At 42.7% G+C, this 52,947-nt stretch overlaps 2 protein-coding genes across 2 annotated transcripts in view; both read right to left on the bottom strand.

The window, feature by feature from the left end:
- tal1 (T-cell acute lymphocytic leukemia 1) overlaps window positions 1–4,174 on the bottom strand; it is a 6,007-nt gene extending 1,833 nt beyond the window's left edge. Inside the window, 4 exon segments of the mRNA XM_034183708.1 lie at window positions 1,976–2,064; window positions 2,355–2,920; window positions 2,922–2,952; window positions 4,101–4,174. Coding sequence (XP_034039599.1) covers window positions 1,976–2,064; window positions 2,355–2,920; window positions 2,922–2,952; window positions 4,101–4,159 — 745 coding nt within the window. The 5' untranslated portion in view covers window positions 4,160–4,174.
- A 7,704-nt stretch (window positions 4,175–11,878) lies between these two features.
- Window positions 11,879–52,122, bottom strand: si:ch211-13f8.1. Its single transcript, XM_034183704.1, has 9 exons — window positions 50,936–52,122; window positions 44,838–44,904; window positions 40,278–40,436; window positions 35,917–37,088; window positions 26,894–27,044; window positions 25,187–25,418; window positions 16,541–16,653; window positions 15,240–15,430; window positions 11,879–12,289 (listed from the first exon to the last, which is right to left on the bottom strand). The coding sequence occupies exons 1-9, from the start codon at window positions 52,092–52,094 to the stop codon at window positions 12,096–12,098; spliced, it is 3,438 nt and encodes a 1,145-aa protein (XP_034039595.1). The 5' UTR covers window positions 52,095–52,122; the 3' UTR covers window positions 11,879–12,095.
- Between the last annotated feature and the right edge of the window lie 825 nt (window positions 52,123–52,947).

Below are 52,947 nucleotides of genomic sequence, written 5' to 3'. Positions count from 1 at the left end.
CATTCTAAAGTCAATTTAAAATAGAAACGAGGCTGTTTTAAGCAGAAACGAGGCGATACTATGTGACGCTTTGAAATGACCGACGCGCAGTGAACATATCAGCGAGCAGCTTGTGTAGCTAGCTGCGGTGCTCTGATTGCTTCATCCATCTTTTATGATGAAATAATGCTGAATTTATGTGGAAATGATTGTTGTGCAAAAGCTTCAGATACCTGTTGCTGAAATAGATGATGACTGGAGTGCAGTTTTAAGCAAAAACGACGTGATAATCGGTGAACCATGGCTAATCACGCATACGCATTGAAGGCAGGGTGGATCAGTTTTTAGGAGGGACCGTTCGGTCTGTGACTTCAGCATGGACCTGGATTTAAAGCATAGTCTACAAATTTTCAGTTGGTTGAGGTCAGGGCTTTGGGAAGGCCATTCCAGGAGATTAAATTTAGCCTGCTGTATCCAAACCATAACCAGTTTTGATGTATGCATGGGATCATTGCCCTGTTGGAACACCCAACTGTGGCCAAATAAACAAAATGAACTCCAGTGTTAAAACTATACTATAACAATGCACAATAATGCCACATTAAACATCTGGTAATACAAAAAAAGTGCAATTTATACTCCAGCATGACTTATTCTTAGGAAAATACACTAATAGGACTCAAAGTAAACCACTTCTTGGCATCCCTGAACAGGCTAAAATATCAAGCATCTGCTTGCAAGGACAGGATCCCTGCAGAGGTAAATGTGTGCATGTTTGCAGAGGTAAACATAGACTATTTGTAATGACTGATTGTACAAGCAGCAACTTATCTTAGCCTTCTTCCCATTTAGCAACCCCACTATTTGTACAAAGTCAGCTGTCGATGACTGTTGTAAGCAAAACAACCTCATCAATAACCAACTTATACAGACTTAATAGAGAGCAGGATCAGCAAATGAGAAGAAGGCTAAGGCAAGCCACTGCCTGTAATCACTAATTTTTAAAAGTTTCTTTACATTTACTGAGGTAATGACACACACCGACCCCTGTAGCAGTCCTCTCCATGCTACTCCATGATACTTCTCATGAGCATTTCGCCTACTCAGTGTCAACAAGAAGCAGCTTACTTTGAGGTTTTTAGCTTGCACCATAGGCTTACACTTTATAGCTGTTTAGCCTATATGATGGTGTTAGCATTTTCAATTAATACTGGACTGATTATCATGGTTTTTGTCTCAAATGCGAAATTTGAACCCAAAACACCTACAAATAGGACCAAGGTTGAAATCTCCTTTAAGGAAATCTCCTGTTTTGTTTTGTTCGTTCACCGTTTTCATGTGAGGTAGCAGAATTTACAGGTTCGAGTCTTTCAAAACATTTTGCCGTGTTCTGTACCAGGTTATGAATAGCTGGTCAGTTTGTCAAAGCAAATACAGGAATTGATCATAATAATAAGCACATTCTCCATATTTGACAGTTTATGTCTGCTAATTTATGCTTCAGGTATCAGGTCCTCTCTGCTGCAATAATGCTGTCTTCCTATTGTGGGCCTTGGAACACACCCAGTATATCTTAATCCTTCAGCCCACTCTGCAGTAAAACCTTGGCATGGATGCAGCAGCACCCCCATCCTCCACCCCAATGAGTGGGCAGTGGATGCTTCACACTAAATAAACCCCAAATTCAGCTGAAAAGCTCTTCTGACAAGCAAGTACCGGACATGCATTTGACAGTCAGATCAGATTTGAAGCATCCAATTGTGCACAATTTATGATGTCTTCCTCCCTTCTGAGTTAAACACAAATGCAAAATGTTCTCTTTTTTCCCTTTTTTCTGCAAAGCATCTTCTGCAGGGCTCATATGAGGTATATCCATGTCAGTGGATGAATGACAATGGAGATGAGGAAGGGAGAAATTCAGGGAACTATACTGTCAGAAGGAGGACACAGCAGAAGTGCGTCTTACCATACTTATAAAGATCTAAAATGCGCCTACCCTCGTCGAGTTCAACCTCATAAGGCGCCGGGCGGCGCTTTACCCTGTTGCTGGGGTACATGCTGTACTGCTCCGACTCCCCTCCGAGACTACAGCAGCAGTGATAAGACAAAAGGCAAAAAAAGATGAAGAGATGTGATGAGAACACGCAAAATTAAGGATGCATCCTTTCATTCAGTGGTATAACCCTCAGCTCACCCATCCCCCAGCATTCACAAGGGATATACGAGTTCTCTCTAAAACACACACACAGGTGCATGCAACAAAACATATAGTAATTACATAGTAATTACACTATAATTCCAGTGTAGGACCTTTATCTTTGAATTATGAAATGAAGTGCAATCACATTGATCCCCCCCCCCGTCTCCACCTTTACCTGTTGATGGCGGCGAGAGGCTGCGCCAGGTTGTAGAGCATTGCCCGGGCCGGGACAGGAAACGCGTTTGGGCTCAGTTGGACCATTCGAGCGTCGTCTCGATGCGGTGGCGGCAGCGGCAGCGGCAGCGGTGGAGGTCTGCGAAGTTCCGTGATCGCCACCAAATGGCTTTCAGTCCTCTGCTCCACCGCTTTTATAGCGTCCCTCCTGCAGAGCTCGATCACCGGCACTTCCCTTTTCAGGTCAAGGGCGTTGTGAGAGACAGTTTCCTTGGCAACGCCGTTGATGATGATGCTGATGCTGGTCCCGTTATTCCTGGAGTTCTGCAGAGGAGCGTCATCCGTCTCCTCTACCCCATTGAAGCCCCCGCCCCTCTCCTCCGCCTCCTCCTCCTCCTCTGCCTCCTCCTCCTCCTTTTCCTCGTCCCCCTCCTCCTCTCTGTGCGACTCCTCCTCATCGTCTTTACATCCATTCTGTCTGGATATGATGGAGGAGTCCTCCCGTTTGCCACGAACGGATTTTGCATCGGGGCTGGCAGGACAAAGCCGTTTTTCCATCATTTTCTTCGCCCTCACCACTTGCAAGAGTCCACCAAAGCCTAAATTAAAAAAATATTCTGGATTATTAAATGCTTAAAAATGTATTTATAATCATTTTAAAATAACACATGCCTTAAAATTATTATTATTATTATTATTATTATTATTATTATTATTATTATTATTATTATTATGTCTGTTGCATTATTTTCGTTTCTCACAATGAATAGAAAAAATGTTGGGGGTTTTTCTTTTCATTTTTATAAGATTAATTTTATATGACGAATACAGAAATGTTAACACTAAATAATGGACGTTATACTTGTCAATGCTATACAACGGGAGAAAAAAGTAACCATTTGAATTTTGGTTGCATAATTTTCCTGAATGTTGAAGAATATTATAATAATTTAGACTGAATTTGCGATTAAAAAATAGGGTAAAATGTTCTGTCATTTATCCTTGTTCATTTATTAAAGCTTTCTGGAAATTTGTAGGTGGGTATTTATCGAATCTATATTTATTTTGTGGTTTCTGTCGTTCATGTATTAGCATCTTCCAGTGGTTTTAGCACAAATTACTCATAAAACGCCGATGTAAGGTGTGTTAAAACACCAATTGAGATCGAATATTCCGTTTAAAAAAGCTGCTAATAACGGCCATTTGTTACATAGAGATAAAAAAAAAAAATATCCGCTCGTAAACCACGAAGCGAGTTTGGTAAATTTATAAATCCTTCGTCGGATTATAATTTCGTGATCAGCAAATAAAATTTGAAATCCGGAAAAAATAAAATAAAATGAAATGAAATATTTGTTTCCGCCTGTATAACGTATTTATTGCTGATTGGGTATATATTGTTGTTAAACCCAAACGTTTTTAGAGAATTTAAAAAATAAAAGAAATACGCGCGTGTGGATTTTGAGGTGGAAATAATTTTAATAAATATGCAGAACACGATTGAAAAACGAACAACAGATCACCGATCGGCAGCGGGGATGCGTAAATTCTGGGAATTCCACCAGGCCCAGTATCCGTTATTACACCCGAACCGCCTCAACCGTCTGATCGGAACCAAAAAAAAAAAAAAAAGGCTTCAGTGTTTTTACGCGTTACATCGTTAAATGTATCCCGGCTGTACGTGACGCCCGTTTGGAATAAACGAGTGTTTTTTTTTTTAATAAATAGCTGTATTTTTGGCACTTACCGCTCCAGCCGTGTTCTTGATGTTACTGTGTAAGTGGAGCCATTTTGTGAGTGGGTCATCCATGTCTGAGCTCTTTTTTTTTTTTCTTTCCTCTGAGTTGTGTATGTGTGTGTGTGTGTGTGTGTGTGTGTGTGTGCGCGTGCGCACGTGTGTGTGTGTGTGTTATTCCTATGCGCATCCAGCGCGCTCCCTCACTTTGGGGGAGCGGAACACAGGCCGCAATGTGGCCGCGCGAGATAAGCGCGCGGCAGCGGCCTCTTCATTCCCGATAAGCCCCTAAACCCATTATTTATGAAATGATTCATTATTATTTGGCTGTCGTGGGCTATATAGGCTTGTGGAGGGCAAAGCGTTTAAAAAAAAAAAAAAAAAAAAAAAACAGCAAACAAGCGCTGCGCAACGGTCTGCATCCACGTGAGGTACACAACAGTATATTTGAGGTGTTTTATTTGATTTATTTGTTTGTTTATTTATTTATATTTTTATGAAAGAAACAAAAAGCTTGCATTAAGCTTTTGATCTGTTTTTATTTTCAACAAAAGCTTTCGGTTAAGCTTGTTGATCCTGAAATAAGATGATGATGACAGCACTGATGGTTGCGCGCAGTGCCCCCCCCCCCCTCCACACACACACACACACACACACACACACACACACACACACACATACACACATACATATACATACACACCTTGAAAAATGCAACAAAACATCAATGCCTAAATTGTGTATACTCCCTTTGATTAAATAAATAAATATATTTGCATGTCATTCTTAGCGGAGGTTTTTGCGTGTGTGTGTGTGTGTGTGTGTGGGGGGGGGGGGGGGGGTCCACGGGGTCCGTGGGGAGTCATGGCTGGGAGAGATAAAAACGTGTCGGCTTCTGCGGCATCAGATAAAGGACCAGCAACAGCAATACTGACGGTTGTTCAAGACACTCAAATGATGACAGGTAGCCGCCAACAATAACCAGTTTTTTACGCAGCGAATATATATATATATGTGTGTGTGTGTGTGTGTGTGTGTGTGTGTGTGTGTGTGTGTGTGTGTGTGTGTGTGTGTGTGTGTGTGTGTGTGTTTGTTAATGTTTTTATTTATACTAAATTTGCAAAAATAATAAAAAACTTTTTCTCATGTTATTATGGGGTGTTGTGAGTAGAATTTTGAGGGGAAATATTCACTACATTTTGGAATAAGGCTGTAACATAACAAATGTGAAGTGCTACATATATATATATATATATATATATATATATATATATATATATATATATATATATATATATATATATATATATATATATATATAAATGTATATGTATATATATATATATATATATGTGTGTGTGTGTGTGTGTGTGTGTGTGCGTGTGTGTGTGTTTGTGTGTGTTTGTTAATGTTTTTATTTATACTAAATTTGCAAAAATAATAAAAAAAACTTTTTCTCATGTTATTATGGGGTGTTGTGAGTAGAATTTTGAGGGGAAATATTCACTACATTTTGGAATAAGGCTGTAACATAACAAATGTGAAGTGCTTGTTTGTTTCGAGTCACGTGTCACATGTTTTTAACTGAAGTGTCAGTCAGTCACGACTTTAAACCGGATCCGGTCACGATCGCGATCCTGGATCCGTGAGCGTGGTTTGTGTCGTGACCACTGCAGACTCGCCGCTGATCCTCCTGCAGTCTGCTCGTGACAACAGATGCGTGCGTCCTGTGAACTTTTTAAGTCGGGCAGATCAGTATTTTTACTCTAAAATGAGCGTTTAAAAATGACACTTGTTTAGCCGAGTTGTGCCTGCACGTGAATAGTATTTTGAAATAAAGCATATTAAGTTTTGAATTGAAATATCGCTTAATACATGCTTGTGGCTATTTTCGTGCACAACAACGTGTTACAATAGAGGTTATTTTTTTATGTATGATACACTTTTTTCATTATTATTTATGAGAGAACCCATGTCTTTTTCTTAGAGAAATTGGGGGTATAGGCTAAATAACATAGTGAGTTTAAAAAAAAAAAAACGTCACGAAAGTTTGAATCATTTCGTGACAGGGGGACGGAACTAAAACGTGAGACTGGGCTGGGGGCAGGAGTAGGGTTAGTAATCGTGAGTTTAAAAAAAAACAAACAGAGGACGAAAAAAAAATGTGAACTGGAACTCGCACGAAATTATGATACACTAAGGAGGAAAAAAAAATCTACCTGCAGCTGCAATGCAATTATTAAAAAAAAAAAAACAGTTCTGTATGCACACACACACACACACACACACACACACACACATATATATATATATATATATGAGTATATGTGTGTGTGCCAATCACCTGCCAGTCAGCAAGAATTCTGGCTCTCACAGACCTGTTAATTTTTCTTTAAGAAGCCCTCTTATTCTGCACTCTTTACCTGTATTAACTGCACCTGTTTGAACTTGTTACCTGTATAAAAGACACCTGTTCACACACTCAATCACACTCCAACCTGTCCACCATAGCCAAGACCAAAGCGCTGTCTAAGGACACCAGGGACAAAACTGCAGACCTGCACAAGGCTGGGATGGACTACAGGACAACAGGCAAGCAGCTTGGTAGAAGACAACAACTGTTATGATTATTTATTAGAAAGTGGAAGAAACACAAGATGACTGTCAATCTCCCTCGGTCTGGGATTCTATGCAAGTTCTCACTTTGTGGGGTAAGGATGATTCTGAGAAAGCTCAGAACTACACAGGAGGGCCTGGTCAATGACCTGAAGAGAGCTGGGACCACAGTCACTAAGATTACATTAGTAACACATGATGCTGTCATGGTTTAAAATCCTGCAGGGCAACAAGGTCCCCCTGCTCAAGCCAGCAAATGTCCAGGCCCATTTTAAGTTCACCAGTGACCATCTGGATGATCCAGAGGAGGCATGGGAGAAGGTCATGTGGTCAGATGAGACCAGAATAGAGCTTTCTGGAATCAACTCCACTTACCATGTTTAGAGGATGAGAACAACCCCAAGAAAACCATCCCAACCGTGAAGCATGGGGGTGGAAACATCATGCTCTGGCGGTGCTCTTCTGCAAAAGGGACAGGACGACTGCACCGTATTGAAGGGAGGATGGATGGGGTCATGTATTGTGAGATATTGGCAAACAACCTCCTTCCCTCAGTAAGAGCATTGAAGATGGGTCATGGCTGGGTCTTCCAGCATGACAATGACCCCAAACACACAGCCAGGGCAACTAAGGAGGGGCTCCATAAGAAGCATTTTAAGGTCCTGGAGTGGCATAGCCAGTCTCCAGACCTGAACTCAATAGAAAATCTTTGGAGGGAGCTGAAACTCCAAACCTGAAAGATTTGGAGAAGATCTGTATGGAGGAGTGGACCAAAATCCCTGCTGCAGTGTGTGCAAACCTGGTGAAAAACTACAGGAAATGTTTGACCTCTGTAAGTGCAAACAAAGGCTACTGTACCAAATATTAACATTTATTTTCACAGGTGTTCAAATACTTAATTGCAGCAGTAACATACAAATAAATTATTTAAAAAAATCATACATTGTGATTTCCTGATTTTTTTTTTTTTAGATTATGTCTCTCACAGTGGACATGCACCTAAGATGAAACTTTCAGACCCCTCCATGATTTCTAAGTGGGAGAACTTGGAAATCACAGGGTTTTCAAATACTTATTTTCCTCACTGTATATGTGTGTATGTGTGTGTGTGTGTGTGTGGGGGGGGGGGTTCTTAATTAATTATTTATTTTTATTTATATTAAATTTGCAAAAATCATAAAAACAAATTTTCTCATGTCATTATGGGGTGTTGTGAGTAGAATTTTGAGGGGAAATATTCACTACATTTTGGAATAAGGCTGTAACATAAATGTGAAGTGCTACACACACACACACACACACACACACACACACACATATATATATATATATATATATATATATATATATATATATATATATATATATATATATATATATATATATGCCCACACAATAGACCTGTGCACGTTTTTGTGCATGTGAACTCAGGCTATACCTCCAGAATGACAGAAACTGAATTTCAATTGTTTAAAAAAAAAAAAAAAGCAGCCATTTATTTTATATTGAAAGAATTCAAGTTGGGAGATAATTTATCTCATTTCCTTTTATCTAAATTTGAGTATATGCAAAATACCCTGTTAAAAATGAAAGTTATACTAGGTTTAAACTATGCATCTCGTTTTAAAGGTGAAATAAAATTGGAATATATGCAAATGAACCCTCTTTACTGCAACCCCTAGTTGCATATGCACACTGTGTTTTGATGAACATCTTGAAAGTTCACCAGTTATCTGTCTGTGCATGAGGACTCTCTCCTGCAATAAGCAAAACTATATATATATATACATATATATATATATATATATATATATATATATATATACATATATATATATATATATATATATATATATATGTATATATATATATATATATATAAAGAGATTACTCTTTATTTGGTTGTCACAGTGAAAGAGAGGCAGGAAACGTGGAGAGAGTGATGGGAAAAACATGAAGTAAATATCAGCTGGCTCCAGAGCTGATGCTGCAGACTGTATTTTGCAGTTTAGTTGACATCTTCACTCCCTCAGGCACCACTACACCTCTGCTGTATGTCATTTTAAGCCCTTTTCCACTTGAGTCCTGCTGAGGCGATCTGTGCAAAACAACAACATGATCATACCTCTTTCACAGGACTAGTTCATTTCTAATTAAAGGAAAAGTCACAGCTTTGGGAACAATGCTCTGTCTGTTTGGCTGCAAATATTTGCCTTTATATAACGGCTGAGTGGATCCTTGTCATTTGATTGGTGCTTCAGTCAATCAAACACTAACAGACCCCTGAATGAGTTAATCAGGTTTTGACAGAGCAGGGAAAGATGGAAAATGTGTTAGTTTGGTGGTCCCTCCAGACCAGGGATAGCCCTGCACACTTGAGAATTCATTGTACTACTTCCATCAGCAGTCACATCAACATTAAAAACCAGTGACCCAGTTCCACTGGCAGCCATACATGTTTGACAGATGATGTGCTTTACTTACGACCCTGTCCCACTGGCGTTTAGGAGGATTTGCGTATGGATTGCACACAAAATTGGCCCATATTCCCCAAACATCCGCAATATCCGTGTAACATGCCTGTATGAGTCGGCCGTCATCCGAACACGCCCGTGATCCGCAGAGACATGCATGTCCGCAGCCAGGATTTTTGAGTAGCTCAAAAATCTGGATGCGGATAACATTCACCTTACATACACCTTACCTTACATACTCAATTCATACACAATACATACTCACTCTATGCGCTGTATATCTGCCGTTAACCGCTGATATCAGCAACGGACGGGGATTTGCGGCTTGACAGCGGACCGGGACAGTGTGTAAAACAGATATATATCGTGTCTGTTGGGAAGGTGTAGTGACACGGACCCACAACAGGGGGCATTAATGAACGGACAATGGATAAGCCAAAAAGTAACAATTTAATGTTGTGAATCGCACAACGAAATACAGACAATGTCGGAGAATGTGGATCGTCAATCATACACAAGGTGACGTGTGGGCAGGCTCGAAGATAGAAGACGTCTGGCAAGAGAAGAGCTGGATCCCACACAGCTTCCACCGCCAACGGATATGAAGAACACCGGAGCCGCCAAGCCAGGTGGCCACTGTCTTCAGCAGTCAGACCCGGTACTGCTGGAAGAAACAGAAACAGTTAATGGTGGGTGTGTGAATACACACCCAGCAATCTTTCAGTGCTTAATTCCTCCAGGAGGGAAAACCTCCACCTCCAGTAACACACTCGTACAGCTCCTGGAAAACCACTTATCTGGTTGGGGTGTGAGGCGAAGCCGTCGCAGTCCACACCAAACGCCAATGCAGCAGATAAGGACACGTCACAGGAAAATGGCTGTAAATGAGATCAGACTTTTGTTTGTTAAGGATGCAGCAGAGAAGTTACCTGAGTGGTAGCTGATTTCTCGGCGGGGAGGTGGAGTTGCAGTCCGGCTTTTATGGAGGATGTGGTTGATGAGTGACAGCTGGTGTTGATGATGAGTGATACCTGTCACTCCCAGTAGTTCCGACACCCTCTCATGCTTGAAGCCCGCACTCCAAGCAGGGCACCATCTGGTGGTGGTGGGCCAGCAGTACCTCCTCTTCAGCGGCCCACACAACAGTGTCTAACACGTCCACTTCACAAACTAAAATATGTTGTAACGAATGCATACAGATTGGCCACGAATAAAGCGTTTTTATTACATCTGCTTTGCAGCTGATTTGCGGACAATCTGTGAATGCATAACAAACATGTGACGTAAACCCAAAGTCAGTGCCGGTCCGGCTGTGTAGATCCACAAAGACGTAGTTGCTGCAATTGGGTCTCCTCCAAGACTTTTATTTAACACCAACAAAAGGAAGAGTTGCTGTGTCGCCACAACTCACGTTGAAGTCTGTTTTCTGTGACACTCTCAAAAAAAAAACAAACAAAAAAAAACACAGTCTTACCCGAGCGGCTTCCCCCCTCGTGCTCCCCAAACTCATGAACAGTTAACCCTCACATGACAATATGAACAAACTCTTTGATCAACTTGTCCAAGTCCAGCACTTGCTCCAGAGGCTGTATTGTTGGTGTGAATAGTGATGCCGATGGCCCGAGTGCACTTATGACCGCAATGCAGATGTCGTGCATGCGCAACATGTGCGCGATGCATTCATAATACACCCGTAATACTGCCGTGATAATCTCAATGTGTCGGATCAGTTTCCTCACTACATGCGTTATATAACCGTGATTGTTCATCATATATTCACTATATATTATTAATATATCCGTAATTCATACTGGGACATTTGTCATTTTTGTTCCGGACGACAACGAACGCCGGCAATTTGTATACTCAATTCATGCGCAATTAATCCTCTCCCCAGTGGGACAGGGCCCTTAGATCATGAGGCACCCCTTTCCTTCAATAAAAATTTTGTCTTCATTCGTACATCTTGGTTTCATATGCCCAAAGTATCTTGTTGTAGAACTGGGCAGGCTTTTTTAAATGTTTTCTGGCTAAGTCTAATATGGTCTTCTGGTTCTTAAGGGTCACCAGTACTACGTACCTTGTTCTAAACTCTCCATATTCATATTCATGAAGGTGTCTCTCAATTGTAGTTATTTACAATGATACACCTCCCTCCTCCAGGGTGTTCTTGACTTGGCTAAATGTAGTGAACCCCATTTCTTTACCAAGGAAAGAGTTCTAACATTATCCTCTTCAGGTTTGTTTGTTTGTTTGTTTCCCTTGTTGCCTTCTAGGGTTTATGCTGTAGCTTGGCACACCAGTGCAATCCTTTAAGGATGTACCAAATTGTTCATTTGTCCACTCCTAATGTTTCTGATATCCATCTAATTTCTTTATTTTGTCTTGCATCAACACGTCTTTGGAACTTATATTGAGAGTTCCATTGAATGACAAAAAAATAAATAAATAAAACAAATAACACAAATTCAACACATGGAATCACTTCAGACATTTTATTTGCTTAATTTCCAATTGAATAATGAAGGAACAGACCACATTCTGTCATAAATGTGATTGTCAGTCAATTGTCCAGTTACTTATGACATCTCAAATTGAAGGTGCTAAAAATGCTATAATTCCTTAATGGCTGAAGTGATAGTTTTGTTAAGCACCATCCATTTTAATTCAACTTTGGTGGTGTACGGTGGGGAGATGCAAAATTTGTAATTGACTGTATCAACATGACCTTGATAAACTGTGTATAAGATACTTTTCAGGCCAATTAAGGACTTATTTTAAGAAAGGACTGTATCAGTGGAGGATAAAAATGTCACTTTAGTTATTTTCTACATGAAAATCAAACACAAGTTTGAAATACAGTATATACTAGCTAACACAGTATCAATCTCTGTAATAATCCAGTCTTTATAGTTAGTCAGCGCTGGTTGCTTCGCGCCGGCATTATCCGAAGGGACACGGTGCTTTCCCGGGTCATGAGTCGAGTCACATGGTCCAGACTCAGTCCAGCCACAGCTTCCCCATTCACCTGTAGAATTTCATCGCCGACGCCCAAAAGCCCAACATAAGGGCCTTCACTACTACCATCTCCCACCTTCTCCACATATACACCTGAAGCAAGGGGAAGAAGGGAAGAGCAAAAATAAAGACAGGTAAGAAAAAGGTGAAGGTGGATGGTGCAATCAATGGGTCACTATCTGAAAAACCATAAAACAATATCATTAGAATAAAAATGAAGAGTTCAAGGCCACCTGTGCCCTATTTTCCATGTACATCTGATGTTGGATCAGAAAGAGCATCTCGGGTAAAACCTGTATTCAATTAACATTTGGATCCATACCAGAGCCACTGTGGTGACCCCACGGAAAAACAGGAGCAGCCAAAGGAAATGATGTACAACCCCAAATCAGAAAAAGCTGGAAAATGGAAATTTAAAAATAAACACAGTGATCCTTACATTTACTTTGACTTCTATTTGATTGCAGTATGACCCATGATATTTCATGTTTTGAGTGGTCAACATTCAATCATTCAATTTTCATTTGTTAATATATATCCTTTCTTGCATTTAAGGCCTGCAAAACATTAAAAACAAACAACAACAACAAAAACAACAACAACAAAAAAAGTTTGGACCGGACCAATTTATTCTAAATATAAGGTTTAAATCATGACTTTTACAGCCAGTTTTCTTGAGACAAGTCAAGGTGTGAAAACAAGAACATTTCCAAGTCACCGAATATGTCTTTCATCAATCATTAAAAATACAAACAGTGTGGTATTGTATGGTAAGTCTGTGTCAAGAAGGCAGCTCTCAAAAACTGAATACGCATACCAGGGTTCTAGCTAGAGCCATTTTAGTGCCAGGTAAATTACGTGATCATGGCTCACGGCTGGGGGGTGCAGGGGCCCCCGGCAGGAGTCAAGGGGGCAAAGCCACCTGAAGCTATAGGGTTTTATACCTCTAAAATGTTACTGGCAAGCCCTATTTTAACTAATTTTGAATGGTTTTAGATGCATTGAAAGCAAGAATAATAGTAATATTTGTAATATCAAAGTTTTTTTAAATGTTTCTGTCAAAGTTAATAAAATAAATAACACTGAAAAGGTTAAAAAAAACACATGAATATTTGATGGGCATATAGCATTTGCTCTCTTCTTTTTCTTCTTCTTTTGTCCAGTGAAGCAGACAGAGTATTTCTGTCATGACAGGTTTTTTTTTCCCCAATATGTTTGAGTGGGATTGCATTACTTTAAAAAACAACAACAAAAACAATACAAAAACTAATTGTCTTGTCTGAACAAGAGCTGAATGAGGCTCTCCCCCGTCCACACTCTCTCCTCCTCCTCGCTCTCACGGTTTTCTTCCCAAGCTTTTTGGAAACGGGAGCCTTTAAACTGTAAAATAAACCGTAAACTTCTGAATGTATCAGCATCTACCAACACTGACACTCTGGATTATTTTAATGAAACATTTTAATGGAGTTTTTTTTTTTTTCCTTTAACTCTGAGCGGCTTGAGACCACTCTAATCTGCTTTCAGAGAATGCTGAAAGCAGGTGACTGCTGATCTCTGCTGTTTGTGGCAGAGATATGAAGAAAATAAGAAATATTTTCTTATTTCTTTAATTATTTGGTTGAAATTCCAAAATAAAATAAAAGTATGACACTATAAGCCTGAAATATGATTGAATTGTTACATTTTTCAGCAACATTTCAGTTCATCTTTTGGAAAATCCATGGTGGGCGGGAGAGGAAATTTGAACCCGAGAGGAAATTTGCAGTGCTGGGCAGTACCACCTGGCTCCGCCCACCATAGCTAGAACACTGGCACATACTGGGAGGAGAGTAGTGAGGGAAGCCACCAAGGCACCCATGACATCTCTGGCTGTATTTCAGCGCCTTCCTGCGTTTAAAAGTTGGTGGGAGGGAACAAAAGAAAAGACAAGATTTATGCCAAAGCTTCTGGAGCCTAATTATCGATCTCCACATGTAAGGTTCCTCCTTCGGAGCCATAAGCAACTATACAACCGATTACAGTCCCAAGATTCTTTTAAACAGATGGTAAAGCTACATGCTATACCATCTGCCATCTCGAAATAGCTTCTAAGGTACAACCTGTCTTGTCCAGATCCAACATTCTACTCCAGAAGCCTTGACGTAAATCTTTTTAGTTTGTCTTACAGCTCTAGAAACACAAGAAGGAGTTGCATTACCAATATATAGACCTGGGTTCAATTCCAGACCTGTGCTTTATTCTACCTTTCTGTGTTTTAGACAAGGCAATTCATCTGCCTTGTCCCAGTCCACACATCTATAAATGGGTACTAGCCTTTGGCTGAGGAAGTAACCAGTGATGGACTGGCATCCAGTCCAGAGGAGTCAGATTCTCATAGGCTTCACACTATTGTGTTCAGGGAGAATCACTGGCCGTGTTGGGTCTCCGGGCCTGCATAGGACTGACTTCTACTTCTAGAAAAGCACTGGCTCTGTAGGTAGGCCCTTCAAATAATCAAGTCAAATAATCCCCAGTTAACTTCTAATTATACCAATTAGACATCTAGAAACTTTTGAACGCAATTATATCAATTTCTGGAATCATCTCGAGCCTCCCATGCTGTTTATAGATTCATTTATCTTGGTGTATGTAAAGTGTTGACCCAACTAAAATATGACGGTGTATAAAAACATAAATAAATCTATCTCCTCACTGTTATTTTAAATAATTTTATATGAAAATAATGCTGATAATATTGAGTGAACACACACACACTCAGAAATGAAATGCTATATGTACTTAATTGAGTTATGTCAACTGGTCCCACATAGTTTGGTTGTTTAAATGCGAAACAAAATACACAATTAATTGGAACAACTTGTTCCAATGAACTGTATATTGTCACACAGAGGTTAAAACAGGGTTTCATCTATTATTCTATTTTGCATGTTAATTCACCAAACTGTTGCGTTAAGATGGGCTAAACCAACTCAATAATAAAAACAACTATTGCAAAACTAAGTCAGTAAAACGTAAAACACAAGTTGGGTGTTGCAAAAATTACCTATATCTGGTCGACCTTTGCCCCTTGAGATGACAAAACCAAATGGACCATTTGGGGGTCTGAACAGGTCCAACATGAGTGTTCCATCAGGGAAAGCCTGAGTGACATGGCCCACTGGACGCATCATCCTGGAGGGAAGCACATCTTCAACACTCAGGGTCTTGTGAAGCTCATGCTGAGGAATATCTAGACTGTTGGAAGAAAATTTAAATTCTACATAAAAATATAAACAGCATAACAATCAATCCGTAGTTTGCATTAACGACCTCATGGAAATGTTACACAACGTGTGTTAAAGAAAAAGAACTACAGGAACTCTATCATTCCACATGCAGTTGATGTGGTTATCAAATATAGTTAAATAGGACAGGGTAACCTGAACACAGTGGGCATGAATGCTGTGACAGTTGCATAGTTGAAGGATTTGTGTTGTTAGTATAATGGGCTTTTGAGTTTGTTTGATTTTTTTTTTTTTTTTTGGGGGGGGGGGGGGGGGGTGCATTTTGTTTTGTTCCTGTTTATGTTGTTATTTCCCTGGATAACACCAAAGGCAATTTCCCTACCTTGGCTGGATAATAAAGTTTTGTTTGATTCTAGACTCAAAAAAAAATGTCTTGGCTGAACAACAAAAATTAAGATAACAGTTTGAAAGAGAAGAGAATTACATTTTTCTCAACAATAAAATGTATTTTTAATTACCACCTGGAAGCATCAATATAAAATTTTAAGTAGGTTACTCTTCAAATAAGTTGTAATTATTTTTTCACTATTTAAAATGTTGTAAAATCTTGTAACATTGTGCCTTATGAGTTTATGTTATAAGGGACAATGTTACAAGATTTATCTCCTTTTTGGTCCTTGTTCATGGAAATTTTGTTCATGAACACAGGTTTCAAGCTGACAATTGATTTAAAAAATAAGTTTCTCTGGATTTATTGTTAGATTTATTAAGTTATTACAACTTGAATGGTGTTATAAAATAATGAACAAAGAAATGTTATGTTGATTTAATTAAAAAAAATGAGTGTCAACACAACTCACTAAAATAATGTTTGCTTTGTAAAAGCTTTGTTGAAGTCAATAAATTAGATTTATTTATTTAAGTTTTAATTTTCCCACCATGCATTTAAGTAAATGGTGGTAACATGTCCCCTGAATTACATTTAAAATTCTCTTATTTTCTCTTCAGTGCTGAATTGATGCTCTTTAAGCTCAATAACTGATTGTGCCACTATTCTATTCTATTCTGTTCTATTCTATTCTTGTGTTTCTCTGTCTACTTTGTCTTCTCTGACACCTACCTAGATACAAGGCCAAAAGGCATCTGCACCTCTCCCAGCATTGTTGATCGTTCTGTTCTTCTCTCCAAACTCTGCACAGAGGAGGCTTTGCGCAGTTGGGCTAGTGGCAGCACCTAGTGGTAAATAAATAGTACTGTAGGAAATTGTGGGTTCTCTTTGAGATAAATCAACAAACCATCTTTTATATTCATAAATGTTTGCTTCTAGTGTCCCTCTGCAACAACAGTACATGGTGTGTGACTGTGATGGCTGGAGAATAAAACTACCTCTGGTTATAATACACAGCTGGTAAAGAACATGACATGGACAGAAAATATGGAAAAAAAACATAGTGAATACATTATTTGTGCCTCAAATGTCGCTCACTCAGCTTGGTACAGTAAAACTTTGGTTGCTCTACTGCAAACAACAAGCTGATCCTATCGTCCAAAAAGCAAAGACATAAGAAATGATAACTTTCTTAACAAGAACAATAGAAGTGGTATTTTGCAGTTTTGTCTCAAGTTCCCCAAATTTCACTTTGGATGGAGAATCACAATTCTGACTTCTTTAGTTTGAGGCCTAACAGGCCTATTTCGCATAGAAGAAAATTCCAACTGATTCAGTAAGAACCTTTGGAGGAGTAGTGTTATGTGTCGGACGCAGCTCGGAGAACCGACCAGCGTTTGAAGGACCCAGTATGAAATAAGCAGAGCACGGTACAAAGGATAACTGAATTTAATACATAACAGTGATAATACAAAAAGGTGCGGTCTGGCGTGGTGCGCTCCCAGCAGCGCTAACGGTCCGGAGCCAGAAGCTGTTTCGGACCCAAGGACCCCGCCGACACCCCCCAGGTGGCCGCAACAACCGAGTCTGTGAAAGAAGGAACCATTATGTGAGTCCACACTCTACACACAGAACACTTAAAGGTGTACAAACAGCAAACACTTCCTGGCTTGATTGCTGATCAGCTTCCAACCTGCGGGCATGGAACATCCAGTTCACAAAACTCCACCGCAGTGGAAGCTGATACATGACTAACAAACAGCTCAATACAATAAGGTGTGAGGGACACCACATTTACTGACTGTATAAATGTTAGTCACAAAATCTAACGTACCTCAGGAAGTGTGCTGACGAGCGTGAGACCTCACCCCCTCCTCTTTCACAGACCGTGCATCAAACCTGGACGTTTCTCAGCATCCGCTGCTGATGAGATGGCTCCCAAGACGACGATCTCACCCGTCTGGTCACAAGGTCGAGTCTCTGGCAAATACACACTGTGCACTCCAGTCTTAAATGCCAACATGCTCCAATCCATCCAGATGCACCTCAGCTGTGAGTCCTGACAAGTCGCAGGTGATCAGGGTGAGGTCCTGACAGCCTCAGCAACACAGCCACTCAGTCCCAAATGCACGCCACCTGGGAGGAAAACAAACAGACAAACAAACCGGCAGCCAGGCCCCCCCCAGCCATATAACAAGTAGGGATTTGAAAATGTGACATGATGCACAATATTCCCACAGCTTGCAAAAATTGTGTATGGACATTCAAAATTTTAATTCCAATATTTTGTGGACCCAATATGCCTATTTTAGAAACCCCATGAAGAACTAGAAGCACTCGGAGAGCTCAAACCTCCGCCAAGGCCATAGGGTCACTGATGTCACATGGAATACCCTTTGGCAAAGAAACTTATTCCACATCGTTTCACGCATCTACCGTCATGTTTCAGATTCAGTGGTTAAACCCTTAGATCTTCAGCAAATGTATTTATAAAGAGAAACTGCATGAACTACACATTTTTTTTAATAAGTTTATTCAATGAGGAGAAACAAATGCAAATTATTGTTGTGTCATAACTTAATTTTTGTTCAGTCTTTGTGACCCATCTTCATGAAGTTAGATGCAAAAATGCTGAAATATCCTGCAATGATAAAGAATCCTTAAAAAAAAAATTACTGGATCCAGATCCTGTTCCGGATCATTGCCAAAATTTAATGACTTCTAAGTTAGGCCAAGATACACCCCTGGTAAAAATTTCATTGAAATCCGTTGAGGATTTTTTGAGTAATCCTGCTAACAAACCAACCAACCAACCAACAAACAAACGGATGCGACTGAAAACATAACCTCCTTGGCGGAGGTAATAACAGTTTGATGTTTTGGACTCTATCTTCCTTCCAGTGCAAAGCAGAACACATCACAGAACAAGTATTACTGCTAGTTTCCACCTGATGCAAGTTGTCCCTTTTATAAGATATGTCCCTTCGACTTGACAGCCACTATTTTCTCCTTCTGTGAAAACTGTACTGTTGTGAAAGTGTCGTGACACGGACCCACAACAGGGGGCGTTAATGAACGGACAATGGATAAGCCAAAAGTAACAATTTAATGTTGTGAATCGCACAACGACGTACAGACAATAACAATATGGTGGACTGTCAATCATACACCAGGTGACATGTGGGCAGGCTCGACGATAGAAGACGCCTGGCGAGAGAAGAGCTGGATCCCCACACAGCTTCCACCACCAACGGAGCTGAAGAACACCGGAGCCGCCAAGCCCTGCGCCCCAGGTGGCCGCTGTCTTCAGCAGTCAGACCCGGTACTGCTGGCAGGAAACAGAGACAGTCCTGATGATTGTGAGTTCGCACACTCAGTAATCCCACAGTCAGTGTTCAGTAAGGAGGGAGAACCTCCACCTCCAATCACACACTCGTGCAGCTCCTGAGATAACCACTTATCTGGGTGGGGTGTGAGGCGAAGCCGTCGCAGTCCACACCAAACGCCAACTCCGCAGACAGGGTATCCGTCCCAGGAAAACGGCTGCAAAAAGAGATCAGACTAATACTCGAATTTTAAGGTTTAGTAGAGAATTACCTGAATGGTAGCTGATTTCTCGGCGAGGAGGTGGAGTTGCAGTCCGGCCTTTATGGTGATGGTGATGAGATGAATGAGTGACAGCTGGTGCTGAGGATGAGTGACAGCTGTCACTCCCAGTGGCTCCGGCGCCCTCTCGTGCTTGAAGCCCGCACTCCAAGCAGGGCGCCATCTGGTGGTGGTGGGCCAGCAGTACCTCCTCTTCAGCGGCCCACACAACAGGACCCCCCCCCTCAACGGGCGCCTCCTGGCGCCCGACCAGGCTTGTCCGGGTGCCGGGCGTAGAATTCGGCCAGGAGGGCCGGGTCCAGGATGAAGCTCCTCTTCACCCAGGAGCGTTCTTCGGGTCCATATCCTTCCCAGTCCACCAAATACCGGAACCCCCGGCCCTTTCGACGAACGTCCAGGAGTCGGCGCACAGTCCAAGCCGGCTCCCCGTCGATGATCCGGGCAGGCGGCGGCGCCAGTCCGGGGGCACAGAGGGGAGAGGTGTGGCAGGGTTTGAGTCTGGAGACATGGAATACTGGATGTATCCGCAGTGAAGCTGAAGCTGTCAGCTTCACTGCGGCTGGACTGAGGACCTTCACGATGGTGAAGGGTCCTATAAATCTGTCCTTCAGCTTCTGGGATTCCGTTTGCAGAGGTATGTCCTTTGTGGATAACCAAACCGCCTGCCCGGGCTGGTATGCAGGGGCCGGGGAATGCCGGCGGTCTGCATGGGCCTTAGCCCTCGTCCGGGCTCTGAGCAGGGCAGAGCGGGCGGTACGCCACACCCGACGGCACTTCCTCAGATGGGCCTGGACCGAGGGCACCTCGACCTCTCCCTCCACTAGCGGAAACAATGGGGGCTGGTACCCCAAACACACCTCAAACGGGGAGAGGCCGGTGTCAGATGAAACTTGGCTATTATGAGCGTACTCGATCCAGGCCAGATGGTCACTCCAGGCCGTCGGGTGCGCGGAGGTCACGCAGCGGAGGGCCTGCTCCAGTTCCTGGTTTGTCTGCTCTGCCTGCCCGTTCGTCTGGGGGTGGTACCCAGACGAGAGACTGACGGTGGCCCCCAGTTCCCTGCAGAAACTCCTCCAGACCTGGGAGGAGAACTGAGGACCACGATCTGAGACAATGTCTGCTGGAATCCTATGCAGACGCATGACATGGTGGACCAGGAGGTCTGCAGTCTCCTGGGCCGTCGGGAGCTTCGGGAGGGCCACGAAGTGGGCCGCCTTGGAGAACCGGTCCACTATCTTTAAGATGGTGGTGTTGCCCTGGGACGGCGGGAGGCCCGTGACAAAGTCCAGGCCGATATGAGACCAGGGGCGACGAGGCACAGGCAGAGGCTGGAGGAGGCCTTGGGCCTTGTGATGGTCGGCTTTGCCCCTGGCACAGGTGGTGCAGGCCTGGACATACTCCCGGACGTCGGCTTCCATAGACGCCCACCAGAAGTGCTGCCGGACCACTGCCACGGTCCTTCGCACCCCTGGGTGACAGGAGAGCTTGGAACCGTGACAGAAGTCAAGGACCGCAGCCCTGGCCTGTGGTGGGACGTACAGTTTGTCCTTCAGACCTGTCCCCGGGTCCGGGCTCCGTGTCAGGGCCTCCCGGACGGTCTTCTCCACGTCCCAGGTAAGGGTGGCCACGACAGTGGACTCGGGGATGATGGTTTCAGGGGGGTCTGACAGCTTGGTCTTGACCTCCTCTTCATGCACCCGGGACAGGGCGTCAGATCGTTGGTTCTTGGTCCCGGGGTGGTAGGTGATCCGGAAGTCAAAACGCCTGAAGAACAGCGACCAGCGGGCTTGCCTGGGGTTCAGACGCTTCGCGGTCCGGATGTACTCCAGGTTCCGATGGTCCGTGAAAACCGTGAATGGTACCGATGCTCCCTCCAACAGGTGTCTCCACTCCTCAAGAGCCTCCTTCACCGCAAGAAGTTCCCGATTGCCGACGTCATAGTTCCGTTCAGCTGGGGTCAACCTGCGGGAAAAGTAGGCACATGGATGGAGAACCTTGTCGGACTCCCCGCTCTGGGATAGCACGGCTCCTATCCCTGAGTCAGGCATCCACTTCAATAACAAACTGGCGCTTGGGATCGGGCTGCACCAGAACCGGTGCAGTCGAGAACCGGCGTTTCAACTTCCTAAACGCGGCTTCGCACCGATCCAACCAGGTGAAGGGGACTTTTGTGGAGGTCAGGGCTGTCAGGGGGCTAACTACCTGACTGTAGCCCTTGATGAACCTCCGGTAGAAATTTGCAAAACCGAGGAACTGTTGTAGTTTCCTATGGTTCGTTGGTTGGGGCCAATCTCTCACCGCCGCAACCTTGGCCGGATCAGGGGCGATGGAGTTGGAGGAGATTATGAACCCCAAGAAGGACAAAGAAGTGCGGTGGAACTCACACTTCTCGCCCTTCACAAACAGCCGGTTCTCCAACAACCGCTGTAGGACCTGACATACATGCTTGACATGGGTCTCAGGATCCGGAGAAAAGATGAGTATATCGTCTAGATATACGAAGACAAAACGATGCAGGAAGTCCCGCAAGACGTCATTAACCAATGCTTGGAACGTCGCGGGCGCATTGGTGAGGCTGAACGGCATGACCAGGTACTCAAAGTGACCTAACGGGGTGTTAAATGCCGTCTTCCACTCGTCTCCCTCCCAGATCCGAACCAGGTGATAAGCATTCCTAAGATCCAATTTCATGAAAATTTGGGCTCCATGCAGGGGCGTGAACACTGAATCCAACAGAGGTAACGGGTATCGGTTGCGAACCGTGATCTCGTTCAGCCCTCTGTAATCAATGCATGGACGGAGTCCGCCGTCCTTCTTGCCCACAAAAAAGAAACCAGCACCCATCGGGGAGGTGGAGTTCCAGATCAACCCGGCAGCTAACGAGTCCCGGATGTAGGTCTCCATTGAGTCGCGTTCCGGACGTGAGAGGTTGTACAGCCTGCTGGACGGGTACTCAGCGCCCGGTATCAAATCAATGGCACAATCGTACGGACGGTGCGGGGGCAGCGTGAGTGCCAGATCCTTGCTGAAGACGTCAGCAAGGTCGTGGTACTCGGCCGGCACCGCCGCCAGATTGGGGGGGACTAAAACCTCCTCCTTAGCTGTCACACCGGGTGGAACCGAGGATCCTAAACACTCCCGGTGGCAGGTTTCGCTCCACTGAACCACAACCCCAGATGGCCAATCAATCCGGGGATTGTGTTTTAACACCCATGGAAAACCCAAAATCACTCGGGAGGTAGAAGGTGTTACATAAAACACAATCTCCTCCCTGTGATTCCCAGACACCACCAACGTCACTGGCTGTGTCTGGTGTGTGATTAGTGGGAGAAGGGTGCCATCTAGCGCCCGCACCGACAATGGTGATGGTAAGGCCACTAAAGGGAGCCCAACCTCCTTTGCCCATCTGCTATCCAGCAGATTCCCCTCCAACCCCGTGTCCACCAGTGCTGGGGCGTGAAGGGTTAGATCCCCACTCAGGATCGTGACTGGGATTCGTGCAGATCATCGGGGTTTCCCCACGTGAGTGTTGTGACCCACCCTTAGCCCAGTCTCTAAGGACGAGTGCTGCTGTTTTGACCGTTTGGGGCATTCTCTCTGTGTGTGCTCGGTAGAGCTGCAGAGAAAACACTCTCCACGGATCAGCCTCCTTTGTCTCTGATCTGATCGTTTTTTGGCCCTGCTCGTTTCCATAGCAACGTCAGCAGGGGGAGCTGTTGTCACGTGGAGAGCCCTGGCAGTGGAGCGTGGGGAAGTCGGCTTCCTTTCAGACCCGGGAGGAAGAGGGACGGCTTGTACCTGACCACGCCCCTCGTCTCGCTCCCGTCGGTGTTCCGTTAATCGGTTGTCTAACCGTATAACCAGGTCGATAAGCCCATCTAAATCCCGCGGCTCGTCCTTCGCCACCAGGTGCTCCTTAAGGACCAGAGACAGTCCGTTTACAAAGGCAGAGCGGAGCGCAACAGCATTCCAGCCGGCTCGCGCTGCCGCGATGCGGAAGTCGACTGCATACTTCGCTGCGCTCCGACGCCCCTGCCGTATCGACAGCAGCACACTTGAAGCAGTCTCGCCTCTATGAGGGTGGTCGAACACCTGTCGGAACTCCCTCACAAACTCAGTATAAACCATTAGGAGCCGTGAATTCTGCTCCCAAAGCTCCGTAGCCCAGGCGCGTGCCTCTCCTCGAAGCAAATTGATCACATAAGCCACCCGGCTGGCGTTTGCTGCGTACATGAGGGGACGCTGTGAAAAGACGAGCGAGCACTGCATCAAGAAGTCCGCGCACGTCTCCACACAGCCTCCGTACGGCTCCGGAGGGCTTATGTATGCTTCAGGGGAAGGTGGGGGGGTTCGTTGAAAGACCAGCGGAACGTTTGTTTCTGGCACACAGTCAGCAGGAGGAGGTGCTGCAGCAGCGCCCTGATCACGCGCTTCCACCTGGGCGGTGAGAGCCTCCATCCTACAATTGAGAACACTGCTCTGCTCGGTAACTAAGTCCAACCGAGCGGTAAAGGCGGTTAAGATGTGCTGCAGCTCACCCAACACGCCTCCTGCTGGCGCCTGTGCACCTCGCTCTTCCATTGGCTGTTCAAGCGATGGTTGACGCCCCTCGGGATCCATGACGCTGGCTGAGAAATCCTGTTGTGAAAGTGACACGGACCCACAACAGGGGGCGTTAATGAACGGACAATGGATAAGCCAAAAGTAACAATTTAATGTTGTGAATCGCACAACGACGTACAGACAATAACAATATGGTGGACTGTCAATCATACACCAGGTGACATGTGGGCAGGCTCGACGATAGAAGACGCCTGGTGAGAGAAGAGCCGGATCCCCACACAGCTTCCACCACCAACGGAGCTGAAGAACACCGGAGCCGCCAAGCCCTGCACCCAGGTGGCCGCTGTCTTCAGCAGTCAGACCCGGTACTGCTGGCAGAAAACAGAGACAGTCCTGATGAGTGTGAGTTCGCACACTCAGTAATCCCACAGTCAGTGTTCAGTAAGGAGGGAGAACCTCCACCTCCAATCACACACTCGTGCAGCTCCTGAGATAACCACTTATCTGGGTGGGGTGTGAGGCGAAGCCGTCGCAGTCCACACCAAACGCCAACTCCGCAGACAGGGTATCCGTCCCAGGAAAACGGCTGCAAAAAGAGATCAGACTAATACTCGAATTTTAAGGTTTATCAGAGAATTACCTGAATGGTAGCTGATTTCTCGGCGAGGAGGTGGAGTTGCAGTCCGGCCTTTATGGTGATGGTGATGAGATGAATGAGTGACAGCTGGTGCTGAGGATGAGTGACAGCTGTCACTCCCAGTGGCTCCAGCGCCCTCTCGTGCTTGAAGCCCGCACTCCAAGCAGGGCGCCATCTGGTGGTGGTGGGCCAGCAGTACCTCCTCTTCAGCGGCCCACACAACATGTACATGGAAATTCAAAATTCCAGCTCCGTTAGTCTGTGGCGCTACACACCGAGTTTGCATGGTGGAAAATTCAGGCTGATCCTGGGAAGAGCAACACTTTAAAATAGAAGTAATACCATCTGCTGATCTTCAATCAGCTGAACTAAAAAGTACTCTGGTGCACAAATGTGAGCTTTTCTCAATGTAAATGTAATACTTTCTTCTGAAGTTTCAGTGCCTTTTTGATTTAATACATGTCAGTGTAATTTGGTGACACAAAACAAAAACGAACAAAACACCAACCATGACAACAGGGCACACCTAAGAAAAGCACAACTATATAAAACCATAAGGTTCTGTTGCTCACCGTGTGCAGGGTCTGCAGTGAGGGTGTCCTCTGTATGCAGATGGTAGGCTGCGGTTTGCGGGTCAGATTTGGGGAAGACAAAGTTGTCCGTGAACCAGTGGGGAGACTGAGCTGTTCCATGCTGCTGGAGCGACCTCCTTTCACCAGTCTGCCAACACTGTTCAGACCAATAGAGGAAAAGAACCGGCGCAGGAAGAGCTTTGGCCGGCCGTCACGCTCTGTTAGCGGCTTCCTAAAATCCAACATAATCAAACAAAGCTTGTGACGGCAACACAAAAAGTGGTTTATTTTGTTCGTTTGTGATGCTGTCACAAAATATAGCTAGTAGATTTTCGTGATGGTATCACAAAAAAATTTCATGATGGCACCATGAAATTTGGGGTGACACGGTAACCATAACCTCAAATGCGGTTATGGTTAGAGTTAAAATTAGCAAGCAAAAGGTGATCACATCACGAAAAAGTACCACTTTTATGATGGTATCACAAAAAAAGCATGAGACTGGGCAACTGTGACAATGCTAAACTAATACACCACTAAAACATTAGCTGAAGCTACAAATATCCACTAACCGCTAACGGTAGTATGAATGTAGCTTTAGCTTGGAGTTGTGGGTTTTTTTTTGGGGGGGGGGGGGGGTTGCTGTGAGCCAATGGGTCACGCTTTTTTTGTCATCCTGTCACAAAACGCATCACATTTTCATGACGCAGTCAAGTTTAGTTCACTATTTTTAACCCTAACCCTGATGCTATCCCTAGACATAGTCGCCATGGATCCACCATGTCACCTCAAATTTTGTGATATTGAGAACTGATGTTGAGGTTTTGAGAAAATGTAACGCACTTCATGACGGTATCAGGAACTAACAGATTAAATCATGTTTTGTGACGCCATCACAAACTGGCATGAGATCAGGTTGGAAAAACAGACTTAAAGAGCTGAAATTTCAACATGTTAAACTGTAAACATGGAAGTTTCCAAAAAAGGCTTAGATGATATTCAGCATATACATAAAAATTAACAAATTAAATTAAGCAGTAGTTTGCATTCAGCATACAAATTATTCACAATAGTGAAATTATAAAATTAATAAAAATATGTAACAAATAAAAGTAGACATGTAAAATAATTTTAATCTAATTAATGCATTTATTCTGGCTCAACTTCCTTCTTCTCCATCTTCTGTGTTGACTGCACTTACTGGATTAGCACATAAGGTCTAATGGGAGCAAACACATGGTTTTAGAGTTTTAAATGCTGTCTTTTTTACCATTAAATGTTATTAAAAAAAATGTTAGCTGACTTAAAGTTAGTGGAACTATGCTAGTGGTTTGCAAAGTTAGCTGAAAAGCGAATCCGCTAATGAAAAAGTTACCTTTGCTAATTAGTTGTTAGCTGTTTAATTGAACTGTGCTCACCACTGCCCCCTAGACAATCAACACAGGAGTAGTAAAGATGTTTTTAAAACTGTTAATATGATTGGCTTCCTAGTTGTTTTATGATTCTGAAGATTGCCTTGTCATGTTAGGTTTTTCACCAAAAGAGGGCAGGATTGTCTTGATATTGAATATTTTCTTTGAAAATAAAAAAATAAATTAAAAATAATATTAGTCTTCTCACCCTTGTCTGTGTAAGATCATATATGAATGAAAACAGCACTGGTCGGGAAAGATAATTAAGCAATGGAAAGGACCAGCCATGACTGACCTGGAATCATCACAATTTTCCTCCCATATGGCCTCAGCCTTCAAATGTTCAGCTCTCAGCAGCTCTGCTCGGAGATCATCAGCCCGGGACACAGAAAGGCCACGTAGGAGAGGACGGCCCTCTGAACCAGGATCAACTTCTCCACTTAGACCTGATGGTAGAACAGGTGATACTGATGTCAAAAGATAACTTATCTTCTCCTCTGGATTCTAAATTTGATAACATGAACTCAGTGGAATGTCTGGGAGACCCATCCATCTGTTCACTGGTCCATTCATCCATCCTGGTCAGTAGCGGTTTTTGGCATGACACATGGGGGGGCAGCACCACTTAAAAAAATCATCTGCAAGTGGTTTTCTATTATCTATCATATCACTGTGTGGGGAATTGGCGCTCTCTGCAGCTGCAGGCATCCCTGTCTGCTGAGAAGGTGCACAGAAATAGTGAGAAAGGGAAAGGGGAGGGATGCGCAGGCGACACTTCACCTCTGGGTTTCCCAAATGGAACAGGGGAGTGTAGCGGGAGACTACTGTTCCCACAATGCTGTTCGACGGATGTTGTATGAACTTCCGGGTATTGAATAAAGACAGCTGGGTTTCCACGAGACAGAAGAGACTCGGGTGTCCTGTTTGTACATGGTGTCAGAGAGTGCGAACTGCCTCCACCGTATTTTTGAGTGCAGTACAGTGTAATTAACTTGCAAAAGTTTTCGTGCAGTCGCAACCCGAAAATGACTGACAGGCAGGCGAAACGCGGCCACGATGGACACCCGCGCTAGCTATGAGGTGGGTGCGCTCTGTTAAGCACGGGCCTACATGTCGGTGGAGGGAGACGTGGTCGGCTCACCGGACAGTTCGGATTCTGGACACGAAGCAGCCAGAGATCCACTCATTACGATGGCGACCACGGTACAAATAACTCCCCCAGAGACATTTGACTTTTCTCATCCTGCTGAATGGCCAAAGTGGATCAGAAGGTTTGAAAGGTTTCGTATTGCAACCGCTCTCGACAATAAGCCTGACGAATATCAGGTCAACTCACTTCTGTACGCGATGGGAGACGCTGCTGACGATGTTTTGGCTGTCTTACCACTGAGTGATGCAGAGAAAAAGAAATATGCAACTGTTAAAGAGGCATTTGAGAAGCATTATGTTGGAAAACATAATGTCATTTTTGAAAGAGCACAGTTTAATTGCAGACGGCAACAAGAGGGTGAGAGTGCAGAATCATTCATCACAGCTCTACATAAACTTGCAGAAAACTGTGGATTTGGAGTGCTCAAAGATGAACTTATACGGGACAGAGTTGTAGTTGGCATAAGAGACAAAAGACTGTCCGAGCAGCTACAAATGGACTCAGAGTTAACTCTTGCTAAAGCCATTCAGAAAGTTAGGCAGAGCGAATCTGTAAAGAAACAACAATTAATACTTCACAGCAGCTCTGCAGAAAGGAAAACACTGAACATGGACACTATAAGGACAAGCATGAAAAGAGGGAAAACACAGACACGGCAGAAGAAAGAACAAAGGCCACCCAAGCAAAGTGATAAGGAATGTGGCCGCTGTGGCTGCAAGAACAAGCACTCAAACAACACTAGCAATGATGAAGGATGCTAGAGTGTTCACAAAGCTCGATGCCCGTTCTGGATTTTGGAAAATTCCTCTGACACCCGAGTCAAGGCCGCTCACAACCTTCATCACGCCTTTTGGAAGGTTTCAGTTCAACCGCCTTCCTTTTGGCATAGCGTCGGCACCGGAACATTTCCAAAGGAGAATGTCGCAGATGCTGGAAGATTTTGAAGGTGTGATTTGTCATGCCGACGATGTGCAGGAGCATGACCATAGGTTGCATTGTGTGCTCCAAAAGTTTCAGAGGGAAGGTCTCACTCTGAACGAGAAGTGTGAGTTTGCTAAAAGCGAAATTATCTTTGTGGGACACAAAGTTTCAGCAAAAGGCATTGAGGTTGATCCCAACAAGGTAAAAGCAATTCAACAGCTGCCACAGCCTCAGAATGTGGAAGATGTGCGCCGTCTCTTGGGAATGGCCAACTATCTCGCTAAGTTCATGCCACAATTAGCCACAATCACCACACCGCTAAAAGACCTACAAAAAGAGAGAAACGACTGGACGTGGGCAGAGCCACAGGAGACAGCGTTTCAGAGACTAAAAGCGATACTAAGCTCTCCCGAAGTGCTCGCTCAGTACTCTAACTCAGTGGATACAAGAGTTGCGGCTGATGCGTCGCCATACGGTATTGGAGCTGTTCTTACTCAGAAACAGTCCGACGGCTCGTGGCGACCAGTGACATATATCTCAAGAGGACTCACAGACACAGAGAGAAGTTATGCGCAGATAGAAAAGGAGGCGCTTGCTGCAACATGGGCATGTGAGAGACTCTCATCTTATCTCAGGGGATTGCAGTTCACCCTGATCACGGATCACAAACCCCTGGTTCCTCTCCTGAGCACAAGAGGCCTGGATGACCTACCTCCACGCATTCTGAGATTCTGCCTCAGACTGCTGCGTTTTTCTTTTAACATTGTCCATGTTCCGGGGAAGAACCTCGTCACCGCTGATGCCCTGTCCCAAGCACCACTGGAGGGCCCGCCTTCTCCAGGAGACCTTCAGCTGGAAAAGGAAGTGGACGTCTTTGTGGACTGTGTTGTATCCCAGCTTCCAGCCACAGACAAAAGGCTGGAGGACATTAAACTAGCACAAGGTAAAGATGAACTGTGCAAAAAGGTGGTAAATCACTGTTTGTTAGGATGGCCAGAAAAGTGTAAACTAGATCCAGAGTTAAGGGATTACTGGAAATACAGAATGGACTTAAATGTAGCACAGGATCTTCTCATGAAAGCAGAGAGACTGGTGATACCACCTCCTCTGCGAGCAGAGGTTTTGGCATGTCTCCATGAAGGCCACCAGGGCATTTCAAAGTGTAGGGCTAGAGCTAAAGAGGCTGTGTGGTGGCCGGGCATCTCAACTCAAATACAACAGATGGTAGACAGGTGTGAAATATGTCAAAAGCACAGGGTACAGAATCGTGAACCCATGTTACCAACTCCTGTTCCCGACCGCCCGTGGCAGAAAGTTGGCATGGATCTTTTTGAGTGGTCACAGAAACAATATTTGCTGATTATTGACTTCTTTTCTCGGTACATTGAGATAGCTGAACTGAAGCACACAACGGCAGAGGTCACTATTAAGGCAGTGAAAGAGGTCTTTGCAAGACACGGAGTTGCAGAGACTGTGGTGTCAGATAACGGGCCACAGTTTTCTTCAGACCAGTTCAGACAGTTTGCTAAGAAGTACCAGTTCACACATATCACGAGCAGCCCTAGATACCCCTAAGCTAATGGGGAGGCAGAGCGTGCTGTTCGTACCATCAAAGATCTGTGGAGAAAGGACTGTGACTTCAGCAGCGCGCTGCTTGTCTACAGATCCACCCCACTGGAACACGGGTTCTCACCGGCACAGTTGCTCATGGGGAGACACCTGCGCAGCTCCCTTCCACAGTCCGCAGCCAAGTTGATGGCCAAGTGGCCCGACCTGCAGGCTTTTCAGACGAAGGATGAGGAGGGGAGGGGTGCGCAGGCATGGCAATATAACCGGAGACATCGTGCCAGACCGCTCCCAGAATTGGAGACAGGACAGAAAGTGTGGATAACTACGGAAGGAATCACTGGAGCAGTAGTTAGACCTGCCAATGCTCCCAGATCTTATGAGGTAGAAACTGACAGGGGTTTTCTGAGGAGAAATAGGAGCCACCTCAGACCAACTGGGACGGTTACCAGATCTGGAAGAGTTGTGAGACCTCCACAAAGGTTGGATATGTAAATCTGCTAATGGTATGCATACAGGCTTATAGAAATGTTTGTTAGGCTGTAAAAGAGAACGTTTACCAGAAATGCAATTGTGTTCTATGTTACAAGTAGCTGTACGGAAAAAAGTATTTAAAATGTTTACAATGAAAGATGCTCCTCAGTTATGTTTTTGGCGAGCCATTTTGAGTTGTTTTCTTAGAGATGTCTTTAGCTAAAAGGAGGAGGTGTAGCGGGAGACTACTGTTCCCACAATGCTGTTCGACGGATGTTGTATGAACTTCCGGGTATTGAATAAAGACGGCTGGGGTTCCACGAGACAGAAGAGACTTGGGTGTCCTGTTTGTACAGGGAGGGGGGTGGAATTAGCGGGCTAAAGACAGTTACACCTTGACCTTATTCCAAATAACACACATCTCATTCATAATATTGGAAATACAGGCCTATAATTCTGTTGATTGTCGAGTGCCAAATAAACATAGAGATGGACAGAAAAAAAGTCAAAGCCATCAGGTGCCCAATTTAGAAAAAAATGAAAAGAACAACGGGAGAAATAAGCAAAGGATAATATAATTACGGTATCCATGTCATGAATGAAGGGCTAATGTTAACTGGTGGTATAACTCTTACGTGTGTTAGCCTTCTTGCTATGATGCTTGTTAAACCTGCCTCAACGTCATTTTTATTGAAAATACATAGCTTTTTTCCCATATGAATGATGATAGAGATTGTATATATTTGCCACTTTTAAGTATCTATATTATAATAGTCAAGGGGCCTCTGTGTGCATGCGTGTGTGCGTGCATGTGTAATAGTCAAGGGGCCTCTGTGTGCATGCATGTGTGCATGTGTGTATGGCTTCGATCACGGAGATACTGGGAAGAGCTGACATTTGCTGTTTGGTATGCTTATGCATTTTGGGTCAAGGATGAACGCTGTGAAAACAGAAAGTTGACAGGAGTACATTTTTGCAGAAATTAGCGATATGAGCTAACAACATTGTGCTGCAGTGCACTATGGGAGTTTGGGGTTTTGGGGGTTTAAATGTTATTATTATGGATCATGTTAGTTTAACAGTGTTGTTAGTGTTATTGATTTATTGTGTTTTGTAGTTCAATTGGCTTAGTCAGTTCAGTTGTGTCAGGTTGGTTACCTTGAGTGAAAAGTGTATTGCTTTTGATGTCTTCTGCCACCATCTCTGCTTGTGAGTGTGTAAAAATTAAAAGCACCTGCTTGCAGCAGAATGCAGAAAAGACAAAAGCGCTCTCTCTCTCTCTCCTCTCTCTCTCTCTCTCTCTCTCTCTCTCTCTCTCTCTCTCTCGCTCTCTCTCTCTCTCTCTCTCTCTGTGTGTGTGTGTGTGTGTGTAAAACTTTGATCATGGACAAACTGTGGAGAGCTGACATTTGCTGTTTGGTATGCTTATTACATTACATTGATAGGACTAATATTTTTGGAGAAACTATGGATATTATCTAACAACATTGCACAATGTGATAATTACATTCTGGACTCACACGCCATTCCAGCAGGGGGCGGTAAATCATCTATATATTAAAAGTATGCAACCGTGCGTGCGTGCATGCATGATTTTATTTAGTAAGTTCAATGTAAGTGCATAATATAATTGTAAATATGTTAAAAATACATGGATGACACAAGAAAGTGAAAACACTTGTTTCCATTGTGGTCCATTTAAAAATCAAATGACAAAATAGAAGTAATAATAAAATAAAATGATAATAACAGTAAGTCCTTTCAGCTGCTCCCTTGTTTTCATTAGGGGTCGCCACAGAAGATCCACGGTGGGTCTGTATGCTGATTGGCACATTTTACACTAGATACCCTTCCTGACGCAACTCCACGGTGCACTAACCACTTGGCCACCACCTCTGCAGCAATAAAAAATAAATAAATAATAATGTGTATATGATAACAAGAACCTAAACAATTTATAAATACATTAAGACAGTAAATTAACATTTAAAAAATTACATAATTAGCAGGAAATAAAAGGACAGAGTTTTTCTAAAAAATGTTGAGGTCTAAGGTTCTAAAAACATTCTGGACTCACATGCTATTCCAACTCATTATAGAAACTTTGTACAATTTATTGCCACCCTTGAAAAATGTCAGCCACCAAATCTAGAGCCCATGGATCCCCATGGGCAACATGCTAGTATAATGTATATTTATTTACATACTGATAACTTACACTGTTTTGTGCAGAATTGCCTCATTGTGTTTTGGGAGTGTTGGAGGTGGTAGAAGATTGTGCACCTTATTGTTATAACAAAAAATGGCTGTTTGTGCAATTTTTTTTTTTTTTGGGGGGGGGGGGGCGCTCGGAGAGGGTCTTGCCCAAGGACTAATTCAGTGTAGAACCGCCACTGATCCTGGTAGCTGTTTGTGATCCGGGACATCAGAACTGTGGCTAGTTGAATCATTGATTATTGCTGTCCATTCGGCTGCTCCCGTATTTGGCACAGGTTTTTACGCCGGATGCCCTTCCTGACACAACTCCAGTTTTACCTGGAGATGGTGTTCCAAAGAGGTCTCCCATCCACGTACTAACCAGATCCTGCACTGCTTAGCTTCTGAGATCTGATGGGATACTGCTCTTCACCTCTTTTGTTTGTCTTTTAAGCCATCTGTCATTGGGATAGCTGAAGTCAAACAGTATGTGCATTGATGGCCACCCACTGAGTCTGGTCTGCTTGAGGTTTCTTTCTATAATGAAAAAAAAAAAATTTCATGGAGTTTCTCCATACCGCTGCTGCCAATATGCTTGCTCAGGTTGAAATCTTACTTGTGTGTAAAATTCTTCTTCTTACTTATAAGGTTTTGAATAATCAGGTCCCATCTTATCTTAGGGACCTCATAGTACCATATCACCCCAATAGAGCGCTTCGCTCTCAGACTGCAGGCTTACTTGTAGTTCCTAGGGTTTGTAAGAGTACAACCCCTGGCAAAAATTATGGAATCACCGGCCTCCGAGGATGTTCATTCAGTTGTTTAATTTTGTAGAAAAAAAAGCAGATCACAGACATGACACAAAACTAAAGTCATTTCAAATGGCAACTTTCTGGCTTTAAGAAACACTATAAGAAATCAAGAAAAAAAGATTGTGGCAGTCAGTAACGGTTACTTTTTTAGACCAAGGAGAGGAAAAAAATATGGAATCACTCAATTCTGAGGAAAAAATTATGGAATCACCCTGTAAATTTTCATCCCCAAAACTAACACGTGCATCATATCAGATCTGCTCGTTAGTCTGCATCTAAAAAGGAGTGAACACACCTTGGAGAGCTGTTGCACCAAGTGGACTGACATGAATCATGGCTCCAACACGAGAGATGTCAATTGAAACAAAGGAGAGGATTATCAAACTCTTAAAAGAGAGTAAATCATCACGCAATGTTGCAAAAGATGTTGGTTGTTCACAGTCAGCTGTGTCTAAACTCTGGACCAAATACAAACAACATGGGAAGGTTGTTAAAGGCAAACATACTGGTAGACCAAGGAAGACAAAGCGTCAAGACAGAATACTTAAAGCAATATGTCTCAAAAATTGAAAAATGTACAACAAAACAAATGAGGAACGAATGGGAGGAAACTGGAGTCAACGTCTGTGACCGAACTGTAAGAAACGGCCTAAACGAAATGGGATTTACATACAGAAAAGCTAAACGAAAGGCATCATTAACACCTAAACAGAAAAAAACAAGGTTACAATGGGCTAAGGAAAAGCAATTGTGGACTGTGGATGACTGGATGAAAGTCATATTCAGTGATGAATCTCGAATCTGCATTGGGCAAGGTAATGATGCTGGAACTTTTGTTTGGTGCCTTTCCAATGAGATTTATAAAGATGACTGCCTGAAGAGAACATGTAAATTTCCACAGTCATTGATGATATGGGGCTGCATGTCAGGTAAAGGCACTGGGGAGATGGCTGTCATTACATCATCAATAAATGCACAAGTTTATGTTGATATTTTGGACAATTGAAAGGATGTTTGGGGATGATTAAATCATTTTTCAAGATGATAATGCATCTTGCCATAGAGCAAAAACTGCAAAAACATTCCTTGCAAAAAGACACATAGGGTCAATGTCATGGCATAGGGTCAATGTCAATGAGCAGATCTGATTTGATGCAGGTGTTAATTTTGGGGATGAAAATTTACAGGGTGATTCCATAATTTTTTCCTCAGAATTGAGTGATTCCATATTTTTTTCCTCTGCTTGGTCTAAAAAAGTAACCGTTACTGACTGCCACAATCTTTTTTTCTTGATTTCTTATAGTGTTTCTTAAAGCCAGAAAGTTTCCATTTGAAATGACTTTAGTTTTGTGTCATGTCTGTGATCTGCTGTTTTTCCACAAAATTAAACAACTGAATGAACATCCTCTGAGGCCGGTGATTCCATAATTTTTGCCAGGGGTTGTAGAATGGGAGGCAGAGCCTTCAACTTTCAGGCTCCTCTCCTGTGGAACCAGCTCCCAATTCGGATCAGGGAGACAGACACCCTCTCTACTTTTAAGATTATGCTTAAAACTTTCCTTTTTGCTAAAGCTTATAGTTAGGGCTGGATCAGGTGACCCTGAACCATCCCTTAGTTATGCTGCTATAGACTTAGACTGCTGGGGGGTTCCCATGATGCACTGAGTGTTTCTTTCTCTTTTTGCTCTGTATGCACCACTCTGCATTTAATCATTGATCTCTGCTCTCTTCCACTGCATGTCTTTTTCCTGATTCTCTCCCTCAGCCCCAGCCAGTCCCAGCAGAAGACTGCCCCTCCCTAAGCCTGGTTCTGCTGGAGGTTTCTTCCTGTTAAAAGGGAGTTTTTCCTTCCCACTGTCGCCAAGTGCTTGCTCACAGGGGGTTGTTTTGACCGTTGGGGTTTGTCTGTAATTATTGTATGGCTTTTGCCTTACAATATAAAGCGCCTTGGGGCAACTGTTTGTTGTGATTTGGCACTATATAAATAAAATTGATTTGATTTGATTTAGTGCCTTGGGGCATCTTATGTTATGATTTGATGCTGTATAAATAAACTGAACTGAACAGATTTCCTTCGTATCCTAATTTCTGTAAAAACGTATAGTTCTTTTCTCATGTTCTGGAATAACAAACAGCAGGGAAGGTTGTGACATTCTCTAGAACAAGTTATTTGTTTACTCAGCCACAAAGGTTACTCACCCACTCCATCAGGAGTTCCGTCCCAAAGTTCAACAGCTGGCAGATCTGGGGTCAGTCGGGCTGGAGAGTACCTCAGAGTGGATGGCCTGATACACGTTGCGGGGTTGGATGTTGTAGGGGTGCCTTGGGCCGAAGACACTGGGGACTCCCGTCTTGATTCTGGAACATCTAGCAGTGCTGAATGCTGAAATCCAATGTCACTTCCTTGATTTGAAGTTGTTTGGTACTGAACAGATGGCTGAGCTGCTGCAGTGCGATTCCTTAAGCTTGATTTCAGCGCTGACTTTATCGGCAAAGATGGGGTGGGCGACTCCTTTAGCCCACCAGATGCCATGAGCAAACTGGGTTCTAAGGAGATGGGGCTACCAGGTGCAAAGGAAACAGTTCTGCTCAAATTGACCCTATTCCTGGGATTAGAGTTACGTCGCTGCGCCCATGATGGTCCATAAGGGCCATGTCCAGACTCTAGCCGGCTCTCCCCTTTCCTGCTCCTTCTCCTAAGTTTCCCAAATCCTGATGTTTTCCATCCTGTACTGCACTCCTTGTCTTTTCCAAGCACATATGCTCCTGCAAAAGTTACAGTTAAAGGAGCTTTAGGACGAGTACTCACTTCGGGTTTATTCGAAGGCCCACAGCGAGGAGCCACTTTCCCCCGTTGGTCATCAGGGTTGCTAGATTGTTGCGGCTCAGCACTCTGTGGCTCAGATAGTGATGTCACCGGTTGAGGTTCCCTGACTATGGAGCCACACGTCTCACATTTCTTCACTAGCACTATTATCTCTTTAATCACTGTTGTGGATTTGCTGTTAACGCCACTGTCCTCCTGCTTCTGAGAAAGAGGCGTGGAGACACTTTTGTGGCTTCTACTCTTCTCTGAACCACTACTGTTAGAATCTGTATTACTTTCCTTCATTTTGGACTTTGGATTTCCAGGCCTGCTACGCTGTCTCACTCTGTCCAAGTAGCGAGTCTCTGCTTCTTTCTCTGATTCGTCCTCAAAGCGTACACGCGTGGGTGAACAACCAAACCATCTAGATCGACCTCCCTCCTCACCAGGGGAGGTGTCTCTCTGGGTGGGGATGAGAAGAGGACCGGATCCAGTTTGAGCTGCTTCTTTAGTTTGAACAGTTTTTTGCACTAGAGTTGGATCTGAAGGATCAGCTTCCTGCTTCCTGTTGGAAGAAAGTTGCCCACATGTAAGAACCAAATTATAAGTGAAGCATCAAGGCAAATACAATTTAATATGACAGTTAAAACGTCATTTCTCCCTAAAAGGCATGACCCTTTTGTAATCATTTCTAGAATAGATGTTAGGTGAAAAAAAATGCATAGTCTGTCTGTTGGGCACATTGTAGCAAATCAGCTAGCAGCTAATTAGTGAAGCTAACTTTTTTGTTACTGGATTAACTTTTCAGCTAACTAAGCCATTAGCAGATCAATTAACTTCAAATAAAGTTTAACTGCTACAAACAGTTATAAATGTTAGAATTATAAATGGTTGTTCCTTTTGGAGCTTATACAATAAACAAAATCGCCACATCGTGCAAAGGCACCAAGAACCACCCTGAGGAAATGGAGGAGCAGGATGTCAAGCCACAGTAAAAGCATTCATTTTATTATTATAATTACTTTTCATGTATGTTTTTATTTTTAACATTTCTTATTCATTTAATACTGCCTGTACTGGGAATAAACTACACTCACTGGTCACTTTATTAGGTACACCTTGCCAGGTTGAACCTCCTTTTGCCATCAAATTATAAGTGAAGCATCAAGGCAAATACAATTTAATATGACAGTTAAAACGTCATTTCTCCCTAAAAGGCATGACCCTTTTGTAATCATTTCCAGAATAGATGTTAGGTGAAAAAAAAATGCAGTCTGTCTGTTGGGCACATTGTAGCAAATCAGCTAGCAGCTAATTAGTGAAGCTAACTTTTTTGTTACTGGATTAACTTTTCCGATAACTAAGCCATTAGCAGATCAATTAGCTTCAAATAAAGTTTAACTGCTACAAACAGTTGTAAATGCTAGAATTATAAATGGTTGTTCCTTTTGGAGCTTATACAATGAACAAAATTGCCACATCGTGCAAAGGCACCAAGAACCACCACGAGGAAATGGAGGAGCAGGATGTCAAGCCACAGTAAAAGCATTCATTTGATTATTATAATTACTTTTCATGTATGTTTTTATTTTTAAACATTTCTTATTCATTTAATACTGCCTGTACTGTGAATAAACTACACTCACTGGCCACTTTATTAGGTACACCTTGCTAGTACCAGGTTGAATCTCCTTTTGCTGTCAGAACTACTTTAATTCTTCATGGCATAGATTAAACAATGCATCTGAAGCATTCCTCAGAGATGTTGGTCCATATTGACCTGACAGCATCAAGCAGTGGCCCATTCAACCAGTCTGCCCATTCACTTCTGACCTCTGACATCAAGAAGGTATTTTTGTTCACACAACCTCTATAAATCCTAGAGATGGTTGTGTGTGAAAATCAATCAATCAATCAATCAATTTTTTTATATAGCGCCAAATCACAACAAACAGTTGCCCCAAGGCGCTTTATATTGTAAGGCAAGGCCATACAATAATTACGGAAAAACCCCAACGGTCAAAACGACCCCCTGTGAGCAAGCACTTGGCGACAGTGGGAAGGAAAAACTCCCTTTTAACAGGAAGAAACCTCCAGCAGAACCAGGCTCAGGGAGGGGCAGTCCTCTGCTGGGACTGGTTGGGGCTGAGGGAGAGAACCAGGAAAAAGACATGCTGTGGAGGGGAGCAGAGATCAATCACTAATGATTAAATGCAGAGTGGTGCATACAGAGCAAAAAGAGAAAGAAACACTCAGTGCATCATGGGAACCCCCCAGCAGTCTAAGTCTATAGCAGCATAACTAAGGGATGGTTCAGGGTCACCTGATCCAGCCCTAACTATAAGCTTTAGCAAAAAGGAAAGTTTTAAGCCTAATCTTAAAAGTAGAGAGGGTGTCTGTTTCCCTGATCCGAATTGGGAGCTGGTTCCAGAGGAGAGGAGCCTGAAAGCTGAAGGCTCTGCCTCCCATTCTACTCTTACAAACCCTAGGAACTACAAGTAAGCCTGCAGTCTGAGAACGAAGCGCTCTATTGGGGTGATATGTTACTATGAGGTCCATAAGATAAGATGGGACCTGATTATTCAAAACCTTATAAGTAAGAAGAAGAATTTTAAATTCTATTCTAGAATTAACAGGAAGCCAATGAAGAGAGGCCAATATGGGTGAGATATGCTCTCTCCTTCTAGTCCCCGTCAGTACTCTAGCTGCAGTATTTTGAATTAACTGAAGGCTTTTCAGGGAACTTTCAGGACAACCTGATAATAATGAATTACAGTAGTCCAGCCTAGAGGAAATAAATGCATGAATTAGTTTTTCAGCATCACTCTGAGACAAGACCTTTCTAATTTTAGAGATATTGCGCAAATGCAAAAAAGCAGTCCTACATATTTGTTTAATATGCGCATTGAATGACATATCCTGATCAATACATTCAGCCTTTTTGGGAACCACCATGTTTAAGCTTTAACCCATTAGAAAATTTCATCTCTTTGGGTTTGTTTTTCAGTGTTTAAAAAAAAAAAAAAGCTAATGCTAAATTCAGTTAGCAGTTAGTGTTAGCTTTAGCTAAAAGTGTTGTGGTTTATCAGTTTAGTGTTATCACAGTTAACGTTTTAGTTAGTGGTTACTGAAGCTAACTTTTAGGTAACAACCATCAGCCAAATATAAGCCATCGCCTTATATTTACTTGTTTGTTGCACAATAGGGGATGATATAAATACACCAGCTTATATGCCATAATTGATTAAACATAATTAATAAGATAAAATCAAATTAAATCACACATCAACATTACACACTGTGCATCATTACAACTCAAGCTCATGCTTGAAAGATTGTTGTTTCAATTGTGCAACATTTTGCATTTGTGGAAATGAAGGATACACATGCCCTTAGCAAAAAGAAGTTTATTCAAGTGTACTATGAGTATACATATTTTTTACTAAAATTGAGGAAGTATACTTGAAGGTGACTTTTTCTAAACTATATTTTATATACTTAAGAATAGTATAGTAAAGTATACTTGGCTTATACTGAAAAGTATAAACAAAAGTCTAACTCTAAGTACATTAATACTAAGACTTACATTTATACTTTAATACTAAAACTTATACTTTAGTATACTTTTTACATCTTTCTGCCACAAAGTACTAACACTTATTATGCACTTTCAGCAAGATATACAATGCACTTAAGTGCACAAAGGCATCAGCCTGCACAACTTCAAATCATGATGAATGGATCGCATTCTTACTCTGTGCATCTCTGATCAGAATGGGCTCGTCTGCAGGGGCGACTGCCTTTGCTATGATTGGAACGCGCCTTGAGCCGCGCTCGCTCGAGAAGGCGTTTGGCTTCCTCGTGCCTTGGGCTCAGGGGAAGCTCATCGGTGATCCCGAGCTGTGCGCTAAGGCTTAACAGAGAGAGAGAGAGAGAGAGACAGACAGAGAGAGAAAGAAAGATGTAAATTCAGATTGGCAGTTGCGTAACGAGAACATAGCAGTATGATCAGAAGGGGGTCGATTATTGTCAACGTTAGATGATGTGCATTCTGCAGTGTAAAGCTTATTACCAAGAAGACATGTACATGTTAACATCAAGCAAATCAAACTGCACCCTCCTAAGCTCGCACACACACACCTTCCACTACTTACTCCAATTAGGGGAGCCTATCCCAGCAGTCATAGGGCGTGAGGTGAAGTGCACCCTGGACAGGACGCCAGTCTGTCACATGGCCCCACACAGACACACACATTCACTCCTGTATGTACACTTTAAAGTTTCCAATCCACCTAACCTGCATGTCTTTTGGATGTGGGACCCTATACAAACACAGGAAGAACTTGCTGGCAACAGTGCTAACCACTAAACCACCGTGCATCTAAGCTGTTTTATGTAATAAAAGAGCCCGATGGACTGGGTGTGGCACTGCGGTGTGAACATCATGTGCCCCACCATTGCTGCACCCCAGCCACTAAGCTGCTCTGCATTGTGCTTCATCATCTGTACTTTTCTTTATCCCCTGGCCCAGTGATAAAGATAGCATGATACATCAGCCGTGTGGATTATCCTTGCAATGGACTGAGCATGATTCACTCTGCCCTGCATGTCAACAGAAAAGTAAATTGTGATACATGCCAGTTGGTTTTCTCTAAATTGAAAGAAGTGGGTAGAGTTAGCAATAGTTTTTTTTTTAGCGAAAAATGGTAAATGGACTGCATTTATATAGTGCTTTTCCATCTGCATTCCATCTGCATCAGACGCTCAAAGCGCTTTACAATAATGCCTCACATTCACCCCAATGTCAGGGTGCTGCCATACAAGGTGCTAACTACACACCGGGAGCAACTAGGGGATTAAGGACCTTGCTCAAGGGCCCTTAGTGATTTTCTGGTCAGGCTGGGATTTGAACCGAGGATCTTCTGGTCTCAAGTCCAATGCTTAACCACTAGATCATCACCTCCACCTATAGCTAGCTATAGCTGTTTGATTCCAGTTAATGACAGCAAGAAAAAATAATCTCTGAAAAAAAAAAAATAGGTAACCACCAGCAATGGTGAATGTAATTCATGGAGTTGAAGTAAAACAATTAAGATGTGTTTGTAATGTAGAATTAGTTTTAACTGAAGACAATTCATGAAAATATTGCATGGAAGTTTTGTCATTACACCCATTTTTATCCACAGTCCTTCCATTTGTCAGAACCCATAAATAATTGGGCAAACTCAATAAAATGGATGTTTTTAATACAAATCATGACTTTTTATAGACAGCTTTCTTGAGAAAAGTCAGGTGATGGATAATGGACACTACGAAGATACTGAATGTGTCATGGACTTTATTTACATCCTGTATAGGCCCTTAGACCCCGTTGGTGCCAGTGCTTATGTCCAGATTACATAATATCAAGCAGAACAGATGGATGGGGTGCCAGTCCATCGCAGGTTACTTCCCAAGACACGACTGGTACCTATGTACAGCTGGGTGGATATAGATTAAGTGTCTTGTCCAAGAATACAGACGGGTAGTATGAGTGGGATTCAAACACACGTCGACATATTGGCAGCCCAGCTCCTTATCTGCTCAGCTACTGTACTTGCTCTACAAGAAATCTACCCAGTATGGTACTGAAGTAGGCAGTTCTCAAAAATGGAATGCCCATGCAAGAAGGATACTAGTGAGGGAAGCCACCAAGACACAAAGTTGTTTGTAGTGTTGATTTTAGTTTTAATTCAGTGGGTTTAACAAAAATATTGGATTAAACATTTAGGAATTAAAGCCATTTTTATAGACAGTTCATCTGTTTTGAGAGTCCACAAATAATTGGGCAAACTCAATTTTATATATAGCTTTGCTTTTACAGGGGGAGATGAACATTTCCAATGCAGTGAATGTGCCTTTACATCTGTCCTGAAGAAACCATCATGGTACCGCATGGTAAATCTCTCTGGAGACTGGTGAGGGAAGCCACCAAGACATAAAGTGGTATTTTCATCACAGATAGATATTAGGCCATGGAAGACTCCAGTGAATTTTGGAGGTGATCTGGATCCGGATTCTGGATCAGGGTTTCAATTTGTACGCTTCACTTTGATGGATTTTGGGGATTACGTCAAAAATACTTCACAGATTTTCACCACATTTGCACCACAGGTATATATTAGGCCATAGAAGACTCCACTGACTTTTGGAGGTGATCCAGATATGGATTCTGGATCAGGATTTCAATTTGCACGCTTCACTTTGATGGATTTTGGGGATTACGTCAAAACTACTTAACAGATTTTCACCAAATTTGAACCACAGATAGATATTAGGCCATGGAAGACTCCACTGAATTTTGTAGGTGATCCAGATATGGATTCTGGATCAGGATTTCAATTTGTGCACTTAACTTTGACAGATTTTGGGGATTACATCAAAACTACTTAACAGATTTTAACCAAATTTGCACCATGGATAGATATTAGGTCATGGAAGAATCCACTGACTTTTGGAGGTGATCCAGTTCTGGATCTGGATCAGGATTTCAATTTGTGCACTTCACTTTGACAGATTTTGGGGATTATGTCAAAACTACTTAACAGATTTTCTCCAAATTTGCACCACAGATAGATACTAGGTCATGGAAAACTCCACTGAATTTTGGAGCTGGTCCAGATCTGGATTCTGGATCAGGATTTCAATTTGTACGCTTCACTTTGATGGATTTTGGGAATTACATCAAAACTACTTAACAGATTTTCACCAAATTTGAACCACAGATAGATATTAGGCCATGGAAGGCTTTGCTGAATTTTGGAGGTGGTCCAGATCTGGATTCTGGATCAGGATTTCAATATGTGCATTTCACTTTGACAGATTTTGGGATTACATCAAAACTACTCAACAGATTTTCACCAAATTTGCACCACAGATAGATATTAGGCCATGGAAGACTCCACTGAATTTTGTAGGTGATCCAGATATGGATTCTGGATCAGGATTTCAATTTGTGCACTTCACTTTGACAGATTTTGGGGATTACATCAAAACTACTTAACAGATTTTAACCAAATTTGCACCATGGATAGATATTAGGTCATGGAAGAATCCACTGACTTTTGGAGGTGATCCAGTTCTGGATCTGGATCAGGATTTCAATTTGTGCACTTCACTTTGACAGATTTTGGGGATTATGTCAAAACTACTTAACAGATTTTCTCCAAATTTGCACCACAGATAGATACTAGGTCATGGAAAACTCCACTGAATTTTGGAGCTGGTCCAGATCTGGATTCTGGATCAGGATTTCAATTTGTACGCTTCACTTTGATGGATTTTGGGAATTACATCAAAACTACTTAACAGATTTTTACCAAATTTTTACCACACACTGGATCCAGATTCTGGATCAGGAATGCACTTTGTAGACTCTTAAGGATTACTTCAAAACTACTTCACAGATACAACATCACAATGTAAAACCAACATCGGGAAGACACTATTTTGTTTCTGCTTGTAAATTAAATATCAGTCGGACCATTCTGGATCAGTATGCAATGATTGCATTGTGTTGTGGAATCTGGACAAATGGACTGCATTTACGTATATAGTGCTTTTCCATGTGCATCAGACACTCAAAGCGCTTTATAATAATGCCTCACATTCACCCCCATGTGAGGGTGCTGCCATACAAGATTCTCGCTACACACGGGGAGCAGCTAAGGGATTAAGGTAAAGTCCAGGTCATGATGTGAATCACATATGTTTTATTTCGAGTCCTCGTCAACCCTTGGCGGACATCAGCAATCTTGGATTACGCTTGTCTCCTTCTGTAGTGTTCCACTTCCACATTTATGATGTTGCAAAGTTTGGATGAGGATAAAAGTCACATTCCTCACAGTGCGCTAAGTAATAATCATGCAGAGATGTGCACACTCTGCATGCTCTGTCTAGTTGTATTTATTTGGATGTTTAAAGACCAGGCTTCTTGTCAACATGAGTGAATATCAACGTGAGTGATACTGAGTGTATTTTTGTCATTATATTTTTAAAAATCTACTCCAATCATGCAGGTGCATGGAATTAGAATGCATCAAAGGTTCCGCAGAGCCGTTTTAATATATATGACGCACGAAAGACAAGAGCTTCATCTTATGATTAAAGAAACCTTATGATATTTGCTTGTGTGTCTTTATGCTTGCATTTCCCACTGAAAATAATCCACCCGTCTTACAGCTTCTCTTCTTACAAGCTGTAAGACAGGGATTTATGAAGAGACATGCACGCTGGCACCCCTGCCAAACACACAAAGAATCATTCCACTGCTCACCTCAAACGGGATTCTAAATCCTGAGAGAGCACAGCTGACTCTGACTTGTCAAAAGCACCATGGGCACCTGGAACAAGCATAAAACAGAGAGGCATCACTCTAAAAAGTAATTCAATGGCTTTGCATATATCACCGTACGAAACAGCTATACTGACTTAATAAAATCTCTGAAACACATTCAGTTGATTGTTTGAGTTGGATGTACCAAATGAAATGCCTAAAATCTTAACAGTTCATTTTATCTTAACTTTACATTCATTATTTGACTCTATTTCATTAAAATACATTAGCATTTGCTTAATAAATTGTATTTTTTGAAATATACTTAATTTGTTTGGTAAACTTCATTCAGAATATTTGGAAAGGGCTAATATACTTAATATTTTTACTTAGATTTACCAAGATTATCACACACACACAGTCATCTTCAACTGCTTAGTCCAATTAAGGATTGCAGGGGGCAGGAGCCTATCCCAGCAGTCACAGAGCGCAAGGTGGGGTACACCCTGGACAGGACACAAGTCCACATATAGACAAACAAACACACGCACACCTGTGGACAATTTAATGTTTAATCATCTTTGGATGTGGGAGGAAGCCGGAGCACCCGGAGGGAACCCACGCAAATGCACAAACTCCACACAGAAAGGTCACACATGGGAATCGAACCCATGACCTTCCTGCTGTGAGGCAACAGTGCTAACCACTAAGTCACCATGCTGCCCACCAAGATTATAAAGTAAATTAAAATGTTTTCATAGCTTTTTAATTAACTCAATATTTTAAAGTGTAAAAATGTTTCACAAAAAAAAAAAAAAACTGAGTAGAACAAAGTAACAGTTTTTAGAGTGCATGTACTGCAAATGTTTTCCAGCAAAACATAAACGCAGGTAAACTTGATAGGTAAAAAAAAAAAAAATTTTAATGATTTCTGTTTACTGTTATCAAGTTGTGCCCTTGTTTATTTGCACCTGATAAAATCATTATTATTATGTTATTATAGTGCAATTAGCCCTTTGTACTCGTGAAGATTTTTTTAAATAATCCTTCGTAATAACATATGACATGTCCATAAGTTATGTGGCTGATCTATACGTCAGGATCCTGTCTGTGAAAAAAAAAAAAACACTCAGGCAGATTTCCAAATGGCAAGTGGTGAAAAATAACACCATTTATTTGCATTTTCTTGCCACCACCCCTGCAGAGACAATATACAATATTACAGATCCAGAGTGTGTGACAGCGCACTCCTGTCACTCTGTGTTCATGCAGGCATCCATCATGCACACAGGGAGATATAAAAGCAGGGACACTGCCCCCATTTCTCTGACTGCTAATAATAGCAATACCCTGATGCACATCTGCTCATCTGACATCTGTCCAACACAGGGAGTCTGCCAGGTTACATACAGCATTTCTATACAACAGTCAGTCATAAAGCAGCAGAAGGCCAGTGGGAAGCCATATGAAAAGCCACCAAGCAGTCAAAACGCTTAATTATTACAAACATTTAAAGCTTTGTGGGGATATTGTCTTTCCCGAAAATATAAGGAATGGCCTGAGTTGAAAAAATACAGATTTGGTGCCCAGGAGGAGCCTGAAATCAGATGTAATCGGTGATAAGAGTAGCATTGTATAGAGCACTGTGAGCAATCACATAAATTCATGACATTGCGATAAATCATTATCCAAAAAACAAACAAACAAAGAAAAAAGTGACTCAGATTTCATTAGTGTAGATAGGGGTCATTTTGTGTAAAAAGTAAAAGTGGACATGCAGGTACAATGTGCAATAATGGGGACCTTCCATTCTCTGAGCAAAAGCCACCTTCATGTGCTGGCACAAAAAATAAATGAATAAATCAATATATATTGAAAATTATATACAGTAGTGTTCAGAATAATAGTAGTGCTATGTGACTAAAAAGATTAATCCAGGTTTTGAGTATATTTCTTATTGTTACATGGGAAACAAGGTACCAGTAGATTCTCACAAATCCAACGAGACCAAGCATTCATGATATGCACACTCTTAAGGCTATGAAATTGGGCTATTAGTAAAAGAAAGTAGAAAAGGGGTGTTCACAATAATAGTAGCATCTGCTGTTGATGCTACAAACTCAAAACTATTATGTTCAAACTGCTTTTTTAGCAATCCTGTGAATCACTAAACTAGTATTTACTGTTGTGTGGGCCGCTGAAGAGGAGGTACTGCTGGCCCACCACCAGAGGGCGCCCTGTCTGGAGTGCGGGCTCCAGGCACCAGAGGGCGCAGCCGCCTCACAGGAGCAGCCAGGGTGACAGCTGTCACGCATCACCTGCAACAGCTGTTACCAATCATCCGATCAGCAGGACGATGTCTCCACCTCTTTGCCGAGATATCGTTCTACCTGGAAGGTGACTGCGTGACAGTAACCTTTTGTGACTTTTGTGAGTTATAGCAGACTTTTTTTTCCAACGAGAGGTGGAGGTAGTTTTCCTGCCGTGCGGATTGCTGGGTGCAAACGTGCCCACATTTAATTGTTTTTTGTTCCTCGCCAGCAGTACCAGGTCCGACACGCGGAGGCAGTGGCCACCTGGGAGTTCGGGACTTGGCGGCTCCAGTATTCCCGGGGTCTGGTGGCAGAGGAAATCGTGTGGTTCCGGTTCCGGTTCTGCTTTGGACAGACGTCTCCTATCTTCGAGCCTGCCCACACGACACCTTTTGTGATTTGGCTTTTTGTCTATTGTTGTAATCTGTTGTATTTGTTGTGCCCATTCACAACAGTAAAGTGTTGTTATTTGACTTCCTCCATTGTCTGTTCATTTGCGCCCCCTGTTGTGGGTCCGTGTACCTACACTTTCCCAACAAACTAGTATTTAGTTGTATAACCACAGTTTTTCATGATTTCCTCACATCTGCGAGGCATTAATTTTGTTGGTTTGGAACCAAGATTTTGCTCGTTTACTAGTGTGCTTGGGGTCATTGTCTTGTTGAAACACCTATTTCAAGGGCATGTCCTCTTCAGCATAAGGCAACATGACCTCTTCAAGTATTTTGACATATCCAAACCGATCCATGATACCTGGTATGCGATATATAGGCCTAACACCATAGTAGGAGAAACATGCCCATATCATGATGCTTGCACCACCATGCTTCACTGTCTTCACTGTGAACTGTGGCTTGAATTCAGAGTTTGGGGGTCGTCTCACAAACTGTCTGCGGCCCTTGGACCCAAAAAGAACAATTTTACTCTCATCAGTCCACAAAATATTCCTCCATTTCTCTTTAGGCCAGTTGATGTGTTCTTTGGCAAATTGTAACCTCTTCTGCACATGTCTTTTATTTAACACAGGGACTTTGCGGGGGATTCTTGCAAATAAATTAGCTTCACACAGGCGTCTTCTGTCACAGCACTTACAGGTAACTCCAGACTGTCTTTGATCATCCTGGAGCTGATCAATGGGTGAGCCTTTGCCATTCTGGTTATTCTTCTATCCATTTTGATGGTTGTTTTCCGTTTTCTTCCACGTCTCTGTTTTTTTTTTTTCCATTTTAAAGCACTGGAGATCATTGTATTGTAGATGAACAGCCTATAATTTTTTGCACCTGCGTATAAGTTTTACCCTCTCCAATCAAGTTTTTAATCAAACTACGCTGTTCTTCTGAACAATGTCTTGAACGTCCCATTTTCCTCAAGCTTTCAAAGAGAAAAGCATGTTCAACAGGTGCTGGCTTCATCCTTAAATAGGGCACACATGAGTCACACCTGTTTGTTCCACAAAATTGACAAACTCACTGACTGAATGCCACACTACTATTATTGTGAACACCCCTTTTTCTAATTTTTTTTGCTAATAGCCCAATTTCATAGCCTTAAGAGTGTGCATATCATGAATGCTTGGTCTTGTTGGATTTGTGAGAATCTACTGAATCTACTGGTACCTTGTTTCCCATGTAACAATAAGAAATATACTCAAAACCTGGATTAATCTTTTTAGTCACATAGCACTACTATTATTCTGAACACTACTGTATAATTGGGTGTAATGGGCAATAGTCATTTACATAATGTTATGTGAAATAGTAGGTAATAGTAAGAACTGTGATTACATACAAATTTGGCTACAATTAAAAAAAAACTGGGCCTAGTTTCTTCAATTTTGAAATCAGGATGGAAATCAGGCACCAAAATCAGCCCTCATTTGCAGTATTAACGATCTACTGTGAATCGCTGAATCAAACAAATATGAACAAGAACTAAACTCTTTTTTGTTTCACCTACACACACACACAGTGTAAAAATGATTGTACAAAGCTCCTGCATTAGCTGGAATTTTAACATCAAAGCTGGAGGTTTGTCAGACAAGCTCTGCAGGATATAATGCTGCAGCCCATTTATCAAAATCACATGATATTTAGTCTCATGTTGAACGGAATCAACCCTTAAAACCACCGTGTGTAGCATTTAAGGTTGGGTTTTTTCAGCAGAAATAAAATATAGCTTTAATAACCATCTGTTCATTTGGGCATCATTGTGTTTTCATAAGCTTAGAATGAGCCCTTCATATCTACGTGGAAGGGAGTCCTGCAGAGAGATGAAAAATCATGAGTGTAGACATTCATTCATTCATTGAAGCAGCATGCCACTACCTCGATCCCCCATCTTGGGACAGTCGTCGAATGATGTTACACAATTCAAACAAGCAATGTGCTTTCATGAAATAATACAAAAAAAAAACAACAAAAAACTTTTGGCGATCAACAACACTAAGTTCAAAGGTGACAGTTCCATCAATAACTGTGTCTGTGACAGGACATCTATCTGTCTATCCAATTGAAACAACTTTTTAAGTTGGCTCTTTTTTCAGTCGAGTTTTTTAATTTTAACATAATTTATGGTTACACATTTTATTTCAAAGTACAATTACATGTGACATTCTTTTGAGATTTGAATGAAGTTAAGAACAGTTTCTAAAAATCTCAGTTCTTTATTTGTTTAAATGAGAACTGTAGCCCAAACAGCTCTCTAAGCCTTCTTCTGTCTGAGAGGAGGCACACGTCATATTTTAAAGACCATCTCACTTGTGGAAAGTAGTTTTGCCACTGTTGCGGTCTGCAAGTGTTAAGTTTGTTCTTGAATCACTGCCAAACATCCTGATGGAAGCTCTGGTTTGAATTTTTGTAGTATTTACCACAGCCATCAGATGGCGGGTTTTATACAATATATTGATCTGACGGTTACTGACTTCACTTATGGATCTTGGTGTCAGTACAGCAATGAGTCACAAAATCAAGACAATTCCTGTCCCAAGATGGAGCATATCATAGAAATGAGCTTGGTATCCACCCTTGTGCGTTTTTTATTTTTTTTACCCGATGCCAAAATATGGCCATCAGGCCTGTCTGTCTGTGCTCAGCATAACTCCAGCCCTTTTACGGCCAGGGTCTTGAAATTCACAGGGGCCATTCTTGGGACCCAGACCTTGGACAAGTTCAAAGATGGCTAACCTGGACCTATTTTAAGAAGTCAAAAGGTCACATTATGTTTCCAATTTTATGCTCATACAGCCAAGGGTATTTTACCATTGCTTTATATTTTGTCTCTATAGTGGGCCCCCTCGTGCTGGATGGCTGGATGGCTGGATGGCTGGATGGATGGCTGGATGGATGGATGGATGGATGGATGGATGGATGGATGGATGGATGGATGGATGGATGGATGGATGGATGGATGGATGGATGATAGATTGCTGACTGACAGACTATTTGGCTGGCTGAATGACTGAATTTTTTGGCTGACTGGATGGATGGATGGATGGATGGATGGATGGATGGATGGATGGATGGATTGCTGACTGAGACTATTTGACTGGCTGAATGACTGAATTTTTTGGCTGACTGGATGGATGGATGGATGGATGGATGGATGGATGGATGGATGGATGGATGGATGGATGGATGGATGGATGGATGGATGGATGGATTGCTGACTGAGACTATTTGACTGGCTGAATGACTGAATTTTTTGGCTGACTGGATGGATGGATGGATGGATGGATGGATGGATGGATGGATGGATGGATGGATGGATTTCCCCCCTCAGGATACGTACTGTTTGAGTCCACTCTGCATGTCTTGTCTCCATAACTGCTGGCATTTTCTGTTCCACTCTGCTCTCTCTCCTCCTGACTCTTTTGTTGTCTTTCCCTTAACTTTGCGTATGCCCTCTGCTTGAGTTTCAGTTTTTCTTCAACAGAAAGCGCCCCACTTGGTGATGATGTACTGTTCCACTCATCTGAACTACACTGTTCTTTGACTGGATCGGTCTCCTTATGCTCAACTCCATTGTGGTAAAACTTCTCCATGTCTGAGTCCTTGCCCTTTGAGGATCTGCTGTTGTCACCCATTACATACCTCTCATCTCTCCTAAACCCTGCTTCTGAAGGCTTCTTCTTCTGAGGCTCTGCCAGTTTTTGCATCTGGGTATAGTCCTTTAAAGGTAATGCGGGGAGTACACTGTAAGGGCCAACTCCATTGAGAAGCAACATCTCTGGACGTGCTACTCTCCAGAAACCCTTTGGTGGTGCCCAGTGTCTGGAAGAGGAGGACGAAGAGACATAAGTTGCTGTAGAAACAGAAGAAATCGCAGAAGTATAAAGAGCAGGTGAAGGAGGCGAGGACAGGTCATCCTTACTGCTGCAAGAGTTGTCAGAAAGAAAACTCTCCAGACTGATCCCTGCCCTCAGACCACAAGGATGGCTTGTCTGGAAACCGGCGTGGTCTTCGTGTGATTTCTCTGAGTCTAACGGTTCCACTTGCACTTCAGCTGGAGGGCTGTGGATCTCTAACTTCACTTGCACCTCCACCTCCTCCTCTTCCTCACTACTGCTTAAGTTCTTCGTAGGACCTGGTTGCCAAGCAGGTACACACAGCGATACCGGACCCTTACCTCGGGGCCTCTGTTGGAGAAGAACCTCAGATGAAATTTGACCAAACGGGCAGCTCATGGGAACCTCTGAATCGACTCTGTCTCTGTCTTTCTCTCTTCCTCTTGGCCTTCTCTGTGTGAGTGGCTTCACTTTGGTCTGCAGCGTGTGCATGGCTGAACTCTGAGGAGGCGGAAACGAGGGGCCCAAAGATGATGTTGGTAAAACTGGCTGAGGTACAGGGCCAGTAATGAGTTCCCAGTTAATGGGGAACCCGGCGGGCGAAGGAGAAATGACTGGGCCAGATTTTCCTTGGCTAATTTCTACAACCTTTTCTTCCTCCATTGGTTGGTCAGTCACAGAAAAATCCAGGTAGATCCTAAAGATACGATAAAAACAAAACAAAAATCATAGTTTTCCACACATTCCTCCTGCCAGCTTTCTGGTGAGGAGATATGTAACGTGCATTCAGTCACGTTGCCTTATCCACAGATTACTTTGCAGTGCACAAGATAATCCTTCATAATGAGAATAAACAACTGCTGACTGCAACTGAACCCCCACCAAAATTAACAATACAGATTTGTCATATGAAACACAAAGTATGCAAAGTTCTTATTTAAATAAGTATGAAATCAATAATTAAAAAACAATCAAGAACATACATGTAATTACCAGTAAATATCACTTAATCTTTAATTAAAACTGCAAATTATTGATAATTCGTTGTAATTCCCTGACAAATAGGTACAAAACTGCATAATACGAATTAAACGCACAGTTGACAGATGAAAAAGATTGAACATTTCCATTTAAATCAGATTTAGGTAATTACTTACAGCAACTTTTCTTCCCCTGTTAAATAAAAAGGAAACCGAACACGGTTTCTGAGCGTTTTCTCCACATCACATTGAGTTCGTGCGCCGCTGCCGGTGCAGGCAGCGGAGAGCCAGCAGACTCTCGATGATTGGTCCTGTAATCCCTTCAGAAACCAGTGGGACAAAAAATGGAATAGGAAAAAAAATGCCAGCTTTCATTTCGTCCTGAGCCTCTCCAACCCGCCGCAGACCGTCAAAAAGCTGTTGCGTAAGTAAGATCAGCTCAGAGCGCGCACACCGGTTTTCCTCTGCTTAATAAAGCCAATGTTAACAGAGAGGAGGCCAGTGGCGGCGCCAAGGGGGACCTTGGGGGGGGCTTA

This window comes from Thalassophryne amazonica, chromosome 12 (genome assembly GCF_902500255.1).
Source record: "Thalassophryne amazonica chromosome 12, fThaAma1.1, whole genome shotgun sequence".
In the NCBI taxonomy this organism is placed as follows: domain Eukaryota; kingdom Metazoa; phylum Chordata; class Actinopteri; order Batrachoidiformes; family Batrachoididae; genus Thalassophryne; species Thalassophryne amazonica.
Note: the sequence above shows the minus strand (reverse complement) of the source record. Positions and strands in the feature narration are given on the sequence as shown.

Excerpts from the sequence above, each read along its gene's own strand:
- si:ch211-13f8.1 (XM_034183704.1), bottom strand. The coding sequence starts at position 52,094 with ATGGAGGAAGAAAAGGTTGTAGAAATTAGCCAAGGAAAATCTGGCCCA. Across the intron at positions 44,905-50,935 it reads ATGCAGAGTGGACTCAAACA|GTGCCCATGGTGCTTTTGAC; the intron begins GTACGTATCCTG and ends TGCTTGTTCCAG. Across the intron at positions 16,654-25,186 it reads CACTGCAGACCCTGCACACG|GTGCTGCCACTAGCCCAACT; the intron begins GTGAGCAACAGA and ends ATTTACCACTAG.